This window comes from Poeciliopsis prolifica, unplaced genomic scaffold, assembly GCF_027474105.1.
Source record: "Poeciliopsis prolifica strain line A6 unplaced genomic scaffold, Auburn_PproV2 SCAFFOLD056, whole genome shotgun sequence".
Taxonomy (NCBI): Eukaryota; Metazoa; Chordata; class Actinopteri; order Cyprinodontiformes; family Poeciliidae; genus Poeciliopsis; species Poeciliopsis prolifica.
The window spans coordinates 2426703-2498791 of record NW_026562431.1 but is presented as its reverse complement, the minus strand read 5'-3'; the positions used below and the strand labels follow the sequence as shown (position 1 = coordinate 2498791).

Genomic DNA, 72089 nt, shown 5'->3' with positions numbered 1-72089 from the left:
GTATGTGTGAATGCTAAAGGGACCAGAGATGGCTCCAAAAGCAGGAAGTAGACTACAGCACAGGGCATTCTGAGTAAAAACAACCAAAACAAACACACTAGAGGGAGAAATGGCTTGTGGTCTTTTACCAAAGACAAAAGAGAAATCCTACAACCGCTGAAGTCTGACACTACTCTACATTTGCTTACATTTTATGAAGAAGGAAGATATTATTTCCTCTTCTGTGGATTTTCTTGTCACTTCCTTCAGTGGTTCTTGGTGCAGCGCCACCACAGGTGATGGGGTGAACAGGCTTTTCAAAGGCTTTGGATTGTTTGACGCAGAGCGGTGTGAAAGAGAACCACAGCAGCTGAAAATGGAACAAATGTTGCAGTTTTGGTCTCCGATCGAACCGAGTCTATCAGACTGAAAACACCCTGATAGATCCCAAAGAAATGACAATACACATTACAAGATTGACAAACCGATACTAGTGGCTCAAAAGAAGAAGTGTCGCCATAACTTTAATATCCAGCGTGTGGCCGGGCCAGATTACTCAGGCCTTATTCATCCAGACATCACTCGGGCGACACATAAAAATGGGGAGAAGGATGTTAGATTCATATAATCTGGTGGTAAAACTGCAGCCTGAGCACAGCGGGGGGGCAGAGGGGAGGAGGAAATGCTCAGTTTTTCTGTCTGAACGGGGACAAAAACCCAGCAGGGGTCTGAGGCGATAAGTAACCACTTCAATCGGAGTTTTTATTACACAGTGAATGATTCACCCTGCTTTTCCCCATCCAACTCCAGATGAATCATTCAAAAAGATGGGAGGAAAACAGAGAGTGGATTGCTTTAAAATCAGCAGCTTATCAGATTCTTTGATGTTTTATTGAGCTTAATGCATTTTGGGGGCAAAAATACTTCATCAGCTTTTGGTTTTTCTTTTCTTTTTTTGGTCTTGATCTTTGATTTCTGGGATTCTGTATTTTGGCATGAAGAGCTTCAGATCTCACACCTTTAATTACTTGAACCAAATCTTTTAAAAATGACTTTAACTCTTGCCATATGGAAATCTTATTTTACATAGGAGGTCCCAAAATCATCAAAACATGTTTTCTTTTTTAAAATTATTATTATTATTATTATTATTATTATTATAATTATTATTATTATTATTATTATTATTATTATTATTATTATTATTATTATTATTATTTATTAAAGCTGTTATTATTACAATATGTTCAGTCTGATCTCTGTCCTTGTTGATCATCTTTCCAGTGAATTATTATTTTTTTATGCTTTGGAAATGATTTGATTTCAACTTGTTTATTAGATTTTTATAATGTATATATTTTTGTCTAGGTTTTTTTTCTTAAATGACAGCAGAGCTGCATTAAAACGCTTCAAATCTGTATTTAATCAATTTACATGAAATACAGTGTAAATTCTGGTGCCTTTCATTTTTACATCTCGAAGCTCAAAATGCTTGAGAATCTAAAAAGCTCACCTGGCCGTGTTCAGTGGATGTAAAAAGAAACTGGACTTTGACTAGGCCGTTCCCAAACAGCCCAACAGTTGTTCCAATGCTCTTAGAGCCTCATGGAAACATTTGTACCTGGTTTTCTTTTCTGTCTCTTATTCACAGATATTCAGCTTTCAGGTTTAGTGTTCTGTACTCACGTGTTTGCATGTGGGAGTGTGTTTGTGGGAGATTAGGAGTAGAGAATAATTTTTATTCTGCTTATGATTTTGACTTTTTTTTTTTAGACACACAAGTCTGTCCTCCTCCTCCTCCCTCTCATTATTCTTTATTCTTTGTCCAAGAATAATAAAACTTTGGCTTTGTGAGGAGGACGTTTGCTCTGGGGAGTGATGTTGTGACAAAGAAAACTTCTGATATGCGATATTTAACAATCTCAAAGAAAACGGCTTTCAAACTTAACTCCAGTTGTCTGTGCTCTTCTGCAAGAAATTCAAACACTCACTTGATTAATGAGGCAGGATGGCGATCAGCAGCACAACAGATGGTCTGATATTGATTGGCTGAAAAAAAGGGAAGGATTTGAAGTGGCCTAGTTAAAATCCAGATTTAAATTTGATTGACTTGGCATTTCCTTAACCAGGAAGTTCAAGGTGAAAAATGCTGCAGTGGGACTGAATTCAAAATAAATCTGTAATATAAATCTGTATTTACAGATAAATAATCTGTAAATAATGAATATGCCAGAAATTCCTGGCATATCACCTTAAACTGAATTTTAAATTTGCTCGTTAATCTGAAACATTTAAATGTGACAGGAACAAAAAGAATAAATTTTGATAATTTTTACCGGGTTTATTTGCTCCAGTTCAGCACATTATCCCCCAAAACACTTCTCAATCCTCTGTGATCGCTACATACCAATATATGTGTTTAAAACAAAAAGCTTGGACCAATGCAGACAAACTGCATATCGGTGATATTGCTCTGTGAGTTTAAAGGAAAATGAAACAAGCTGCATGATGATGATCGATAAACCCACAGGGAGAGGCAGAGATAAAACATAATCCAGCTTAGATCTCCGAGGGGGGGCATCAGGAGCCGGTGAACGAGTCAAACTCTTCGAATCCGTTTTGTGATTTCATCTCCTGCCAGCGCAGCCTCCGGCTCATCCTCATATCTGCTTGTCCCATTAGGTTGCTCGCTCAAAATGGCCGCCTGGGGAAACTCGCTGGCTGAGTTCCTCGATGTCAATAACCTAAAGGAGATTCTGATAAATATGGAGCCCTCTGTACGATATGAGTAACCATGGGAAGGGAAACAAAAGCTTCTTAAACGTTTGAGCCATCATTTGCTTCATAAACAGACAAAAAAAAAAAAAAGTTGTTGTTTGAGGAAAAAGTTGAATGAAAAGGCTAAAAGGTCACGGCTTAAAAACGTGGAAAGAACTAAAGATCTGCGAATCATATTTTAATCCAGATTATTGTACACAGTTGAAGTTTTTCACTTTTTTCACATTATAGCCATAAACCTTAAAGCATTTATTGGGATTTTATGTGGCAAATGAACACAAAGTTGTGCATATTTTTGAAAAGGAATTAAAAGGATATAACGTTTAAAAAAATGGACATTTGTATCTTAAAAAGACGTAATTTTTTTGGGCCCATAATTTATTGTAAAATAACTATCTCAGTCTGAATGGACGGAGAGTATCTGTGAACTTTTAGCTGCCTGAGTATTTTGCCCACAAGGAGAAAGTAAGAAACCAAGACCCAAGACTGAGCCTTGTGGCACTCCACACATGGAGTTTGACATAACCATAAAAAAAAAAAAAAAATTACAGTCAATTTTTGACTGTAAAATTGCGTAAATTGAATTCATAAAAATAAACTTGCATAACGGAAACACGGTCACGTGATCAACACACGGATGTCGCCACTGGCAGAAACACCAAAGAAGACAACAGGAAGTAGGAGACAGGTTGTTGTTTATTTGGACAAAGTGCAGCCGTCTCCACCAGAAATCTCACAGCACAGTTCATGAAAAAAATTACATCATTCAATTGGTGAATTGTGAACTTATGTAATCGTTTATGTCCGACACTTCCATGATATTCATTGACTTATCGTCTTCTATTGGCTTATTCACGTGAGACTTTGGCTTCATTTCTTGTTTAATTTTAAACACCTCAATTGAGAAACTGTGGGGGGAGATTGGACAAAGATTTGAACACATTTGTCATGGAAACACAGCTGGTGCGTCTTAAACGTCTACCTTACCTCATCGGATAACCAATAATTTGCACAAACATCAACACAGGCTATCGGTGCACCTGCACAGAGACTCATCACCTGGAGGATCTTCACTAACCCACGTTTCTTTACATGAACGGCTAGGATTATTTAATATTTAGTCGTGGAATTAGGAAAACTTTGCGATTTAAACCTGGCAACTCTGTTTTGATATAGCTTGTGTGATTGTGAAAATTTTTCCACAATTATAAAGCATTTTAGAGGAGAGCAAACATCTAGCATTAGCATTCTCTAATTAAACCGAACCCACAGGAGGAGGGAGGGATGCTAATTTGCAAACAGAAGTGAGTTAAAGTGTTTTAGGATTAGGTTTGAGATCTAAAAGCAAACTTTCCGCAGCTTTGTTTCATCACACTCGTAATACTGACAGCATGTAAAAATGTGATAAAAAATCATAAAATAAATTAAAACCAAATAACAACAAACAACCTCTCTGATTTTAGTCTGCAGGAGTTAACAGATCCTCTAATATTAATTATGCTTTTCCTATTAGAATTAAAAGTTATATTTGTATTTGTGAAATTAAAAATGCAAAGAAAGTTGTTTTTCTTGGCTGTGTTCCTGGTGTGGGCATTAAATGCTTGATGAATCCCACCTGGGTGGGTTCAGAAATATATTCAGCCTATTTAGACTAAAAAGCAGCCGAGACCAGCAAAATTAAATCAAAACCCGGCAACAACATTTATTTTTATGCATCTGTGGATGGATTTACATCGCTATAAATGTTACTTGTGAGACTTGAGGGAACACCAAGCTTGTTTTTCTCTCTGATGTTTGTTCACCTTACTCTGAGAGAACATAGAGAAAGAGAGAGAGAGACAGAGAGAAAGAGAGAGAGAGAGAGATAAAGAGAGAGAGAGAGGGAGGGAACCGTGGGACAACAAACCCTGTCTAAGGTGGGAAGAGGATATTTATGGCAAGTATAGCAAACATTGTTGCATTTCTAATTTCAAATGTACTTTATTTGTGAATTTTTTTTCTGAGTAGTTTTCCTTGTTTCTTTGCTGCTGCTGTTTTCTACGCTAAAAAATGTTTTACAAAATCTTAAGATGTTTTTGGCCTTGTTTATAGTGCAAATATTTTAGTACAATTGAAATAAGACAAAACTAATTTACAAGTTACTTTTCAGCAAGATTCAGGTGCTCGGTTTAAGTAAAGAATCCCTTAGTAGTGATGAAAATGGTTTAATTCCACTGGCAGATTAATTTATTCATCACAATATATTTTTCACATGTTACAAGTGAAATAATCTGCCAGTGGAACTGGAACTTTTTCATCAATATTAAGGGATTATTTACTTAAACCAAGCTCCTACTTTGTGCTAGGAAGTCACTTGTAAGTTTGTTTTCTTATTTCAATATATCTGCACTACGAAATTGACCAAAAATACGTTGTAAGATTTTCTGTTTTTGCTGAGAACTTGTTCTTCTACATCGTTATTTTCCTACTTTTTATTTGTATTCTTGACGGTAGTTTTCGTCACATCTCCTTCATTTTCCTTATTCTCATTTAATGCACTTGAAATCTCTTCTCATCTGACCAATTCTGATATTTCTAACTTTTCTACTAGGTCTCTAGTTCACAATCAATCTGCCCTCTCACATCTATGAAGTAAATTTGTGAGCAATTCTTGAATTAAGCCATGGCTTGCTTCTAAAGCTATTTTAAATTGTACTCATCATTTCACAGTCCTAGTTCACAAAAACTGGTTTCTGCTCCTCAGTGAAACTGTGCGTTTCTCTGTGAATGAATCTCAAATATATTCGCCTGTTGGAAAGGAGAATGTTCAAGTGATTGCTTGTTTGAATAATTTATGGCTCAAACAGGAATAAGCCCTAAAAAAAGAAAGTGGAAGTGTGTGTTCAAAGGGTAACGGAGGGATGATATGCCTGTGTGTGCATGCAGTAACCAATCAGAGCAGCCATGCTGACTGACATTTCCACCACCGTAATTTGCACACACACACACACACAACACACACACACACACACACACACACACACACACACACACACACACACACAGGTGGATAAATTATAACCCAGCTTGAAGATGACAAATTGAGAGGTGTCATGATCTCCTCTACACACATACACAGAATATTTTTCTGTATTCACAAGGACTTATCGTTGACTTTGATTCATTTCTATAACCTAATCCTGACCCCAACGTCAAACTTAACTATTGCCAGAAAATACCAAACCGTTAGAATAACTACACTCAATTCACACGTCACTCCGAAACCGAACCTGAAACCGAGCCACGTGCACCGGAGACCTCCCCAAAAGCAGGAAGCGAACTACAACGCAGGTCATTCTGGGTAAATACAACCCAAACAAACATGCGTGTCTAATACTAATGAGAGAAATGGTTTGTGGTCTTTTACCAAAGACAAAAGAGAAATTCTATAACCACTACATTCTGACGCTACTCCGTTTTTCTTTACATTTTGTGAAGAAGGAAGTCTATGTGTTGCCTATGATGCAGCGCCACCACAGGCGAGGAGGGGAACAGAGTTTCAACTTGTTTGGATAGTTACACACGGTAGTGTGAATGCAAACTACTCCAGCTAAAAGTGTAACAAATGTTGCAATTCTGGTCCCAAATTGAACAGAGTCTGCACACACTGAAAATGCCAAGAAGATTTGACCAGGTAGTTATGAAGATAAATACTTGATGTTGCACAGAAGACATTTTGAATCTCAATGAATATCTGAGTATTTATTAGTACCCAATGATAATGTAAGCGTTCCAGTGTGGCAGTAAAAAAACTAATACTGAAAACAGAACCCTGTGGTACCCCTCGAAACACACTGGAAGGATCAGATATGTTATATGTTTTTATGAAAGGTAATTAAACTGGTTCGACTGCTTGCAGAGAGGTTCAACCAGACTCAAACAGAAGACTCTTCTGTGTCTGAACCAGCAGCTTTTTGGCTACGAGACGAATGAAAACCAGTTAGTCTGTAAATCAGAATTAACATACTAATATATCTTCAGTAAAATAAATAACATTGTGAACAATAGGTATTCAAAACATCTGCTTGTGGATGAAGTTTTCCAGTAGACGTTTCGCCTGCTTGGGAAATGTCAGGCTCTACTAGCCATACAATAAACTCCGGAAGTAAAGGTAGAGTGGAAATGTAACGATTAAGCTTTAAATCAGTCATATCAGAACATTTTAAAGACCCAGGAGAGATGATTTTGAAGAACCTCTGACAGTTTAAACCTGCAACAAAACAACGGCGAGGTCAACGAGCTAAGTCAAGAAAATCTAACTCAAAGCTGGAATAATTAATAATTTAACATCTCTGTCCCGTTCGCTTTTTACCAAGAGGTTTTCGCATATTTTCTTTCTGACATGCTGACCTTTAACATGAGACTTTAAAGGCATAGGACTTTCTTTCTTTTTTTCTCTCTCTCTCTCTGCAGGTTCAAAGCACTTCTCATTTCCTCTAAGTGTGGCTCTGAAGAACGGGTTCTTCAGCAGGCTTTGTGAAGCCAGTGAGACAGTAAGAAGTAAAAGGTTAGCACAGGCGGAAGAGCCCAGCGTCCAAGAGGTGGAACCGATGTGTAGGCAAAAAAAAAAAAAGAGCAGCTGGTCAAACTCTCACCTTTAAAGAGTTGACTGAGGTCTCAACCAACTATGGAGACTAAGTGGATAAAACTTTGAAACCGATCTCAGGTTTAAATTCAAGTGACTTCTCTGGGATATTTTTTTTTTTTTTTTAGCAAATTATTCTACACTTTCCACATTTCACAAATGGATATCCACGAATCCAAAGTTCTCCTCGTTTAGGTGTAAACCTTTGAGAATCCTTGTTTCCCACGCGACTCCTGCTGCTCCTAAGTGTCCCGGTTTCAACGAGCTGCTAAATAAAGATCCGGCAGGAGTTGTCATGATTGACATATTCTGGCACTGAGATGCAACGCTCTCAAACCCAACATCTGAAAGTCTACAATGCTGCCACCCAGGAGGTACAATTCACAATAAACACGTGTGGGCGCATCGTTTCCCTGCACACCGTCAGTCGTACAACTGCGACTCCCGAGCACAAAGATATATAGATATATTCTTTTACATAATGAAGAAGCACAGTAATGATTTTTTTCTTTTAATAATCTGCAGCTCTCTTTTTCCCTCTCGTTTCTCCTTATTGCAAAACGAAGCTTAAGCTCTTTTATTTAGTTTGCAAAGGCTCCGTTCAGAGCCGCCGAGCAAATACAGCTGAGAAAGATTATTCTAGCTCTGCTGTGATGGCGAAATGTTGCTTCTCACTCGTTTTTCTGCGCTCAATATGTTTTGCTTGAGTATTTGAGATCTTGCTCTCGCAAACTGGTAGCCACTTCAAAGAGACGCTGGTGTTTGGAAGAAAGCTGCTGGGTCCCGTTTGATGAGCTGGAGAAGGGGCTCTTCCCAAAGGACAGTTATGTAATGTGCCGACTGTGAGGAGATTGGAGGACAAAACCCACTCAGGTTCTGTTGGGAAGGTCCACATGTTCAGTTCCCACAGGAAAAAACTAAACTCTCCTGGTACACATAATCAACAAATAAGCAACATTTAGAATGTATTTCAGAGAGTTTCTTTCACTTTTTAGGGAACGCCCCGAACTTATTTCTTCTTGTCCCAAATGCGTTCTGCTTCCACGTTTCACAGACATTTATTTTTTGAATTATTACCTCTAAAACCTGTGAGAATAAGACACTGAAAGCTGTTTCTGCATGTGGACAGGAAAATCCTTTGTTAGCATCTGCGCTAACAAAGGCAGATTACAAAGGCTATGCATGGAGTGAATTGCACACACACAAATAGATGTCTTTGTAAAAACAAACTTTAATGGGCTTTTTTTCTGTTGTGGTTTTGTAAGCAAAAAATATTAAAGAGGCCTTGTAGTTAATTATGTTAAATTCAAGGTGGTCTTGTTTTTAATTCCCATTGGTCGTGTAAAACCGGTACGTCGTAATTCTCTGCGAAATGACAGTCGCTGTGTGCGCTTTTGAGCGAACAAACGCTCTCGGCTAGTGCTATTTTAAACAGGAGACAGATGGAGTGGGCTGCCCAGGACTGTTTTATAAAGATAAATTGGCCGGTTGGACAGCTCTCGCTCGGGGCAAAACAGATTAGTTCAATATGACAACCTCTCTTTCCTCTTAAATCACTGGTTCAAGCATAATGCATGGAATGTTCCAAATTTGGTTCTGTCTGAACGGAAATCATCACTAATGAACCAAAGAGTGAAAGGATTGCGCTGCTGGAAAACTCCTCAGCGGGGGCAGTCCTGTTCCTCTAACAGTTTTGAAGAAGACGAACGTCTCAACATCTGTTACTTCTACCTGTGTCGGCACAGCAAAACATGATTGTAGAGGTTTACGTCCGAGTCATCAGGCGCAGCTTTCAGTCTGGCTGAAACGACAACTTGAACGTTTCCATTCGCACTGGTTGCCGTCATGCGAATATTGAATGTTTCTTCAGAAAAGAAACATTCGCACCTTAAAACATTTTAAGGTGCGAAGAACTATTAAACATGTGTAAAATGTAGACTTTCAGAAGGAAATGTCTGCATGAATATTTTGATGAATGTATTGCGGCCCTCATATATTCTTTTTATCCAGAAGTGCATTGATTTTGCTGTCAAATTAAAAAGCAAATGTTCAGTTTTTGAAGCACAGGAATCAGTTTTTGAAGCTGATACTGTGAAGTTTTTAAACTGATTATTAAAGTTTGTAAAACAAGCAGATAAACTGTCTCAAAGGTATGTGTTAAATATGCATCAATAGGGATCTGAGCTGCATTAAACCATTATTTTACTCATGTTAGTCTGTTTAAAGCAAGACAGATTCGGATACTGAGGAATATTGAAGAAAAGTGAATTACTTTTTGAAATACATTGTGATCGATCATTAATATGATGAGGAACTGGCAGCTTTGACATAATAAAATTGAAAATTTTAATTCTAATTCTGATTCTAATATTCCAAGCTAAAATCCCCAAAACTGTTCTTGACATTTCAGAAGATTGGGATTACTTTCTTAAAACCTAACGGGTTACCGGTCACGTAAAGAAATCATGATCTGATCTGGTATTTTCCACTGTAGAAGTCAAACTCGTTAAACAACTTTGGCGTCATTCTAAAAGCTAAAGTTTTGAAAAAAGGTTACAGGACGAAAGGAAAACATTTATTATGCAAATGTATTATGCATTATTAATGCTCTAGATATGAAAGTTTTGCTAAAAAAAAAATATGTGTATATATATAAAAAAGTACAGTTCAGGAATTGGAGAGAAATCGCTGGTAGATGAATGTAAATTCGTTCCACAGAGATCTCTGATTCCTTCTTCCTGCCTGGTTTCTCTCAGTGACCCAGTTTTTTTTTTTTTTTTTTTGTGAATGTTTAAGTAGTGAGCATTTGAGGATACTGTGTAAAGAAAGTTTTACATGAAAACAGACTTGGAAAATTTTAAGGAAACTGAAAAACAGCCCAAAGGATTTAGATTTGGGCTCTTGGTATTCAAGATATTGATTTCTCTTAAGTGACGTAAACGGTGTCAGCTTTGAGGACCGTTTATTATTAACTCTTGTTTAAATCCATTTAAGAAAGAAGAATCTTACGCTTTTCTCCCACTTTTTTCTCTTTACTTTGACTTTAAAACAAAAAGGCAAACATGAATGTCACCATTAAACATCAAGTCCCAAAATAGACACTAGTGAAAAATAAATAAATAAATAAATAAATAAATAAACATCTCCTCCAAGCCAGAGTCACATTGTATATGCAGTGTTACATCAGTAGAGAGTTTTAATGCTCTTCACATCAACACAACGGCAACACAAAGGGGCTGGTCATGACATAACACTGGGTCCAGCTTTATTTGAGCCAAAACTTGTTTTGTCACCAGTGGGAGCTATTTGGAAATGGCCGTCTCCCCCCTTTCTTGCTGCTACAACGCAGCTTCTTCCTGAAGTGAATGCTAAAGCTAGTTAGCATTGGGTGAAGCGCACTGATCAAGAATGTCTCATGTAAGATAAACGGTTTTCCTGTAACTATAAGCTTTTTTCTCCGCCATTAGCACATTTATCAGCGAGAACACAGGGATGATTGGCAGCGCTAAGCCCCGCCTACTGACCTGATTGGTTGTTTTTGCTGCGTTTTCCTCAGACGGCAATAGCAGCTCGGGGAGGAGGTGGAGGAGTTTGATCGTTTTACAGATTGTCTGTCTCATATTAAACTTTTACAACACAGTGACAATTTTAACAAATATGTTTAAAAAAAAAAAAAAGAGTTACATACCAGAGCTTTAAAACCAGATATTTTCTTTTTTCAGAGGAAACGAAATTACCATTTTGACTGATTACGACGGTACTTTGAATGGACCCGACTCAACAGGAACTAGAATCACGGGAATTACTTTGTGACACGTTGTCGCTCAGTCATTTATAACCCTCGCTTCTTTTCAGGGGGAAACTCTCCAGGTCTCGGTGGGGAACATTTCACTTGAGAATGAATCTGAATAAAATCCCCAAACAATGAATAAGTTCTGTATTGCCACAGAACAGAAAGTACACAGAGTCTAGCATTTCTGTTTGGGATCGCAGCAACTGAAACCTCATACTTCACGTCGACTCACACGGCAGCAACCTGTACTTTTTGGAAAAATAATGAATTGTTTGTGTCTGTTCTCCACTGAGCAAAAAGCAAACACCCGCAGAGCTTTATTGTTGTTATTTACAACAGATTTTGCCTATTTTAAAACCAAAATCCTTTGCTGATGTGAAAAAAGCTCCCAGCCTGCTGTGGTAATAACACCTGTGCTGACAATAAATCTTTTGTATACATCATGCTTTTGGCAGTTTTCAAATAACAGTTTGACTGTGACAGCATGAAATTTAGTGTAACAAGAGTTTAATTTTTTTTTTTTTTTTGATTATTGCGATTTGCTGAGCTACCTTTATGTTTCATAACTTATCTGTCACATAATTTAAGCTTCTCTGCGTTTAAAACAGACGCTTGTTGATTTCTATTATCGTGACAAAACATTTTGACACTTACATGTCAATATGCAGAAAGTTAAAGTCGTTATGAAGAGTCATAAGATCAAATGCCAGAAAGGAAAATGTGATGCACGACTCTGGGGCCTGATCTGTGGCGAGGACCCGCCCAAACTCTTGATTCCATAAAAATAAAAGAATATTTTAACAACATGTAATTAGTGTTTAGAGAGCAATGCCTCACAATTTAGGAAATGGCTCAGATTCTGATAGTCTACCAAAAAAATTAGAGGAAAAAATGTGATCCTGTTTATATTTTGTGTATTTTAGTGTATTGAAACTTTTGCAATTATTAGTAAATTTCAGTATGCCATCATAAACATGTTTTTTTTGTTTGTCTTGTCTTGTAATAAGAAAAAATATACCAAAGCAGTAAAGTATATTTTAAAAAAAAACTTCCATCAACGTTCAGTCATGAATTAAAAGGTTCATTTAGAGAAAATATTTTCTAACGATTTAGTTGGTAGCACATATTTAAGGATTTATTTTATTAATACATTTCACTGTAACATATCGACACGGCCTGCTCATCTGGCCTCTTCTGAACAAACAATTTGCGGCTTGTTCCAAAATTTAAAGTTACGTGGTTTTCACATTCTTTAAGACTTGTTTTGATATATCTAAAGATTGTCTTTTCTGCTTTTATTTTCCAGACTATCAGGTTATAAGGCGACCCTTCTTCGAGTCCCGGTTGATTTGAGAGCTGGACGCAGAGTGAAGTGATCAGTTGACAGTAAATGATTTTTAACAAGGGTCTTTTAGTTATCTATGATAAAACGACTTCATGCCCATTCATGTAACTTGTGTGACACATTTTTGTTGAGGGAAAGTGAATAAAAGCTGGCATGTCACCTTCAGCTAATGTGACCACTCAAAGGAAGTTAGATGGTGCTAAAGCTGGTGGCTAGCTACCAGCTAGCTTTTCCACAAACTCACTCTGATATGACATCTTTCCGCTAAGTTCCAAAAAACAGCAGAGCATGAAATCTTAAGAACGTTTTACAAAAATGATAGCTTTTATGTCCCTGAGCCTCCTCCTCTCATCTGCGCCTGTTAAGACCTTCTCTGTCGAGAAGGCTGTCATTCACAAGTGGGCAAATAACCATAGCGATTGTACAAATGGCAGTGTTGTGTTCGCTACTGGTTACAGAGAGGTTCTTCCTGCCACTGGTTGGTCTCACATTGTGGATTCCTGCTCTTTATTTCACAAGCAGAAGAACAAATCAAAGGCCTTGATTTCACTTTCCTGCATTATACTAAATCTTTAGTGCTTCCATGACATTCTGACAATTTTAGTAATATAAAAATTACATATTTCTATTAAAATAACCCAGTTCTGCTTTCTTCAATGGCATGTTGGGGCCATTGTTGATAAAGAAAGAAAGATTTCTGCCAAATAGCTCACACATTTTAGAATCAATTTCATCAGTTTTCAAGGAAAAACTTGGAAGTTTTTAAGTTTGAAAAGTTGAAATTTTCTTTACTTTTGATACTGAAAAAAAATCCATGTTTGTTTTCCTTTTTTGGGGGAAAAACAGATTTTTTTTATTTTTTTTATGAATCTGAAAATTGTAGCTTTTTCTAGCAAATTTAAAAGCATAAACATTTTCTTGGCTTTTCTAAAAAAAAAAAATCTGAAATTAATTTCAACATTTCTGAGATTTTTTTTCCCAGTCAATTTTCAGTTTTGTGAACTTAAATTTCAGAGCTTTCTCTGGACGATTCCTGAGATCAATCTCAAAATTTCCCAGCTTGTTTTGGGTGGAAATTTACTCCTTTTTTCCTTTGTACAATGGCCCTGCTTCGCTGTCGTAGCCTCAGAAGATGATGTACAAAGTCCAACTCTGGACGCCGCATCCTGCAACAATGAGTCGTTTAATTCAGTCCACATTCACAGATTTTCACACAACAGTTTTAACATGTGGTAGCCGCCTATCGGAGCAACTGAACACAACTTGTTATGACTGAAACGACTCGAAATGTGCACCGATAGTGTGGTAAGAACACAATATGAGCTGTGACTTTTACAAGGGATACATCAACATTTAAACCCTCTTCATTTCCTGTTGTTAAATAATCTCATTTTGCAGTCTTCAACGCAACAATCATCTTCACGCTTGAAAATATAAACCTTTTAACGTTATTCACACAGTTTCAACAAAACAGAGGCAGAAAGTTTTGTTTTTCTTCTTCTTTTTTGGCAGCTTCAGCTGACCTTTGTGAGTGTTTTGAGTCAAGGTGTGCCAGCGCTTCCCTCTCTGACACCTTCGTTCCACAAAGTGGGAGCAAATCCAATATAATCCCCTCTGATCCACCCAGAGGTACAGTTTGATGGAAGGTGGGATGCCAGGCAGCTGGCAGAGTGAACGAGCTGCTGGGTTTACTGCAGGTGAGTGCCCAAGGGAAGAGAAATTATACAAAAATACTTTTTTTTTTCTTTTAGTAAAAGTGACATCTTTCGTTGTGGCCAGGTGGCTAAGAGTTAATTTCTTCCTTTAAGCAGAAGTTTGTATTTATAAATCAGCTAGATTTAAAATTTGAATTTTAAATCTGCAACTTTGGGAAATGAACTTTTACTTGAGTTGCTCCAGGTCTTGTGAATTGATCAAATGTTGCATTGATCTGAACTGTGCACTTGCAACTGAAGCTGTTCAGAACGTTTTTATAATGCAATAAGTGCCTTGTGCCATTTTGACTGATACAACAACATCTCAACTCTCTGCACTTTAAATTGGTAGGGACAGTCTCTGTACCTTCGCAAACACACACTTCACTCAAGAAGACCAAACAGATGTAGTACACGCCTTCATCTGATTGATGTGTGGTAAGCTACTTTTAACAAAGGGTTTGCTTTGATATTTCCTTACACAGTGCTCTCATCTTTGTCTCTTTGGCTTTTGCCCTGTTTGCACTTTTCCTTTTCCTTCCCCGGCAGGGAGAATTCCCTTCCTTCCGCCTCACCGTTCGTCGTTCCGTTGCGTAACCTCCCCATGTCGCCCAGGGGCAGCTGGGTGGAGTTGAAGGCCAGCGGCGGGATGGTGTTCACCAGTATGAGCTGGAGAGGCTTCTTCTCTGGCTGATACTGGCAGCGGATGTACCGCATGAAAGCTGTGCGGTACGTCTTGTTGAAAAGTGTGTAGACCAGCGGGTTGACGGCCGAAGACAAGTACCCGACCCAGACGAAGATGTTCAGCAGACCCTCCATGACCTCCGGGTGGCAAATGTTGTGGTGGCACACGACCATCAGCACATTGGTGATGAAGAACGGGCACCACATGACCACAAAGAGGAAAAACACAACTCCCAGCACCTTGGACGCCTTCTGCTCGTTGCTGATAGACTGCATGGTGCGTCGTCCGAACACTGACCCAGAGATGCTGCCCCGAGCGCCGCCGAGACCGCCGCCGCTTCCTCTCCCACTGGCCTCTCGGCTGATGGAGCGCCTGAAGAGTTTCTCGGAGGACAGGGAGCTCTGAGGGAAGAAGCTCAGCGTGAACGTGGTGCTCCATTTGGGTCGCGGGACGAGCTGGTCCAAGCAGAGCGTGGCTTCGTTCTGCAGGGCGTGGATGGTCAGGAAGTAGGTGACGATCATGATGGTTAGCGGAACGAAGAAGGCGATGAAGGAACCCACCAGAACAAAGTTGTCGTCTGTCAGCAGGCAGTTGCCGTTTTTAAAGACTTTGGAGTGGTCTCTGAGTCCCAGCACGGGAATCGGCATTGAGATGCCTGCAGAGAGGGAAGGAAGCAGAAGAAAATCTCAGAAAACTTCAATTGAAGCTGGAATACTCAGGTGGGAAAAGCAATGATTTTTGAACGAAAGTCTTGCGGAGTCGTGGCAGTTTTTGCACATGTCAAATTGGGGTGAAAGCAAGTGTGGAAGAAAGTTGCTCCAGTCAGATGAGACATAACTAGAAGCTGATGACCTAGTTTTCACAAAGTTACATTTGGCAGAAAACTAATTCCATGCATCAGGAAGGATGGATAAAAAGTTCGATGAATGGAGTTAAATGAACTGATGTGGAAGGGTGTGGATCGAATCATATTGATGAGTTCAAGAGGTCCATTCAAAGCACGGACCTAAATCTAACTGCTATGTAGCAAGACGTGAAAACAGATGTTCACTCTATCCAACCTGATTGAAACTGAGCTATTTCACAAAGACAGTGTTCTGAATGTGTAAGGCTGACACAGACAGACCCAAAAATACTTGCAGCTGTAAATGTGATCCTTTGCAAGCCTGCTATGAAAGACTGACAATTTTGCGGTGTTACAGTTTTTGACATCAACAGGATTAGGACTGAAGAATGTAAACTGAGCAATTGCCCCCCTGGTGGGTTCTCATTACCAGCTCCATGACAAAGAAAACGCCCGAGTGGAGAATAAAGGGAATGGAAGGATTTCGGGGTGGAGGCTGGAGATCATCAGTTCTGGCAGGCTAAAAATGGGACTCACTGCTGGGAACGAGTCGGTCAAAGACGGCTCACTTTCGGCATGTTTGGATGTCCAACAGGACACTGAATACTGTGGAGTTTTGTCGTCAGTATGAGCCCAAGAATCAAAGTCTGCAGGAAGCAATAACTGACAGTGAAATAATGCAGCACTTTTATGTGTAATTTGGAATCATAACGCAGAATGTCTCTGTCGTGGGAAATGGTTCAGAGTGAGTGGGAGGACAGCTTGTCATTTTTTCCACTGAAACGGATCGACCTTCGAGCATTTATTGTATGAAAAGGTGCAGTAATATGTTTGGGTTTTCTAAGCCCTGTGGCCTTTTATCAGATTCTGTTCATGTACCTCTCTCCATTTGCACATTTGCTGCCATTTTTGCCCTCATTCAGCTGTTTTATTAAGTTATTTGCCATCACTATGTTGTGTCAATGGACCTCTTATTGCCTTTTTCCATCTTTCTGAAATCACATTCAGCTGTTTTATTCCTACTGACTCCATTGTTTGTCGCTTTTCCAGTGTCTGGTTCGCTGTTTTGTCCCAACAGTAATGTAGATCCTCTCATCACGTTATTGTATTTCTACAGCACATGTAGTTGATCTGCACACTACATAAATTTGTCTATGGCTCTGTCTGAGAGGATGAAGCTCCTCCAAAGCTGCAATTTAAAAACTTCTGCCTCACAGAGCAGTGACTCCCCCACTCAGCTCCTCAAGACTAGCCAGCAGCAATTAGCAAACACCTGGTGGAACTTCAGCTGAGCTCAATAATACTTCTAAAAGCTTTGTTAAAGGTTTAATAGAGGAGCCATGTTGTGACGATTTCCGGAAGGCAGAGTTTCAGAAGGAGCAGAAGCTTCTTAAAGACACAGAAGCCATTTTTTAAAAGTCATATTTGCTGGAATTTATCCTTTTGATTGCAGCTGAAGTCAACATAGTTACTTCATCTTTGAAACTGTGCTATGTACGTGGAAAATACATAATACTGTCCCTTTAAGAAACGTTTCTATGTAAGAAAACCCAGCAGATTGCATCGAGTTGTTGACTCAATGCAGCAACCTATCATCACACCTTTCACTTTCACATGCTGACGGTTATATGATGCTGACATTATAATAGAATCATAATTTTCTGACTAATTTGGTAAACAATTACTTCACAACTTTGCGCCTTTAGACTGTAGAAGCCATTAAACCTTCATCTCCAGATAACTAAATTACTTTGTCTTGACAGCATGATGTCAGTCCCAAAATACATCATATCATCAAATATGATGTGATTATGGTCATATCATACAATACTGCAGATCTTCAGGTTGCACAAAATGTTTTTTATCGTCCCACCAAACGCATTGTGATACGAAAGAGTTCAGCAGCAACATCAAGAGTAAATTTAGCAAAGTTTTGCAAATGTTCTAAACAGCTACTTTTTGAGTTCCAGAGGAGTATTTATGATTTTCAGTCGCAAATGTGCTGCTCACCATCAACACTCTGGTGAACCAGTGTGTGTGTTACCACTGGCATTTTAGCAACAGAGTCCAGCCAAGATAATGGTAAACATCCCCGATTTAGCATTACTTTGTACTGCGGAGAGGCAACATTTGCAGATGTTTTTGATGAACTTATTTGTCTCAAACATGCACACACAGACAGCTTTAGAGAAATAATTATTCTGTTTGCTCTGTTTTTCTTCTTGTTTTAGTCTTAGTGTTTGACACTCGCCTGTAGGAGGGACAGCAGTCTGTCTCTAGTTCATGTCAGAGATGATTTAAGAAATGCCAGAAAAAGGTTTTAATGAGACAAGAAATCCTGCAAAACCTGCATGTTGACCAGCAATGATTGATGTCATTGGTAACAGTGACATCATTTATATACACGTTTTTTGATTCGTCAAAAACCCTTTCAGCGTATCTCACTGGAATCGTGAAAAAAAAACCTAAAGCTACTTTCTGTGTTTTCTGTCTTCCCCAAAGTCCCCTGGATGGTAAACCCTCCACTTAATATTCTCTGAGCACGGCGCACAAGACGGCAGAAAATCTGACAGAAGTGAAGGAGAAGATAAAAAGAGATCAAGTGGTAGGAGGAAGAGGAGGGAGAGTCACGAAGAAGACGAAGGGGAAGAGGATTTAGCAGCCTGAGAACTGATCAGGATGCACTCCATAGGCTAACATGTAATGGGAAAATGTCATTTTAAAAGTAGACCATTTGCAATGTTCTTTAGAACAATATATCTAATATTTTAGAAAAGCAGCAGTCTGCTTCAGCTAGGTGTGCTGTGACTCTGAGATGAGGAGCTGGAACAACATCTCAATTGAACCAGCAGTAAAAAGTATGCTCAATTATTTTAAAAATACTATAATTAGTTAATAAGCTCACCACAGAGCAAAAACCCCCCCCTCAAAACAAAAAAACTTCCATTTAATATAAAATGTGTTTTCTACACAAAAAATGGTTTTTGATACATTTGATAAAAGGCTGAATAAAACCAAGCAACAACCCCCCCAAAAAAATTCAGATTCCTTAATAATACATGTTCAACTGGTGAGTTGAAAAATGGCAGCTTTTGACAGATGAGTAATTTCATCTGGATTGACGGGGCGAAGAAGTGAATGACGAGAGAAAACCTGAGGCCGTTCATGTTTTTCTCACTTTTCCGTTAACGCATATTTTCTTTTGTCGGAAATCTGTAACATGAAGAGCCATTTAAAGAGAATCCTAGCTCCAGAGTAGATGCCAGCCAGCGCATGTGAAGTGGGAAAATGCTGTTTGTCATTGCTGCTTACGATGCCGATGGAATAAAAAGCAGAATCTTTGTCTGAGGTGCTTAATGGCCCGAACTGCGTCGCATTTTCATAAATACATGAACGTTGCATCGTGGTGTGTTTATGGTCACGGTAATAAAGCGCGGTGATATTTTGGCTGGACATTTGTCTTTACTTGGTCTCATGTGACGTTTCTACAAGCCCATGGACGCTGGAAGTTATTAGATGATCTATCAAAGAATGCAGCTGCTTAAAGAAACATAAAGGGGTTTTAAATATTACGCCTCAAGAACAACAGTTTTACAGAAGAAAGCAATATCAAGCCTGCACATATTTTCGAGCTGTAAAGTCCGTACAACACCGATGTGATGCACTTAGTGGTGTAAAAAGGTGACAAAGTGTTCCGGATCGTGGCTATCGCTTTAACTCGTTAGCATCATGACTAGAAATGACTAGAAATTATTTAGATGATGTGTTGCTTTTTGAGGTTTAACAGTCATCAGAGAGATTATGTTTGATTTTTCTTTGACATTATCTACAGGTCATTTCATGATGTAACAACAGGAGTAATTACTTTGAGTAAAAGTAATGACCACTTAGAATTTTTTCAGTGGCCAAAATGTACTTTTACATATCAAATGGTCTGCAAGTGGAATATTTACAGAGTTTCTCTGCTCCACTGTAACATGGACAGCCTTCAGTCCGTCATTATTGATTTCACCAGCGATAGAACGTCATGAGTGAATCATCTTCTTGGTCTTTTTTCCCAGTGTTTTTTCAGGGTGAGTACAGACACCGTAGGCACGAGATGATTCAAGCAGAGGAAATCCAGGGTTCAGCTCTGCCAGCCGCTGACGAAGCGGCGAGGCGATGATTCCTCTGAAGACAGAGAGAGAGCCTGAGGCGACATTCAGTTTAGCCAAAAGCTTCGGTTCCCCTGTGACATCTTGTACCTGCCGCTGTACGCTTCTTGTTGCTATGACAGCAGGCACGTTTTCTGGCCCATGTTGGTTGCTGTTCAACATGTAGTATTCTTTCTTTTCTGTATTCTCTATTCTTTTCATAGAACTTTACGACTGAGTGAAGATTTATATGGATATTTTTGCACTTAAAGGGACAATGTTATGCATTTTTCAGCCTCATGGTGTCATTTTGAGTAACTATGTCACCTTGTTATAAAAATGTAGTACAAATCAAACTTTGCAATTTGACGCCTTAAAATTGGACCTGTGTCTCTTTAAGAAGCTCCTGTTCTTTCTGACACTCTGCCTCCAGGAAGTCATCACAACAACTTTCCTGTGTCGAACGTTCAGCAACGTCTTGATGAACTCAGCACCACTTGTTTTCTGCCCCTGAATGGTTGCCATGGGAGAATAAAGGATTTCTCAAACATGAATAAAATATTTAAAGTGCTTCAGGAATGTTTTTCACAAATCAGCACATGACAGTACGATGTAAAGCTCAGCAATGTTGATTTTATGCAATACTGCCACTTTAAGAAGAAAAAGCATCATTCCACAAGGTGGGTAGGAATCGTTTCTCGCCGTTGCTGGGGAAAATCAATCTAACCTAATTTTAAAAAAAATATAGCTAACAGTTAATTAATGATTTAACAAGGGTGTAATTACTTTTCCATGTAAGGCCAGATTGTTTCCAGCGGCTTTTTTCCCCCCTTAATAATTGAAATCAACATGTAAAAAAGCACTCTGTAGTTTTGTCAGGTTATTCCTGTTTGATTACATAATCAAATGATCTGAAACATTTAATTGGGACATTGAGAAATAAACGTTTGCGTTTCTGACATTACTGTATGGGCGCTAATGCGTTGCGACGGCCCATATTTAAACTCCGGTAATCACCGGAGTCTTGCAATCAGAACCTAAACGTACCAAACTCATCCCATAGAGTTCATGTTAAACAGAAAAATATATCTTTCAAAATTGATTAAACGCTTCGGTTTTTACCTGATGATCTCTGATGAACGGGCCAAACGGTGCCGGAAAAGTGAATTCAAACAAACAAGGCAAAATAAAACCAAAAAAACAAAACATTTTCATCCTATAGCAGAATGTACAATAGAAACAGTGAACTACTTTGTGAAAGCAGTGTCTATTTTCTCATGTTTTTCTGTGAATCTCACCAACGTCATTAAATGTGAATTTAAAACCCATGAGACAATTATAGGATGAATTATCCGGTTCAGGCCTCATCTCAGTGTTATGACAAGAATATTTTAAGTAAACAATAAAAAGAGGGGTTTTTTTTGTTGTTTTTTTACCCACATGTAGCCATTATTTGTTATCAACACCCACACACAAACACACACACGCACGCACGCACGCACACACTGCCCTTTGTTTTCTCTCTCTCTTTATTAATGCCAACCTCCTGCTCTGTAACGTGTCTGTCCAGATGTGTGCGGAACATCACGGTCCGGTCACATCACAACCAGCAGCTGTGGTCAGATTACAGCGCTGAAATCCTGCTGCATTGTCCTGATTCCCAACACAAGGAGACACTTGGATCGCAAGTAGCTCCAAAAATGACAAATGCTCTTCTGATGACAAAGAGCCGCCACTCTGGGGGTTTTCATTCTTTCTTTTCATTTTTGCAAGATGTTGTTCCTACAGGAGCAAAGAGCTGGCAGCTTCTGATTCACTTTTCTAAGAAAAGCTGCTTAAAGAATACCGGCAGCAGAGTTGATTCTCTGTTCTGAGATGCAAAGGAAATGTGACTTTACTGCCTATGTTATTGTGGAAGTTACAGAAAAAATTTTAGAAAATTATGCAAAATGAATCATGGCATGTTGGTTTATGATCAGATAAACAGTTCCTTATTATGTTTGCTAAAAGACAACAATGTGAAGACAAATGAATATACACAAAATGTTTCTTCAGTAAATATAGAAAAATTAATCTTACATTAAATCCTATTTAATGTCTATTATTTCTTATATGTTAACTGTTCTATATTGTTTCATATAACATTCATGTCAGTGTCTTTTGCTCTGAAAAAGTTGTCTCTTTTGAATTTAATACAACAACCAATCAGAGCCAGGAGGAGGGGCTTAGTGCTGTGAATCATATTTATGCACTAGCTGCTATAGGTGGAGAAATTACTTACTGTTCCAGCAAAATTGCTTATCCGGCGTCACTAGTGCCTATGCTAACTAGCCTTAGCATTCATAACAGGCTGATGGGGAGAAAATGTATTGTGGCAGAGAGCAAGAGCGGAGGAAGGGAGCTGGTGAGCGGTGCGTACACGGGCTCGGTTGACAGCGCTAAGACCCGCCTCCTGCTTCTGATTGGTTGGTTCTAGTTCGCACTGGGAGAGGGCAGAGATGGATGTTTTCTGTCTCATGCAGTCACCATATAGTGACAGTCTGAACAAATGTGAACATGTTTTATTTTTTTAAAAGTTACCTGTTGCGGCTTTGAGATAAAGACAAAGTAAAGAGTGGGACCAACGAATAAAGAAGCTAAAAACCTTAAAATGTGTGAATACCTCTTATTTGAATTTATATCATTTTCTCCTTATATTTTGTATTATTGTGAGTCTGATATTGTAATTAACCTTTAGAAGAAGTTCAAAGTCCTGCCGTTCTCATTCAAAGTCCAGGATCGTTAAAATCTTGCACACTGAATGACAGATCGATGTCCAATAATCAGCGATTCCAGCCTTTCCTCTTGTAATAACTCATTATGCAGCTGAAGCCCCAGACTAAAGTGTCAGAGGGTTTTGAATTAAAACCTTAATTAAATAAAGATGGTATCAGATTGAGGCTGCCTTACATTATCGCCATCATTGCTCACCTGTCAGTCTTCATTAAATAGTTTTTATATATGAAAGGGGGAAAAATGGGCGTTAAATGTAAAACAGATGAAGTTATTTGACTCATTCAGATCCAATTTTTGATCTAACTCTGCCAGCTCTGCCGGAGCGAGGCCGGGGGTCTGTCAACGTGTTCAAGCCAGACGCAAACATCGACATTTTCCCATCATTATGGAAAATAATAACCATCTGTGTGTGAGTCGCAGCAGAAGGGGTGGGCTGAGCTTGAACACACACACAAGGACGTAAAGTGTGTTTCCGCTGGAAGGCAGACGGCTCGGTGTTGGGCCCGGTGGGAGTGCTGCGCTGGGCCGACCAGGAACTGGAAGCGGACCAGCTGATGAACCAGTCTGTTTGGGCTTCTGCAGCCTAATCCCCCTCCATACAGTAACACACACCCTGCTCTGCGTGTGCATATGTCGACCGCAGAGATCCCTGAGCTGGAGCAATATTTATTCATCAGACGACATACAAAACATTCTCATGAAACGACGAGCTATTTAGAAGTTTAAAGGGGCAGTACTGACTGTTTCCCAGGCACATTTAGTTCATGGTTTCATTTTGACATCCTGTAGTTTTCCTTCTACATCATGTTTTAAAGAACTTTGCTACAGTGGGAACTTTTATATGGATATTCTTGCACTTAAAGGGGCAGGGTTATGTATTTTTCCAATCTTGTTTTTTTCTTTTTTTTTTCTAGCAAAATCAAGTAACTATGTTAATGTCAGTTCTATAAAAATCATATATATTTATATATAATTTGTCAAACATGACTTAAAATAAATTTGACTTTATAATTTAACATCTTGAAATTGTGCCTCTGTCTCTTTAAGAAGCTCTTGCGATTTCTGAAACTCCGCCTTCAGGAAGTCGTCACGACGTGCCTCCTCTGTTAATCCTTTAACGTTTTTACTCTGAGAAGTAGCTCCCAGCTGATGCTCAGTACCACCAGGCTAATCGCTGAGGGCTAGTCTGAAGGAGCTGAGTGAGGGACTCCAGACTCTCAGTGCTGGAATCTCGGAAGCTTGAAAACTGCAGCTACCAGAAGGAGCTTCATCCTGGAAGGCGGAGCTATGTCCACCCAGGTATATTTGCACAGGCCAGTGGTTGCCGTGGAGATTGAAGACAAACTCAAGGCAACACTCCAGGTGTGTTTTTGATGAGGGGACATAATTATTATGCAATTAAGCTTAAAAAAGTTGATTTCACATAATACTGCCCCTTCAGAAATAAAATCTGGATTTTTTTTTACATACTTGATACGATTTTCAGAATATTAGCAGAATAAATATACAATTTGACCAAATAATTGCGATGAAACAATCGTTTGAATAAAAGACTTTGTCGAGTGATGAAGACACAATGTGACTCGGTGTTGTGTGCTTTTCTTTTACACATTTGTTTTGCTGCTGGTAGTTAGCGTTGTGCCCTCACAACAAAAAATACTGAACACATTTTTTCAGCATTTTTTAGCGTTTCCAAAACAAGCAAAAATCATTGTGGCTGATTTCAAAAATGACTTTTCTCTTTTACGTCAAGCAAGAAGCCAAAGGCTCTGCGGGACTTTTCGGTGAACATTAACATTTCTAATTCATGTAATTTATGCATTTTTAAAGAGGTTCTCTCTCTCTCTCTCACACACACACACACACACACACACACACACACACGCACACACACACACACACACACACACACACACACACACACACAAACACACACACACAACTGCGGGTGTTTTCATGCGAGAACATGTGATCGCGTGGTCACGATGTGTCCCATTGTTTATAGAGGCGTGCGTCAGTGCCAATGTTTGGGCCAAGCGGGTCAGAGCGAGACTCTGCTCCCCCCCGGGGAGACATTGGCAAGGCAGGGTTTGACATCCACAACACTCCCACGGAGGCTCTCTCCGTACAGCCTCCTCCTGACGAACCCAAGGAGACAGCGCAAGAGAGAGTCTGAAAGAAGAGCTCACCTCGGCTCGGCTCGGACCATGAGATGATCCCGCCGGGCCTGTGGGCGGCACTCAGGCCTGTTCAGGCTGGTGCAGACCTGCAGAGCGACCCTCAGCCTGGCATGGTGAAATTACATTATTCAGCAGGACCTCCTGTCGACTCGGCACAACTTTACAGCCGTTGCGTCGCACAGATCACAGGCTTTTTTTTATTAAAGTTTAACACCCTGAAGTAATCTTCCGATGCTCAGAAATAAAATGAAATAATTGCGATTAACTTGTATTTTTGTACACCGGTGTACATTGAGTCAGATTCACATATATGGTGTGATAAAACTGTAAAAGGAATTTCGCTTTGCATGTTTATGAAAGTTTATTTTTGAAAGAATTGACAATTATTTACAGGGTCAATAACAACAGAATTAATGAAAGAAGACAGTGGGAAGTGTCATGTAAAATGAATTATTTTTTATTTTTTTGTTTTATATCATGTTGCCATGTTATTCCCTAATCAAAAACATACCTGGAGTGTTGATTTGATTCTTTCATGCATGTTTGAAAAATCTTTTAATCGCCATGGCGGCCATTCAGTTGCGCAAAGCCTAATCGGACCTAGCTCCGCCTTCGAGAACAAAGCTCCTCCCTCAAGCTGCAGTGTCAATGCTTCCGATGTGCAGAGCAGCCCTCTGCTGTGACTCCCTCACTCAAGCTCCTTCAGACTAGCCAGCAGCAATTAGCAAACACCTGGAGGAACTGCACATTTGCATTATTACTACGATTTTTCAAAGTTTCTTTCACATTGGAATGACATTTACGTAAGATAAAATCATGTGGGGTTCCCCAGGGCTCTATATTCAGTCCACTGTTAGTCCATATTTATTTCTTTACCTCAGATTGCAGAGTGTTTACTATACTGATGTTAATGATGATACATAACTTTGTGTCACCACATGATCACAGCTGCTTACGCTCACGGTGTTATTGTGGTCTGCAGTGTTGGTGAATGGATGACTCAGCATTTCATCCATTCTAATGCAGAAGATAAAGAAGAAATGAGTAATCCTACGCCTGAATTTAATCTTCTTTGTTGGTATGAAACTATGAAGCTGAATATATCATTGTTTTCAGTTTCAGAACTTTCTTTGCTTTTCACTGTTGCAGTGACGTGATATTAATGTTCTATATTGGACAGGGCACGTTTTTTTAGGAATCCACAGAAACAATCACCTATAAAAGGAAGTTAATGGACTTGTTTCGCACCGTGGCATGAAAACAGTATTTTTGTCTCATCAAAGACAAAATAAAACACAAAAGAAGAAAATGAGCTAACCCCCCCCAAACTACAGTATAAAGACAGGAGAATAAAAGGAAGATACATAAATGAACATGTCAAGGCAACCTGACTTAGTCTGCTAAATAAAGCCAGAAATATCAAAGCTCAGCAAATTAAAGAAGGCGTTGGACTGAGAGCTATTTAAGGAACAGAGTTTTCAACCGTTATGTGGAGCAGAGCGAGCCTGAGCTGATCAGCTGGTAAATGAGAAAGCTTTCAGATCACCGTTCTATTTTTGAGGCAGAAATATTCATTTAAACCCGAATAACCTGAGCAGCAAATGACAGGACACGTCTATTTATACAGCTCTTGATCTTGGGAAAGATTTTCCTTTAAAAGGTAAAACAACAGACATGATTTGACATCGTTTATGTTGTCCTGGTAACAACAAAAGTCAGGCGGGTAATTAAACTAAAGCAGACAAAATAAAAAACAAAAAAAGAACATCTTGAGTTCTCTGTTAGGTTTTTCTGTGTTTTATCTGTTTCACTTTAAATTATTTGACTTTGTTCACATGAGTCAGTTCAACTCCGAGTTGCGTCACGCCTCCCCTTCATTTCCCAGAATTCATGCTGTACTGCCTCTGCTCTCTTCTGGATCATTGACACTTCCTGTCCCACCTTTACTCTCCATTTCTCCCGTCTTATGTGTTTGTTGACTCTACGTCTCCAGCGGTGCCGGTGTTTTCTCTTCCTCCAGGATATTATTAAAGTCTGAATTTACTCTGCACCTGCTACAGCTGGCTGATTGGCTCCCCGTCTGGGTCCCTTTTTTCCCCAAAACTGCCCCATAAGACAAACCCGTTTCATTGGTATTCTGGAGGAGAAAGTTGTACATATTCTCACTATTGTGTTATATTCATGCACTGAGTTTTATCAGATGGCCTTCCAGGAAAGCAGCAAAACACAATATATGTATATATACTACAGCTCTGGAGAAATAGAAAAGACCACTGCCTGCACTGAACCTTCTGGTTCTTCAACCAAATATTGATTACTGAACTGTTCCTGAGTTCAGTTCAGTTATAAACATTATTGTTTATAAAAGAATATGAACTTTTCTTTGCATTATTTGAGATCTCAGAGCACTGCATCTCTTTCGATGTTTTTGACAGTTTCTCGTTTTCTGAAAATAAATGCTATATTTATTTTCTTGCAATTTTATGGACATGTTGTCAGTAGTTCATAGAATAAAATAACAATTTTCATTTCACTCAAACATGTACCTGTCAAGTGTGAAATCAGAGAAACTGATTATTTTGCTGTGGTCCCTTTTTTTTCCAGAGCTATTTATGTAGATTTTGCATGGTTATTTGATTATTTGGTTATAGTATATTTGAAAAATAAAGTGAGCGTTGAAACCACTACAGTCCAGGTGTTTGTTGAAACAGAGTACGACACGAAGCTAAAGAAGCTAGCCGCCTATAGCTAGCTCTCAATCCAAACAGAGCTACAAATTGGTCATCAGATCATGACCTTCCCTCCATCCAGGACTTGTACTCATAGCTCTGCGGACCCCACACATCCTGGACACAAACTATTCAGACTTTTCACCTCAGGTTAGAGGGTTATTTAAGAAAAGAAAAAAAAAGAGACGATTTCCATTTGCATGGACTGAACATTTTCTTCCTCTATAGGAAAAACACTGTACATAAACACCTTAGCAATAGTTTATTCTAAATAACTAAGAGCAAAGTGGAACCAGTTTCTTTAAAACTTGGACTGAAATGGTCAGATGCTCTTCAGGTTCCATAAACAGACTGAGAAGTCAGCACTTTTAATCCCAAAGTTCGCAGATTTACAGGTTTTTCTACAGAACTGAACTAAAATTTGCCACAGGTTTAAGTCCGCCAATTCATAGATTTTATTATTATTATTATTATTATTATTATTATTATTATTATTATTATTATTATTTGGCCCATTAAACATTTCTGAAACATGGTGCAGATTGGGAAGCAGAAACAGGAAGTTCTGAATATTTTCCTAGCGCGTCTCACGTAAACTATCCACTGTATGACCCTTCACATTTCAAATTAAAAAATGTTCCCCTTGACTTCTGGAGCTCATAATAATTGGTTAAAACTTTTTTTAGCAGGAGAGGTGAATTCCTGACAACCAGCTTCATTTTTGATCACAAACAATGTGTTGCCAGGCTTCCTGAAAGGAGCGAGCTGGAATCTGGCACGTACCGTCGCCATTTAATTATTGAGAATTTCCTTGCGTTATTAATCAGCTAGAGTTAGACAAAGTAACCACTCCGGTGTGCAGATTTTCGGCGAAAATGTTCCAACGAGACGCGGCTGTGAATATTCGCCGCGTTAACATGCACACAGTGCTCCAACCAGAACACACTGCTTTCTCTGGAGTCTCTTTAGTCTGTTAGCGAGGCACTAAGGCGTGAAGCCGAGGCACACATAAAATATTTGTGTGTGAGGCAGGAGGAGTGAAGTTCTTACAGTCTTGTTGTTGCGTCATCTACACCGCGCTGAATCGGAGTCACTTTGTCAGGGCTGGAGATCGCAAAGTAGAGGAGATGAGAGCCAAAACAGAGCAGAACTTGTTTTTTTTTCTTTAAATATATATGTGGTAAATCTGAGCTGTTTCCTCATTAAAACCAGTTCATGTCTCACCAGCTGAAGTGAAGTTAGATAAATTAGGCTCATAACATCAATTTATTATTCTAAGTACCTTCTGTCAATCGCAATGTGTTTTGACATCTAGAAGAAACAATTATTTCTTATACATTTTATGATAACTTTGTTCTAGCTTCCTTGTAATTTATTTACTGTTTGTGTTTTTTTTTTTGTGTGTGTGAATTTATTGTCACAATAAATGGTTAAGTCACATTAGCCTCGTTTGCATAGACATGTTGCAACATGAAGCCACGAGCCGACGATGACAACCATCGGTTTAGTTGATACATTGTCAACGTTAGGAGCTAAATCTTAAAGCACTGCATCCTGCTGTGTGATATATGTACAGCAGGATGCAGTGCTTTCATCACCACGACAACCCAGAGAACAAGATCTATAAGTTATCACATTTCACATTTTGATTTTCAAAAAATATCGAGTAGGTCAGTTAGGCTAGCTTGACTTTGACAACTTTAACATGTCGATGTGCTGTGGAATTTGTTGCGCTTCAGTTCAGTAAAAGTGAAAAAAAAAAAGAAAAGAAAAGGTGACCAACACAGCAACGCTGGCAGATCATCAGTAGAGCAGGTGTTTAAATTAGCTAATGAATCACCGCTGCTTATTAGCAATCACAAGATTAGCATCGGCATAAAACTGTAACAGACTCAATGTTCTGTTCGTTTGGGAAATTTCTGTGTTTTTTGACGTTCAGTCCTGAAATATCAGCGGGGCTGTTGTCAGTCAGTTTCTATGGCAACGTGTCCGAGTGTAGTGCAGCCGATACAGAGAGAGAGTAAAGAGAAGGACTATAGTAGCTTTGTGCAAAGGTGCAAAATTTCTATGTCTAAACAATAACATGCAGCGTGTCTAAAAGACCTTTTGTTCACTTTTAGGACGTGGCATTTAATTTAAGAGTAATTCGATTAAATGCTAGTCGACAGAGTCAAGCATTATCCCCAAAGTGGACAAAAAGTTTGAAATTCTTTCATAAGGAGAGAGTGTAAATAATGAACAGGTCCCAGCTGTCACTCTCTTATCTGGATCAGAACCAGGAAGGAAGGCCTGATTCAAACCCGTTTGGCTCGGCCAGGAGTCGGTCATTAGCAGTCCCGGCAGCTCCGAGCGACGGGGGTAATGAAGCGAAGGCGACGCAAAGCAGACCCCGGAGCCTGGGGGAGAGCGCGGGAATTAAACCGAGGCTGACAACCGACTCCGAAGAATTAGTCCCTGTGCTTCTGGTCGATAAAGTTTAGAGGAAACACGACGAACGAAATGGAGATTGTCAGGTCTAATGAGCACACGGGTTGAGAGGGAAGCCGTCGCTGGCTGCCGTTTTGCTCAAAGGTCGCTGGCCGTTTCTCTCTCTTCGGCTTTGGACCCGTCTTCCTTCCCACCTGGACCCCTTAGTGGTGATCAGTGTGACGAGCCAGTTTAACTTATTCATGCACAATTATTTCTTTGAACTTATTTAATTGGACTTATAATAGAGCTGCCAAATTGACATACTTAGGGGAATTAATTTCCCCCCCCACCGCTCCTGGAATCTGCATCAGAATTACCTGTTGAAATATTCATCTGATGAATCCCTCTGGAAGAGAAATGTTCTGCATCGCAGAAAAACAAAATCTTATCAAGTACTTTTGGTCAAGTTTCTGGAGCAAATGTCTCAGTTCACTTGACCTGAACTGAGATAACTTAGGATATAGGAGCTTGTTTTAAGTCAACAATTCATTAATGTTGATGAAAAGGTTCTGGTTCCACTGGCAGATTATTTCACAAGACATTTTTTTTTATGTTTTTAGTGAAATAATCTGCCAATGGAAATCAGTACTTTATCAATATTAAGGAATTATTGTCCTAAAACTGGTTCCTATATGTTGCTGAAAAGTTAGTTTTGTCTAATTTCAAATGGACTCAGATGTTTGCACTAGAAACCATATATACTTCATAAGATTTTGAAGTAGCTTCAAAATCTCAGCCGCCTCCTTCAGCCTGTCGGGCTGCTGGGGCCGAGTGATGTGGCTGAAAAACTTATTTCATGTCAGTCAATATAAATAATTATACTTTTTTTGTTGTTGTTTCAAATATCCTAAACACTGGCAAACTAGCGACGTCACCTTTCGTCGTTTATGCACAATGTCTTCCTGAATCCTTTCCTCCTTCCCCTCTGACCCCGTTCTGTTTTTTTAATTTTTAAGTAATTATGAAGCGCTGCGGCTTTGATACTGCCTGGGAAACTGCTCCCACGGACCACCGGGTCGAAAGCGAGAACCTCATCTCCTTGTGGACAGTCGAGGTTTTATTGTCAAATTTTCCACATTTCTTTGGACAAATCCCTTCATCTCCACAAGGTTATGGAGATTCTGGTTTTATTCTCCAGCAAGACTTACTGATGGACTAGTATGACTAGAACTGATTGGCTGGAAACTGAACTCTTGCAAAAGGAGCCCAAAGCAAGTATTCAATATATTTTTAATTTTTAGCTAACGACAAACTTGAAGTGCATCAGTTGCGTTATTGGACGTTAATTGCCGAAACAAATTCTCTTTTCAATACAAATCTACTGAGATTCAGTGTGACACGTTTCACACTGCAGTAAAACAAACTACACTCTTCAGAGGTCACTTTTGCATTTCATGGACAGTACTGTTTTTGATACGGTTAGGTCACAGAGACCTATTTAAAAAGCCATTTTTGTAGCGTGTTAGGTGGACAAGAAATGCCATCCATCTTCATCATTTACTCTATTGCAGGAAGCTGCGACAGGAATAGAGGCACTGAGTCAAATTACCTTTTTGTCCTTCAAAAGTAGGACAAACCGTGGCAAGCATTCGTAAAGCAGCCGTTTCTTTATTGGACAGTGTGAGAGGAGGGCAGCAATTAAACTCATTCATTTATTGCCGGTGCAGGAAGTTCCTCTCATCATCACTCTTCTATTTTAAAAAGGCTCCATCAATAGAAATGCCTTTTTTTTTCATCCACTAACGTTTTCTAACTTCTTCTATTTCCTGATAAATTGAGTCTTTTAATAAAATGTCTAGATCAGCGGTAACTACAGTTTTGGTCTTGTGGGACAATTGTGACAAAGTACTTTTGGGCTACAATTAAAGAAAATAAAAATACCAAAATGTTTTGTGATTTAAAATTTTTTTTTTTCATTTACCTGCTCATCAGTTTATCAAACCCTTAGTACTTCAATGGAGATACATTTTGTAGGGAAAGGGATCAGTATGTCGCTTTAGGAAGACGATGTCACAGGTCTGCTTCATGTCTAGATGTCTGAAATTTTCTCTGTTCTCAGGCTTCAAATGTCTTGTAGTTGATGAGACATAAAAAGTTTCAATGGAAAAAATAAATAGATGTATTTCCACACTTTTCCATTATTCTTTTTCTTCCGTTTTCTTCAACTCAGGTGTGTTTGGCGCCACCCTCCACGTGGGAGGTTTACAGCTGCAGTGCGCTCATAAACATTTGACTGCAAATGGCCAAATTTACTCCTCTGGGACTCAGTAGTCAATAAAAGCAGAGCAGCAGAGTAAAAGTTGTAAAGCTGTAAAACACAGGCAAAACCTAATTATCAGGACCTGATTGTCCTCTGTAAAGAAATTAATTAAAGTCTTGGGGAAATTTGTCTTACATCATCACCGTGTTTCTCAGTTTCTCCCTTTGGGAACTGGAGAGGAAGTTTGTGTGGTTGCTATCTGAGTCTATGACACGATAAAAGTAACATGAAATATATTTCAAAGTGGAATCTACTCTGAGCAAACCGGCAGAGTGTCTGCACGATTCTGTCAAATTATTTTTGATCAATGCTTGGTTTCTATTTGCCGTTTTTATGAAAACATCGCTGCTTCTTCAGATTGCACTGAAGACGTTTTATTTTGCGTCATATGCTTCACATGGAGCGATTTGGACAACGGACCAGGAAGCAACATCATCTTTAATGTGAAACAAAATAAACAAATGGAAAAAAAAGCAACCTCTAAACTGTAAATTTGTAAACCTGTGTAAATGCTGTGTAAGTCTGTTGAATAATAGCTGCAACTAAGATGTTGTATTTATTCCTCAGCCATGTCTCGGAGGTTTTTGGTGTCTAAATAACTCTCCTGCTCCCTCCGCCTCATCTTGCCTCCTCCCCGCTCACTTTCCAGCTCTTCCTGCCTGAACTTATCTGCCGTCCGCAGTGCTTTGCTTGTTGCTCCGCGTCCTGACAGTTCCTGACTCTGCTGCCGGCGTTGACACGTTCTCTCTTTTTCTACCGTTTTCTATCTCTTGCTTGCGGCCGTCCATCAGCAGTGACGGTCAGGTTGAATTATCTTTTTTCGGCCTGTTTGAAGCGAGTTTGTTCAGGAAGGTTTTCTGCAAGTCTTGCCCAGATTATGTCTGCAGCTTTGGGACGACTTTGAGTGATTCGCTGAATTCAAATGAGGCAGTGATGGTGGACTCCAAGGAACCCGACCTGCTTGGTTTTTTCTTATTCGTACACTAGGACAAAAAAATTGTGCTGCAGTTTTGATTCTGGACAAACAAAAGACTTGTGATTCACTCCCACCAGCCCTGCTTTAACTGAACTCGGGTTCGACTGTCTAGAAAGTCCGGTCTATTTGAGAGGTGTGAACCACGACATGGACCAAAAGGACGAACTCTGGTCCGTCTGAAAACCCAGGTCTCAGGTCGGAGCACGTGAACTCTGGCGTGGTTGGAATGCATGTGGAACGCCAAGCAAACCACACAGACCGAAGAACCCTACAAAATCATGCAATGGACAACGGCGCAAGGCATTCTGGGTAAACACAACCAAAAACAAACGTGACAGTCTAACGCTAGTAGGAGAAAAATCGTTTGTAGTTTTTTTTCCCAAAGACAAAAGAGAAATCCTACAACCGCTAAAATGCAACGCTGCTCCATTTCTGTCTCGGTTTTGTGAAGAAGGAGGTTGCGCTCGATGTCTTCTTCAGAAGTTTTTGTGTCATTTCTTCCTTCAGTAGTTCCTGGTGCGGCGCCACCACAGGCGAGGAGGACAACAGGTTTTTCAAAGGGTTTGTTTCGTTTGACAGAGAATGAAAGAGAATCACAGCAGCTGAATATGTAACAAATGTTGCAGTTTTGGTTCTCAGTTAGATTTAGCTGAATTAAATCTACCCGACTATCAGGCGTGAAAACACCCAGTGGCTCCTTCGAGTTTTGATTTTACAATTTATCCGTTCCTCAGCATGTCTCTTCTTGAGAAGGTTTTTTTTTTTCTCCCCGACAAAATTTTTTTGCTCCAACTGCACCAAATCAGCTAAAACTTCCTCCCCATCACGTTTATTTTCTGATACGGGAGGTTCTCCGGAAAAGTGGGAAATTTGATCTTTTCGTAAGTCTGATTAGGTTTGATCTGATTAGATTTTTTTTTCTCCCCGGTGTGCTCACCCACTGAAATGGTCCAGACTGCCATGATCTTGACGCGAGCCTTGGTGTGGGAGTTGAAGCGGCTGTGGTGGATGGGGTTCCTTATGGCGATGTAGCGGTCCAGCGAAATGGCGCAGAGATGCATGATGGACGCCGTGGAGAACAGGACGTCCAGGTAGATCCAGATTGGACAGAGGTCGGCGGGAAGGGGCCACTTGTAATCTGCAGAGGAGGGATGGGAAAAAGAAAAACAAAAGCTGCTGAACATCTGTGGTACTAGAAGACAATCTAGCGCTTTGGTAATGAGTCAGTCAAATGAAACGTAATCCAATTCTTCCAAATCTTTGACAAACTGTGAACAAGCCACTGCAGGTGAGGCCTCGCCTACACTTCTGCTCCTACACACACACTCACACACACTGTCACAGTAGATATTGTTGCTGAAACCACTCAGCTGCTGAAACGATACAATACCGAATCCTGAATGTGATGCGTTTTCACAGTAGATACATCATGGGGGAGTCTATTTTCAGAGACCACTTCTATGACAATCAATCAAGCTGCAGAGCACTGGGACTGAATACGAAAAGGCAGAATAAAGAAAAGACAACAGAAAATGAAAGAGGAAAACACTTTAAGTTTAGATCAAATTAATGGTGAAGAGAGAGCTGAGTCAAAAAGCGAAGCTCTCGATTTACCGGTCGATCTACGTTCCTACCCTCATCTATGGTCATGAGCTTTGGGTCATGACCGAAAGAACGAGATCTCGGATACAAGCGGCCGAAATGAGTTTTCTCCGTAGGGCGGCTGGGCTCTCCCTTAGAGATAGGGTGAGAAGCTCAGTCATCCGGGAGGGACTCAGAGTAGAGCCGCTGCTCCTCCACATCGAGAGGAGCCAGTTGAGGTGGCTCAGGCATCTGGTCAGGATGCCCCCTGGACGCCTCCCTGGTGAGGTGTTTCGGGCACTTCCCACCGGAAGGAGGCCCCGGGGAAGACCCAGGACACGCTGGAGGGACTACGTCTCTCGGCTGGCTTGGGAACGCCTCGGGATTCCCCCGGAGGAGCTGGAGGAAGTGGCTGGGGAGAGGGAAGTCTGGGTCTCCCTTCTTAGGCTGCCACCCCCGCAACCCGACCTCGGATAAGCGGCAGAAGATGGATGGATGGATGGATCAAATTATTTGTCGTTCTTCCACATCAATGTCCAAGTTTGAAAGCTGAACAATAAATCAATGACAATATTTATGGCCATAGATAGTAACAATAGATATTGCATCTGATGTAATGATCCATAATTTCCCCGAGTTCTGATGCAAAACTGCTCGGCATTCTGGGGGATGTAGGCGGAAAGGCTTTAGCTGCTCAACCTGTAACAGCTAAACAAGGTTGCTAGCATCCACTAACTCACTCATTCTGGTAACCTAGCAACAACCTGTTGAGTAACTGGCGCAGCAGCAGTTTCATGTTTCACCACTGTGCCTTGCAACGCCTAAAAATGAAAAAAAAAAAAAAAAAAAACCAGCAGCATGGAGTGAAAACTTTCTGACACAGAATATAAAATGTTACGCTTCATTATTTATTTATTTATTTATTTAAATTTCTGGAAAGTATTTTCAGGACACTATATTGTAACACCTGATATTAAAAATTAATCTTGTTTTTGGGTTTTTTTTGCATTCCAACAAAAATAGAACAAAAATGTTATAATAACATTATTTCTCATCTTCACACATTATAGAAATCCTTTTGAACTGAACTTCAATGCACATTTTCTAATTGAGATGTTAACATTGTTTTAAGAAATTAGGCCATGTTGGCCAACAGAAAGCAATTTTTAGTATCACAATTGAAAATATAATCTTTGTTTTCGTCGGAGGTGTTTTATTTGTGTGTGCTTTCTGTGTGTGTGTTCTGACAGAAGAAATTCAGACCCAGATCGCCATGAACGTCTCTGCCTTCCAGGTCATGGAGGAGTGTTTGGTTCCCCCAAACCGCCAGGTGAGAGACGACCCGACGCTGGAACTCATTATTGGGGAGGAGATGACTCATCCACGCAGCGCCACGTCGCCATGGTCACCGCCAGTCTCTCTCTACAATCACCTCCTCATCATCGTCATTGATGCTGTTCTCCTCTATCTGTTTTTTTCATCACCATTTCTCTAAGCTGTTTTTGTAAGACGGTTATTTTTTTATTATTATTATTTTCTCTACTTGTCAAACAAGTCCATTACACTGTTATTCTGCATCTCCATTTTCTTCATTCCTTTCTCAGAATAAGAGTCATTGTGTAACCAGACTACTTCCCTAATTTCACTCATTTTGCTATTGCTCTGCTTTGCAGGCTGCCACATTTTAGTCATTTCCATAATAACTGAAAAAAAAATTACATTATAAAACCCCTTCTTAAAAAGCAGGACCAAGTCAGTGATATATTCCTTTCAATGAGATAAAATTTTAGTTCTTGTCATTTATGATGTGGCATAATAGAGTCAAATGTTATTATCTTATATTTAAAGACTCAGCAGAATGTGACATCTTGTCATAAGTCGTGGCGTTGTGGGTCCCAATGCCCAGACTACTACGACGCTCACCACATCGAAATATTTTGGAAATATTCTGAGTCAAAAATGTTTTATTTTCGACAACGTCCGATTTTTTTTTTTTCTGAAAAAATTCTGTGTTTAATCTAAAAACGTCTGTGTCGATCAACATCAATCAAATTATTAATTTTCTTAAAAAACCCGATTTCACCTTTTACATCAATAAGTTTGACCGCTTTTCTATGAAAAAAAGGGGAACAATTTTATTTTTATACCAAACAAAAAATCTTTCAAGTTTAATAATATTTTGTGTCAGCTGTGTTAAATACTTTAAAAAAACAAAACAAAAAGAAAAAAAAACTTCTTCAATTATAAAGCTAGTCAAGTATTAATATTCCAAAACCGAACTGCAAAAACTGCTGTTTGTCTTTCCCCATCTGGCACGGCTTCCCCATCTTTGTTTCTGTTTCAACTTAATCAGCTTAAACATCACCAGCAGTGCCCTCTTCTGGGTGGAGGCCAAACTATAACACTGAAAGACAGTCTAAGAAGATATTAGTTAATTGATAGGAACTCATTTTAATCTAATAAACAATTAATCGACAATTAATTAGAAGTTGATTAATTGCTTGCAACAATAAATTGAATCAGAAGAAAAATTCACTCAGAGAAGGAATCCAAAACCATAAGAGGTGGACAGAAACTGGCACATTTAAACGTGAATTTGCAAGAGTTGATAAGATTAAGAGAAAACAAACTGTAGCCATTTGGAAACATCCGTTTGTGGTGGAAACTGCATGACTATGGAAACCGGCCCGAGATCTGCAGATTTATTTGAATTTGCTGCCTCGTGTTTGCTCCCTTTCCATCTGAGTAAGAGGAGATTCGCTCCTCTGTGGCCGACCTGCCATTCTCACTTCCCAACAAAGACTGGGTAGAAAACACAATTCCCCCCTCAGGGACTGATAGTATCACATTATTACAGGCTCCACAGTCTCTGACGGCCGTGACCCAGATCTGTAGTGATTTATCCCCCACAAGGAGATTTCCTTTGCTTTCAATCCAGAAAGTCCCGGTAAGGTCCCTTCAGAAGTGACCCTTCGCTCGCGATGGCCGTCGGCCGTCCTCAAGGTTCTGCGGCTCCAGCACAACGTGTCCTGGCGTCGTCACCTCTGCTTCGCACGCCTGCAGAGAGCCACCGGGAGTTTCCTCGGTGTGCGCCCTCAAAGCGGTCAGAGCGCGGGGAGGGAGGCCACAGCGGCGGTGGCGTTGTTACTGCCAGCCTCATGCATCATACACACAGTGAGAGCTGCACAAGAGGTCCATGAGAAGAAAGTGGGATTTTCTCTGCTTTAGGTGACACAGCTCTGCTTCTGACAGAATGTGTTTGTGTGTCACAGATAGTATAATTTAACAAGATTCTTTGCTATAATCATAACACTGAAATGATGATTTAGGTGGTGCAGTTACATCATGCAATAGTGGATTTGATTGCAACTCATTGCCAGATCAACATAGGCTGTTTTTTTTTTATCAACTTGGCAACTTTATTGCTATTTTTAGCGAGTGTTCAGGCTTGTCTAGCCACTCTTTCCTATTGTGAGACACTAGTTGTGTTTCCACTGACCAAGTAATTGCACAGATTGGAATTATGAAAATAATAATAGGAATGCACCAATTTCGGAAAAAGAAAAATATGTTTTTTGTTCAAATGTTTATGCACTGGATGGAAGGATTAGTGGGTTTTTTTTTTGCAAAACTGCAAAGGAAGCACCTTTTATTTTAAAATCACACGAGTCGTGATCAACAGCCAGATGTTACTGCTGGAAGAAATGATGAAGAAGACGACAGGAAGTGATAAGAGGATGATAGTGCGACATGATTTCATTTCAAACTGTGAGCAAATAATTGTGTTTTTTGACATTAGTAGAATATTGAAAAGTTTTGGGACATTTGTAATGGAAACTCAGTCAGACTTGGCACTGAGATGGTGACTTAAGGGGAAGGAGTTACATTATTTTGATCTTATTCCATTTCAGGAAACAAGAGTTGATTTAACTTCACTTGTTGCCACGAGGTCATAAGCTGTTTTTTTCCAACTTAGCAACTTATTGCTAAGCCCCTCCTCCTGGCTCTGATTGGTTGTTTTTTGGTGCATTTCTTCAGACGGCAATTAGGAGGTGCAGGAGATCCATCTTTTCACTAATTATGTGTCTCATAACAAACTTATATGATGTGGTGACAGTTTTAACAAATACGTAAAAAAAACAAAAAACATTTACGTATGATTAAAAAAGAGAACAAATCTGTATACATATCAACTGTCTCAGTTGCAGATGCAGCCAGTGTGATAAAAGCTTGTTGACTGACACTTTGTTCTGTTATTTCTCTTTTTACCTTTTATTGGGTGAAGCAGTCAAGCCAGACGTCCACAGTGGAAGTGCAGGATGATTGTGTTTTCATTGTGCAGCCCTCAGGGCAAACAGTGAATCAGACATCCTGGGTATTTGATGCGGCTGGAGAAAGGAACGGCGGCTGGCAGAGCGCAGGGCATCGATTTGCAAATGGACAAGAGGCATAAAGAGATTCGATCACTTGAAAAGTCTCTCAGGGAGGTTAAATCTGGGTGACTGCACCTTCTGAAAGCTGCAGGCTGTTAATCAAAAGCTTTTATGTGACAAAACAGTGACATAACAGCTGTCATGTTAGGAGCTTGAAGACGGTTTGGCAGAGAAAAGCAGCACTACAGATTTAGGTTTTCCACACACTCAGCTCTGTATTTAACACATTATTACACCTGAATGTATTTATTTTTGATGAACCTCATCAATAACACACCTGAACAGTTGCTTTGGTTCTTTTATGCATGTTTGAGAAATCCTTTAATCTCCATGGCAACCATTCATCTGTACAAAACACCTGGATGAACCTAGCTCCGCCTTCAGAGACAAAGCCCCTCCCCCAAGCTGCAGTTCCACCTCACCCCCACTCAGCTCCTTCAGACACTAGAAAGTGTTTTTTTGTAAACAGAACAAGAACTGCTGCATAAATTTAGACTTATATAAGTAAACGTTACATGTAGAGGGAAAAGCCTTTGAGGGACAATAGGAACACAAGAGTGCTACTCAGGCTGCATGTCATATTAATATTTGCCTGGACAAAATTATGGAGGGAAGTGCGTGGAACTTGTCAAAGAAGAGACGAGGACATTGAAGGGTCAAACGAGTTAAAGAGACAGATTTTTTAAAGGTAGATAAATGTTTCTGAAACACACTTTTCTAAAACTCTTTTAGGCTAAAACAAGAGCCTTTAGGGCAAAACCTCTTTTCGATAGAACCGCCAATACAGTATGAATAAATGGATGGTGACATTATCTAGGTAACAGGTCACGAAGGACACTGAGGGATTTATTTCTGATTCTAAAGTTTTCACAGATTTTGCAAATGAATTAAATGAATCACTGCTCTCTGCAAACTGGATTAGCCTCCACAGAGATTCACATCTTCCTCAGTGCGTGAGCTAAATGGATAATAGCACATTGGTGGCAAGAGAGATAAATTTATGTGTAGAAAACAAAGACTTTCTGCTGCCTCCATTCACTGTTAAACAGTCACTGTATGACTTGCTAATAAGTGTGTTGGTAACACATTTGACTGTGTTGTTGTAGGACTTGCTTCACCATTCCATGGTGTACCTATCTTAATGATCAACATTGGACAGGTTCAGTTAGTGTGTATTTATTTTTGAAAAACATTCACATCGTGCCACAGTTCTCCCTTAATGGAGACCATTCTGCAGCTGCTTGCTGTGTGTGTGTGTGTGTGTGTGTGTGTGTGTGTGTGTGTGTGTGTGTGTGTGTGTGTGTGCGTGTGTGTGCGTGTGTGTGTGTGTGTGTGAGACGTCTCGGTTTCGGCTCCGTTCTGTAATTTCTCATTTCAGATTAGGTCCAATATTTCTCATATCTGTCCATATTGGCTCCTGCTGCGCTCCAGGCTTTCACGTTTTAACATTTATGAATGCTCTCTGGGAGTGAGGCGGAGGACGTCTCATATGAAAGTCACCGGCCCGGCTGACACACATGGTTGGGACTGCCTCCAGGTGACCAAAGGCCGCACATCGTGCTCCATTAGAGAGACAAGGAATGTGAGCCAAACCTGGAAGATCCTCCGTTTTCCCCTGAGGTGAGTCTGAAGGAACTAGAACACAATAGACTCTGACACTGGAACCTGGAGATTTAAGCTGCAACTGTGAAATCTGTCAAGGCACAAAAATGGACAAAAAAACCTAAAAGTCTTTGAAGCACAATGGGTTTTCCAGCCACACAGTGCCTTATTGTAGCATTTCAGTTATAAAAATGCTGTATATATCAAAATATGACTTAGAAGACATTTTACTTCGTAATTTAACGCTTTGAAACTGAACCTCTGTCTCTTTAAGAAGCTCCCGCTGCCCTCATGAAGTCATCCCAACACGCCTCCTCTGTTAACCCTTTATCAACGCTTTTACCAGTGTTTCACTCTTAAGTAGCTCCTATAATGAGCTGCAATAGGCGTATTTGCTAATTGCTGCTGGCTAGTCTGAAGGAGCAGAGTGGGGGAGAGCTGCTCTGTGACGAAGAAGCTTGGAAGCCGACTGCGTCCTGGAAGGCGGAGCTAGGTCCACCGAGGCGGAGCTAGGTCCACCGAGGCGGAGCTAGGTCCACCGTGGCGGAGCTAGGTCCACCGAGGCGGAGCTAGGTCCACCGTGGCGGAGCTAGGTCCACCGTGGCAGAGCTAGGTCCACCGAGGCGGAGCTAGGTCCACCGTGGCGGAGCTAGGTCCACCGAGGCGGAGCTAGGTCCACCGTGGCGGAGCTAGGTCCACCGAGGCGTTAAACTGAATGGTTGCTGTCAAAAAATCAAAAAATTTCTCAACGATATTGAAGCAACACTCCAGGTTTGTTTTTGATGAGGGAATAACGTTTTAACATGACAAAACAATTACTTTTACATAATACAGCCCCTTTAAGTCAATTCAGCTCTGATTTAAAGAGAATTATCAGTCGTGATCAAACTAAGATTATACTTCGTGCCACTTTTCATAAACAAAACAATGAAAAAGAAGGTAGAACAAAGAGTGAAGGTTTTGGATGACCTTGTTTGCAGCAAAGTGTTTGAAAAGCAAAGAAATATGGAAATAACTGATGGAGGAGGAGTGAGAACTGGAAGCAGGGAAATGAGCTCCCCAGGGGCCAGGAAGGTTGATTTGATCAGAAATAGGCTCCGAAAGCACTGAGATACGGAGAGCAGAGGAACAAGGAGAGCAAGGAGGATGAAACAAACAGAAATACACCGACGACGAAGACGACGCACATCGCAGCGGCTCACCCACAGGAAGCGCACACACACACAGACGCACGCACACACCTGAATACTCCAGATTCCCACACTCCAAAACCAGGCTTGGCTCGGCGTAACACACTTGTTTACCCCCAAATTGGATTTGTCTGCTAGATCTTCCACGTCTCAAAGGATGAGGCCGAGAACATGCATGCTCACACGCGTGCACACACACACGCACACACACACATGCAGGCCCACGCATCTGCTGCTTGTTGGGTTTGTGGGGACTCTGTCGACTTCTTTCATCTCGGGGATTTTTGCCACTCCTGAAAATACATTCCAAACCTTAAGGGGGCTTTGAATGTCAGGTCTTGATAATTAAAAAACCAAGGCTATTCCTGCTGCTCATGCTTGAACTTCATATGATTTCACTGCAAGATTATTTTTTATGAACTCAATTACGTAAAACAAGACAATTTTCCTGCCAATGGAAAATATTGATAATATTTTTTCAGTGATGTCAAGGGATCATAGCTTGCTGGTGAGTTACTTCTATGTTAGTTTTGTCTTAATTGAAGTGTGCTAAGATATTAGAAGTATAAACGAGACCACAAACACTTAAAATTGTTTGTTTTTTTCAGTGCATGCTGTGATCAACAGCTGCAGTGCGCTGACTACATGCTAGCCAACGCTAAAACCAGAGACATAAACGCATAGACGCCTCATTCATGCCTATGTATTCAAAAAGGCAGGTTACTGTGGGAACCGGTGATGGTTTAAATTCACGCCGACTCTTTCTGCAGTCAGATTGCCCACTCAGCTGTGTTCATGAACTACACGTCACGTGACGTGATGCATACGCTCAGCCTGCGCCGTCGAAGAGTCGCTCCGTGTCTCCTCTCAGGCAGCTGAGGTGGCCTACATGGCAGGGGACTTGAGTCTGGGTTTTGAATAATTCAGCCAAAAGTCGTGTAGCAAATCCCAGAAAACACAGGCGTTTAGTGGAAGTCACCTACGAGCTTTACGCTGTTAGCAGGTTGGACTTCCGCCCACAAGAAAATCGTATTCTGTGTTCTTTGCCACATCCTCACCAGTTGGCCAGGTATCCCACTGACATCCTGACCTCATTTAAAACCAAAAACAGAAACAGAATTTCTTTGGTGGCATCAAAAAATAAACACAGAATCCACCGAAACTGCAGCCAGTGAAGAAGAAGTTGGGGTTCACCCTGTCCTCTTTAATGCTTTTGATGCAAAACTGAAAGGACAGCTTGTCAGCATAGACTTATTTTTATTTACTCCCGTCATTCTCAGCACACATAAGCCAGAGAGCAAGAAGCTCCACCGCAAATAAAATCCTCCTGTTGTTTGTTCCCAGAGAGTGACATCAGCCAGCTGGGGTGGAGAACCATCATTTCATTATGCGGGTGAAAGGTGGCAGCAATGGTGCCGCAGTTCAATCCAAATATGTTTATAGTGACAAGTACATTCACTGAGCTCTCTCAGGCAGAGCAGGAGAGGAGAGGAGAAATGAGAGCAGAGTAAGAGAAGTAATGAAGGAACCCAGAAATCATGGCGAGTTTGACGCAGGCAGCAGGAAGGTAATGGCCAATAAAGACGACTGAAAAGGTCAAACGAGAGCCGTTACCTGCATTTCCCTTTCCAATGTGGGTAAATCTTTGTCTGTATTCCTCTAGTGTCGAAAAAACACGGGTTTGCAATCGCAGCGTTTCCATTAAATAAGAAACAAAATGAAAATTATGTTAATACATTTGTTCAGGTGTTTAAAATCACGGCAGCGATGGACATAAACAGTTAGACGAAATATATTCATAAGTTAACTCGAATGGTGTTGACGCTCGTCGTCCATCAGCCAATCAGAGGAGAAATAAGCTACTTATAGTGAGGAGTGGCTGCGTATGCGCCGATGTGGGGAAGTTGTAGTCATGGATTGAACACCTTCAACTAACACAACTTTTCATAAACTCTGTGACGCTGTGACAGCTCTGGTGGAGCGAGCTGCACGCTGTCTGAAAAAACAAACACAAACCATCATCCTCCTACCACTTCCTGTCGTCTTCTTCCAGGTTTCCAACATCTGGCCGCTGATCACAGACTGCTAGCCTACGGCTTCTTCCTGACAGCAGAGCCTGGTGTGAATGCTAAGGTTTACAGCAAGGTGTTTCTCCACCATTACCACACGGAACAGCATGCGCATGAGCTTGATTGGCAGCGCTAAGACTCTCCTCCTGGCTCTGATTGGTTGTCTTTGACCAGAGAGTGGTAGCTTTTTATAGATGACAATGGTAGATTTGGGAGGAGCTGGATGTTTTTCACAGATCATCTGCCTTGTTCCATACTGTCACAGGATTGTTACAGATTAAAAAAAAAAATCTGAAAAATATTCATGAAAGTTACATACTGCAGCTTTAAGCTGTAAATTAAACCAAGGAATCCACAAAAAACAACTTCACACCAAATTAGATCACCGGCTGTTTGAACATCTTCACTTAAATTCAACTATCAAACATAAAGTAGTTCATATTTTTAGAATGTTGCCATTAGTGAACATACTAGTTTGCTTTGCCAAACCAGTATACTTTAAATAAATAAAACTAAGTGATTTCAGTATGTATTTTCTCCCAAATGCCTTTTGATAGTGTACTTTGAGTTATGAATGAAAATGTGTGTTTGTCCTGATCTTGTCTGTTGCTCTGGTTGATGAAGATGATTGCTCCTGGGACATCGAATGTCACTGAGGAAGCCGTCAGTCTGACAACTGCAGTTAGTTTTATTTATAAGTGATGTCAGAGACACAACTAACAGATACCATCACTTATGAAGCAATAAAACAATAAAGTGACCAGAAGGCTTTAAATACACAAAAGTAACTAAACTGATGCAAGCCAGGACTCTGATATCTGTGCTGTGCAGTTCGTCAAGCGCTCTGAGAGCAGAACGAATGAGTGATTTGGGAGAGAGATTAGCTCTGATCATGTGGACGTTACACTGTCTGCTCGAAGGCATTATGGAGCGTTCCACCGCCAGGTTAGGATCTCGTCTGATCGTTTCATATTACTTTCTCAGCCACCTGCTTCTAACAAAGACACACCAAGGCCCACTGAACTCCTGTTGTCTTGGGGGAGGAAACACAGACAGTCCAATCAGCCTGCAGGTAGCAGAAAAGGTTTGAACTTGAAATGAGCAAATGCGCGGCTCGGGAAGTGGCCCCGCGCGATCATAGCCGACCCCTGGCTCCACGGTCAACAACAGGAAAACATGCGGACACTCTTGACCACAAGAGAAAGACACATGGACAACATGGCTGTACTACAGTAAATGTCACGGATATTTGACCGAGTAATACTTGTAATGTGCTTATGTTGCTTATAAGTTAGATAGGAACGAGGCGAGAAGTCGTGCTTCGCTTTTGGTTTGTTTGTTCTGGTCAAAGCAACTCCATGGCAACCGTTTGTCAATAATGCTGCCAGCTACACCAAAGTATGAAACGTGAGAAATTGCTTTTAAAACATTTGAGATTGTTAATTATCTGTTTCGTTCAACTTTTTAGCTACATCCTTCAACTAAACTGATAAAATGTGATGGTAAAATGGTAAATTAAGCAAACTGTTTAGCGCGTGAAAAGTTATGCTTTTTTTCTACATAAAACCTTTTCTTAGCATAGCTGGACTGTAAATGGCTCCATTTTAGCGCCGCACTGCTAACTCTGTCCAACTTACTCATCAGCTTAAAGTGAAAATCATTGAACCATAAACAACTGTTTCGTCGAGCCGTTTTCTAGAATGCTTTGTTATTATTCTGAAATATCGTCTATGTCGACCTCAACAGGACGATGAAAGAAAATTAATCTCATATATTTACATGGAAATGTAATTTAATATTTAATGTTCTATTTTTTTAAAAATAAGTAAACTTGCAACAATTAACAACAGGTATCTGACTGTTGTAAATCAACAAAAGGTGCATTTCTGTTGAACAAACGGATTGCCGGCTCTGATTGGGCGGCCTGGAGGTTCGCCTGGTAGAAGTCAAATCAGCAAAGGAAATAATCTGAAGAAGCTCTGAACACACAATGAAACATCTGACAGGAGAACAACTGAAAATCGGAGATTGTGTCCATGCCGGGGAAGAGAAGCGGGCGAAAAAACTGAAAATTTAAGCTGCTTGAACAAAAAAGAAAAATCTACTCAATTTAAAAAAACAACAGAGGACAGTAAAATAAAAATATTTGTTTAAAGGAAACTCGACAAGAAGAATCTTGAATGTGACAGGGAACAAACCTAAAACTGCAAAATCCCAAGAACTAATCAAATTTGAATGCAGCTGCTGTGTCTCTGTGGTTTTGGGCCAACTTTGCACTTTCTAGCTGTGTGGGGAAAAAAATGAAACAAGCAGCAGAAATTTGGGGCGAAATTATTTTAAACAAACTGCTAGTTTGGTTGACGGTTTCAATGAATGGAAAGAAAAAAAAAAATACACTGGCTGCGTGGGGCAGGCGTTGTGTTAAACGTGTCAGAGAGGGTCATCTGAGCCAACGATCAATCTGACCTAATCAGCTGCACATTGAAACCTCTGAGAGGATCATTAAACGTGAGAGCAGCGGGAGCCGCGGAGCCAGGGCGGGAACATCGGGCTAACTGCGCGTAACGTTCTGACGACGAGGAACAATGGAGCCGAGCAGAACAGAAAGGGAAGCAGTTAGACAGCCGCCCGTGACAACAATGAGAAAGCACATTATGTCAAATTATGTGCCAAAGTTATTGATTTTTTTTTTCAATCAGATGGTGATTTTCACCTCTTAAACTTCCAAAACAAAGAAATAAAAAGAAATCACACTAAACTTGTATGTGTCTCATTGTGCTACCTAAATATTAGAGATGATGTGGGCTTTTATTGACGCTCTAGAGGGAAATAAAAGCTGAAAGTAGTTAAAATAACATTTGAGTCAGTTTTTTTTAACATTGTCTGAAATTTATTGTTACAATCATGAATCATTTTTTATTTCTACCATGATAAGAAATGGTTCAAAATAAATGGTTCAAAATAAATGATAATTAATACGATAAATCCCAACCCGTAGTAATCTGACTCACCAGTTTATTTAATCTGGACATTAGTTGTTCTTTCTGTTCCTATTTTCCTTTCGAAGCCCACTGTACCGATCAGACAAGTTGCCAATTGAAGCAGTGGAACGCTTGATTTGACTGAACTGGCTTATTACTTTGTTTTTCTCTTATATGTGGCACGCTGAGTAACATCAGAATGTCTTTGCACACCATAATGAAGGAATCCAGTTGTAAAATGAAGAAAATATAAAATGTATTTACGTAGCACCTATTGTAGACATTAAAATAACACGAAAGAAAAGTCAGCATGATAGCTGGCTTCAGTCTCATTCTGTAAGGGGCAGTGTTATTTATTTGTAGTGTCATTTTCTAGCACAATCAAGTAATTATTACCTTTGGTTGCTCCATTTACCAAATATGACTTTGTATTTTAACGCCTTCAAATTGGGCCTCTGTCTCTTTAAGAAGTTCCTCCTGTTTCTGAAACCCCGCCTTCAGGAAGTCAGCACAACGTGGCTCCTCTTAACCTTTTAACATTTTTACCAGCGTTATACTAAGAAGCATCTCCTACAATGAGCTCAGCAGAGGCTCAGCTCCACCAGGTGTTTGCTAATTGTTGCTGGCTAGTCTTAAGGAGCTGAGACGGGGAGTCGCCGGGAAGTCAGGTCCACCCAGGAGTTTTCTGCAGCTGAATGGTTGCCACGGGAGATAAAAGTGTTTCTTAAACACACCAGGAAGGTTTTTGATGAGGAATGTAAAAAAATTATTTTACCTGATACTGCTCCTTTAAAAAGTTTTCATTGCAAGAGAAAAGAGAAGCCAGCCATGTAAAAAATTACTCCTATAATAACCACACCGTCCATTCATAAATATTCCACAGTTTCACTGCTTTTGGCGAAAGATTCATCAGGTTTTGAAGACGGTATTAAAAACAGTACTTTATGTCTCTGAATACCTCACAAATATCGGTTTGTTGCCCAACTCTCTGTGAAATATATTTAGCTTGAGATTTGTTACAGAAGCTAAACTTTAAGGTGAAAACCTGCTTGGGTCGAAGTGAGGCAACCCAGATATGTATGCAACATTAAAATTACATACAGGGTTTTTATTCGCTCTCGTTTATTACACTCCAAGTCTTGTAAGGAAAGATAAAGGTGCCACGAATTTAACAACACTGCATTCCAAAGCGCATTAAAAAGTGATTCTGTCAGCACAGACCAAGGCTCATATCCTGTCTTTTGAATCTGCGTCTGCGATTAATGCCCTTCACCTTCAGTCCTTTCAAAACGTCATCAAGTCGCAATTCTGGACACAAACATCAAGGAGAACAAAAGACTTACAATTAAAAAAAACAACAACCCTGATTTGGGATTTATTGAAGGGTAACAGTGAATCTTTCACATGACATTTTATTGCGGAGGGCTCATTGTTCTGATAGGCAGTGAGTTAAAGTCTGACTGATGCTCTGGGCAAACAGATGCGGGTTTCACTGAACTTCATGCTTCAATCCGACAAGAAGACTCGGCTCCCCCTCCCTCGCTGTTCGGATTAAGGTCGCTTTCTGGAAACTTTCTCAGCGGAGAACTTGTCAGAGTTTACAGCTTAGCACAAAAACAGATGTCAGGAAATTGGGAATCATCTCCTGATCCGGACTTGTCGTCCGCCGGGGTCAGCCGGGCAGCAGCCGGGCAGCAGCCGGCTGCCGGGGGCGACACCGAGGAGGCAGATAACAAAAACTAAAAACTTATTGCCGTTACTGACTCACTGCGAAAAGGTGACTTTTTGTCATGAAAAGCCATCATCAGTCCCATTGTGTTGTCCCTCAGCTGTCCTGAGAGGCGCCTGTTGTTGTCCTGATTCCTCGGTTTGCTTTTATCTTCGGTTTTCGGCATGAAGCTTGATTTTTATGTCACTGTTCAGACCCTGAGCAGGCGCAACGCTGAAGTTAGTGTAGGTTTTCACGAAGGTGCTGAGTACTTTGACCACAAAAACACAAAAGAGATTTTGGTTTAGTTTCTACGCCGAATATCTTAGTACACCGGAAATGAGACAAAAATAACTTAAAGGGAACTTTTCAGCAAGAAACAGGAGCTTCGAGTTCAATTGGCAGGTTGTAACAAACTACCAGGAAACTGCAAACCAGCTGAAACGCTGAGTTCTGTCCTAAAAACTGACCTGTTTAAAGGTGATTCTGATAATGAATGGAATATTGACCGATATATTGGATATGTATTGATGATTTGGATGATGCTCCCGTCAAAATGTTATGTTTGTTTCTCAATTGTCGACCATGTGCTGTTTTTGACTTTTTATTGTTGTTTTAATCAAGCACTTTGAACTTCCAGCTCAACTTGATTGATTGATTGATTGATTGATTGGATTTTTCCCCCATGTTATAAGTGAAATACTGTAATAGAACGTTTTCAGCAATGTTAAGGATTATTGACTCAAACAAGCTCCTGTATATTGCTGAAAAAATTCTCTGGTCTTATTTTAAAGGAAACAGAAACGAGACCAAAAATACTCGGTGGGTTTTGTGCGTCTGCGGGGCACCAGGCTCCACTCTGAGTTACGTCACACAGGACAAGAGTTGCATGCGTGTGCAAAATGACCAGAGTCCGAGTCGGATCATGTCAAACGTAATTACGATCCAACTTCTCGTCTTGTGTTTGTCAAACTGTTCAGGTTCTGTCCTTTCTTCTCAAAAGGCTTTTGAGATCACGCCGGTCGCTCAGCGCCTCAGTCAAAAGTGACGCAAAACATCGACTCCGATCCAATCTGACTAACTGGTTGGCTGCGGCTCCTCAGAGCTGAGGAGGTTTTTAATTGTCTTCAGAAATTCGAGGTTGGGGAGGAACTGAGTGGGTGGCTGGAAGTTTCAAAGAGGATTTTTGAGATCAATGAGAAAAAGAATAAGAGAGACTGGAAACATTTTGTTGTTCCACCAGGTGACAGTTGTTTTTACTCTCAACAGCAGGTCACCCGGAGATTTTTTTTTGACTCCCAAGCTTCTTTAATTGAGCACTGAACTACAGTAACGATTGCTCCATCTCCAGGTTTCTGTTTCAGCTTTAATGGGCACAAAAAGAATCATCTTATCATATTAAACTCCTTTCTCTATTGATCTTAGGTCTTGAGAAATGACATTATTGGGTTTTATTGTGTCACAATGTGTTCTGACGTAGTTAATTTAAATGGACATGAATACTAAAGATTGAACACATATTTTATAGTGACAAATCCTCCAGTGGGACCTGGAAGTAAACAGACGGTTCATTATTCCAGAACATGTTTCGCTGCCAACCGTCAGATCAGAGGACGATCTGACGCCACTGGTCGAAAAAAGGAAACGCTCGTTTACATTTAAAATAAACTACTAACATCTGATCCTGATTTTCTTGTTTTTTAAAAAGGAAAAAAAATGAAGCAATGTTGGATAACAAAACAACCAACTGCGCTTCGGTCTCCCTCTGAGCTGATTTACATCCAGCGGGTCTCGGTGTTTGATGTTTGTAGATGTCATCTAGCGACAGGTCAGAGTGCAGCTGGTACGCCGTCCATTTTCTGGCATTAAACACGGTGCAGATCTCACTCTCTGTCTCTGTCTGTCGGGTTTGCGGTCACATCAGGATGCGCGGCCTTCCTCTTCCTCCTCTTCCTCCTCTTCCTCCTCCTGGGACTCAGAGGCCAGATGGGAGCCATAATCCGTGCAGCATGTTCTGGTCCCGCTCCGGGCCGCTTCGGATCTGAGCAGGGATCCACTCAGCAGCCTGGACGGATTTCAGACTCATTTGGTTTTAACAACAGAAACATCGTATTATTATTGCTGTTTCTATTTGTTCATCACAGCCTTAATTGGAGCAGAGCACAAAGTTGTGAGGCACAGAAACAGAACCTGGAGGTACGACGGCTTTCAGAATTCTGTTTCATCTTTAGCTTTTAAGTCAAGTAAACGGTTAGAAATTGAACAGTTGAACCAGTGGAGGAGGAAAGCTTCAGAGAAACGAAATGCATCCAATCTTGTAGCATGATGTTCTGAAATAAAATCCGTTTTGAACAGATTGATTTTCTTTTGAAAAAAAAAAACAAAAAGTAAGAAATGATGACAGAAAACTGCACTGAAGACCAACCTTTGTGGTGATCCAGTGATGTGGTTCAGGTGAGTTAAACCAGCAAGTGACATAAAAGCTGCAGCCCTGACTTGTAATGACTTCACATTCACAGAGGCTCAGTTTCCATTACAAATATGCGCAAAACTTTGTCGATATTCTTCTAAAGAAGAAAAAAACAACAACACAATTTTGGGATTGCTGTGTTTCACTGACTAAGAAATGAAATTAAAGTCACTCATGGCTAAGCTTGAACATCAACAAACCATCATCCTCTTACCACTTATTTGGTGTTTCCACCAGTAGCAGGAGTGTTTCCATTTCAGTTTTGCAAGAATGCATTTATTTTAGTGTGGCAGAAAATCACCTAACTGTAGCTGGAAAACATGTTTTTTTTTCTAAACTGGTGTTTCTGTTACGCAAAGTTATTGTCGGAATTTCCATTTGCCCATTTCTGTTAGTGGAAATGTTTATTCATTTAGTCTAATTACATTGTATTAGGCAGCATTAATAAAATACAGTGTTAAGTAAAAACTGTATTATTGCACAACTTATGAAATAACACATTTTTAATTGATTCATGGCTATTTTTGTTACGTTTTTTAGTTGTGCCACTGAAGGCTTCTGATAGATTCCAATGAGATGATGCATAAAACTGGTTTCTTTAAAGTGCCAGTGATCCTTCACCGTCACCAAACCCTAATCCAACACCTGAGGGAAGCCGTGGAATAGCAGATGAGCATCATGGCTATACAGCCACTGAATCTGCAGGAATATTGAGATGCTATTTTGCTGCCAACATGGAGCGAAGGTTTCTGGGACCTTGTAGAATCTGTGCTGAGAAGAATTAGTCTGAAGCTGGAGGAAAAGGGGGAGCCACTCTGGTTTTAACCAGGTGGCTGGTGAGTTTATGTTCATGCAGGAAATGTGCGGAGGAATGATAACACTCTAAACGTTAGCTCGGTTTAGCTGCAAGCCTGCTGCGACGACATGGTGAGGAGTTCTGGCTCTGAACCGGAGGAGAGCAGCGGTTTCTCCGATTTTAATTAGAGCGTATCAATATGTAAGAATCTTTTTTGTCATTAGAGCTGAGCAATGTATTTTTATAAAAAAGTATTGTTTTAAATTTTTGTTGAAACCATTCCTGTGTTGTGATGGTTATAATAATATGTGAAACAAAAATCAGAACCAGAAACAACCAATCAGAGCCAGGAGGAGGGACCTAGCGCTGTCAGTTACCATCTTGTGTGGCGCTGCTCATCCCCTCTTGCTCTTTGCGGATGCAAGATGGCAAGAAGGTGAAATGATCCCGTGGCCATATTTTTCTATTTTTGTTTTTCGTTTTGCTGTCCACAAGATGAAAATGATTGTTTTCTGCAGAGAATAAAACTGAATCTCAGTGCAGACATGAATTATATGTTGAATATTAATAATAGCGACAGAAATCAGAAAAATGTTGTGTAATGCATCCAAGACATGATAAAAAGATAAACAATGTAAAGATATAATTTGGATCTTCCGACCGTTTTTCCGACACTCGCTGAGTGTGAGCGATGAGTCGGGTCCTCAGACAGCGACTTCCCTCCTCTGGGACTGAAGCGGCTGAACTCGGCGCCACGGCAACGCTTCATCTGAAGCTCTAATTATTCAACACTAATTATACGCCTCTGTCTGCACTAATTAGAAAACTTTCAGATGAGTCAACTTGTGTCTTAGAAGGGATTTTTATGTACCAGGTCATACTGTACGTTAAGATGAATAAGTACGGTAAATTTGCTAAGCGTAAAAAAGTACAGTGTTGGAAACACTAAAAGTGACAATTAAATCTTTCTTTTTTTTTCCAATTTTTTAGTTTTCCTTGATCCATATTTGGTTTGAAATATGAAGTAATTCTCAAAATCTTTGGTGAATCGTGAAACATTTGACCACCGATAAAGTTTTGTTTTCAAGTTTTGATGATGTAGAAAGAAAAAGCTGTATGGTTCTTATTTGTTTCAAGGTGGAGCCATTTTAGAGCACAATTAAGTATCACATAATCACATAACTTTCAGTTATAGAAATGTTATATGTATCAAATTTGATTTAAAAAAAATTGGACTTTGCGACATTACGTCTCAGAATTGGTCCTCTGTCTCTTGAAGAAACTCCTGCTCTTTCTAAAGCTCCGCCTTCACGAAGTCACCGCAAAATGTATTAACCCTTTACCAGCATCCACTGAGAAGCAGCTCCTATAAAGAGCTCAGCCGATGCTCAGTTCCACCAGGTGTTTGCTAATTGATGATGGCTAGTCTGAAGGAGCTGAGTGGGGGAGGGCTGCTCTGTGAGGTGGAGGCTTGGTAGCTTGGAAACGGCAGCTGCGAGGAGGTGGTGCTACGTCCACCCAGGCGTTTTGCACATCTGAACGGTTGCCATGGCAGATTCTCAAACACTCCATGTATGTTTTTAACAGGGGAGTAACATGACTTAACGTATAAATTCAAAATCGTGAAATTTACATAATAAAATGTAGAATTGAGGTAAATTCAGCAGACTCTTTCTGTACTGGACTGGTATTGGCTGACACTAAACCCCACATATAGGAATTGATGTCTCTACCTTAGATAAAACTGTAAATATTTATGGCTGTGTTTCTCTATTGGACCAATGATGACCTGATGATTTATTCATAACAAGATGTTCCAACTCAAGCATCTCACGACCAGTAAGGTACAGAAACGATTGGAAAGATCAGTTGCTTCTGAGATGCTGCAAAAACTGTATCTCAACGTGTAGGAAGGCTCCTTCAGTACCAAATCTCCATCATCCAGTCCATCTACGCTTGTGTTTTGCCTTTTCTTTTTCCTCTCCTTCCCCTTCACATGTCTCATCGTCTCACATCTGGCCAGCAGAGCCCGATGATGGCTGTTGCCCTTTTTGTTTGCCTCGGCTTCGTTTTGTTCCGCCTGACTGTGCGAGGAGCGGAGAGGAGAGGGGTGAGCCTAACGCCTGCTTTTGTCGCCGCTTTGTATTTTATTTTTTGTCCCCGAGCCTCTCGGGGAATCATAAAAATCAGAATCTCCTCCATCTCACCCAGTTTCTCACAAACGGATGAGCACAACACGGGGATTTCTCTCCCCCCCCCGACTCGAGGGACTTAACTATCTCACCTCCTATGTGTCACTTTCTTGCTTATATTCTCCTCCTCCTCCCAACACCGCCAATATCAAAAGGAGGAATTAGTTTATTTTTTCTTGCTGCAGGCGATCCACTGCTACATCAAGGCGATCCCTAACCGAGCGTCCAAGAAGTGTTTCTGCTGTTGTGTAACCCTCGTTACAGTCGCCCTACTTGTCGGGGTAAAACGCGGGCTAGAATAATCAAAGCCCGAGTCTTTATCTTTACTGGAGAAAAGACTCCGGAGCAACAGAAAACTGTCTCCTCAGCCATGTTTTAATCTGTTTAACCTTTCCAGCCTCTGTCGTTTTGTTCGGTTCCCACTTTTGAGTCGCGCCGTTCTTTTTCAGTGCCTCTGGCACTTCCGTGGAGACGGCTTGTGCTTCCGACGCTCCTTAAGTCATCAGGTGTTGCAGGGAGATAGAATAGAAACTACATGAGCGCGCAGGGATTTCAGGTCCCCCGGGAGAAGATCAGAAGTAGGGCGTATTTAGGCGCTCGGCTGGAAAACAGACACTTTAAATATTCTTTGGTGTCATTATGAATCGAGATCCTGGAGGTAAGAGAGAACTCCCTGGAGTGTCTCCATCTTGGCAATGAACCTGGGATGAAGCCTTGGTTAACCCCTGTTGACTTGCTGAACACATTCATCCAGGAGCCAGTATGAGCACATTATGTTCAGTTTTTATGACTGGATGTTTATGTAGCCAAGGAAACAATATTAAAGTGTTGCTTTTGTTGTTTTTATTCATTTGAAAATTATCTTTAAAGCGACAGCATTGTGTACTTCACAGTAGCAATCTGAAGTAACTATGTTACCTTTAGTTGTTATCAAAATGCTATTTACATTAAATAAAAGATATTCAACTTCATAGGTTAGCACCTTAAAATTGGTTCTCTGTCTCTTTCAGAAGCTCCTGCTCTTTCTGAAACTCTGCCTTCAGAAAGTCATCACAACATGGCTCCTCTTTTAATCCTTCAGCTACATTTTTAACCAACGTTTCACTGAGACGTAACTCCCACAATGAGCTCAGCTGATGCTCAGTTCCACCAGGTGTTTGCTAATTGCTGCTGGCTAGTCTGAAGGAGCTGGGTTGGGCAGAAGTGCAGAAGATTGGAAACTGCAGCGCAGAGGAGGAGCTTCGTCCTTGAAGGCGGGGCTAGGCCTACCCAGGTGTGTTGCACAGATCAATGGTTGCCATGGAGATTAAAGGATTTCGCAAGCATGCATGAAAGAATCAAAGCAACACTGCAGTGTCTCTAGAGGTCCAACACTCAACTATGTTTTAGTTGAGTGAATAATATTATACTCCCTCAACTAAAGCATAGTGTTAGACTCTTTAATTTAACATCCAAATCGACACATGGCCTGTTTTCATACATTGTGAGATGCTGAGATGTTTTCTGTTTTGACCTATAAGATGTCGGTCATCTTATAGGTCATCAAATTTGTGTGACCTCATGGGGGCTGTCTAAGCCCCTTCTCATTTCAGTCACAATCTTAGGAGCTAAAGGAGAAACGACTCCCTGACTGCTGTCTGTTGTGCCTTGTTTTACTTTTTTTGTTTTTTTAGGGGGGAGGGAAGTCTTTTGCTTGATGATGCAATGTAAACAGTAAATATTCACTTAAATGAGGTAAAAGAAAAATGAAAAATGAGAAACCCACTAAGAGAGCGGCAACAGCACGATATCATATGAAACAGGCTGAGAGAATGGAGACGAGGAAAGCTGCAGTCATTACTGCTCTCTGAATGACATCGACAGAGATTGTGCGAAATGACAATAAAATCATTACTCTGCTGCCGGAGCAGCCTCTCTGTCTTCTGCTTTCAATCTTTCTTTGGAAATAAGAAATCTGCTGCAGGAATTTGAGCGCATTCAGCTGCCGTCTAACATCAGCGAAGGGAGTCGGTGACACTCTGGTTAGCTGATAAGGTCTGGGCTCCTGTTCAGTCAGAGTGAGGTTTCTGAACGGGTCGAGTGTCTCTAGAGGTCCAAGTTTCACCTTATTAGTAGTTTTTTTTTTTCATGCAACAAAGCTTTAGCGAAGTGAAAAAAAAAAAATTAGGGGCACTTCGTGTCTTTCTTACATACAGATGTTTAAATGTGTGACGTAATAAGTAGAAAATCAAAAAGATGCTTTGCAAATTCATAATTGACATAATCATATCATAATGTTGCAAAATGTTTTTTGACAAATTCAAGTCACATAACGGCAGCAGCCTCCACAACTAAACTGATTTAAAAAAACAAAGAAAAACAACAACACCAAAAAACAAGCGTTTAGATAACATAGAGGTAAAAACTCAGAGAACCTTTTCAACACAAATAAAGCCACAAACATTCAAAAATGGAGGATTCCGAGTCATATTTCAGCTTGTTGACTGAAGTCGGCTCAAAATCTGTCAAGTGATGCTGGAAAGATGCAGCAGAGCAGCAGATTAAAGTCTTTCCTGGGGTCTTAAGGTCACAGATGGTGTGAGTGGAAGCAGGAAATCATGGAGGATTTTGAGCTTTCTTCACATTCTTTTTATACATATGTATATATGGAGAGAGGACGAGGGTGAGACCGCACTCCATTATTGCTTTTCGTTTCATTCTCAAGGACTGACACTTGCGCGGCAGCTTGAGGTTGTTGAGGAGTTTCCCCGTTCGAGGTCAGAATTACGTCTCGTGGAGCTCAGTTGGGTTTGCGAACAAACGTAAAATGCCGACACTGGAAAAAAATGATCTGACGTCTGCTGCTTTTTTAAAAATTCTTTGGTTTAACCTTTAAAGCCTCGATCGTCATTCATTAGATAATGGGACCTAGAAAAAGATAAAACCGGTGCATGAAGAATAATGTCAGCTGATAATCATAGGTTTGCTATGAATTCCGCACATTTCATTACAATTAATAGTTAAAAAATAAAAAAATGAGTTACTATAGTAGTTCTACACGTTTTTATTAGGGCTACACGTTTTTATTAGGGTTTTTATTATTAATTGATTCCAACCAGTAAACCATGAAATTGTTTCTCATGTCTGATTCTTTCTGATTCATCAGTATTTGCGTTTTTTATTTTTTTGTTGCAGCAGTCGTGAATCGCTGCACGTAAAACGAGGTTTTGCTGCGTTGTTTTGTCTGCAACAGTAAAAAATCATTTCGGGGTTCTTCTTATGCCCTCAGAGTTGCTGCGCCGTGGCAACGTCGCAGAGCCGAGTGGGAGGAGAGAGAGTGGAGGTGTTTATAGAGATTACAGTTTGGATGAAATGGCAAATTAGCTCCACGGAGAAACAGCCTAGACAGAGATTAGAGTTACGGTCAAACTGCAGCCAAGATAAAGTCCAAAAAGTACGGATGTTGTGTCAAACCCACGTTTTAGATAGAAATAACGGCGTTATATCTCTAAGTCTGTCTTAGAGAGACTCATTTTCCGGGAGTTCATCATGAATGTCTGAACACAAACCATGAGTCAATACAAATGATAAAAATACACAACCCACCAGCCTAATGATAATATCTTGATTCTAGACTTCCAAGAAATGTTTGTGTGTTTTGCATGAAATGGCTTCTTCAAATTAGCTGTAATACAGACAGGAGATCCGTGCTGCCCACAGCCGTCTCCATCCACAAAAAAGGCTTTAATGAAAAGACTTAAATTAGCTTCTAATTTCATTAAGGTGCTTTGAATTGAGTCTATAAAAGCAATCTTTTCCACATTTAAAGACTAACTTCTCAGGTCTTCATTTTCATGGCTCACCAAGGTCATTAGCGATCCGAACTCGGAGCATTTTCCACATACAGAACCTCATGTGGAGGCGTGACTCGGGTTTCCTCTCCCTGATTTTCTAGCTGTACATCTTGTTCTCCCTATACTTCTAACTACGTCATTAATGGAAACCTTGTGACAATTTGTTCACAGATGAACTTCAGAGAAAACTACAAATATCAGTAAAGACATTAAACAAAAATATATGTATAACAGAATTAAGTTGAAGCAAGAAAATTTCAAATATATATATATATATTATTCTATGGTTCTGTCTACTTTCTAATGCTTAACATAATCAGGAAAAATATAAAGAAAAAAAACAACAGAAAGCAATGTGAAAACTGATTTTGACCATTTAAGCCTTGACAAACATCAAGTTATTTATTTTCCTCTTTATTTGGGAGGTAAAACTTGCTTGAACAACGTTCCGGCTCTAAAGCGAGCACTCCCGTTGAAATATATTTGGTTCAAGAGTGAAACATTGCAGGATCAACAAAAGACAGTGAATAATCCTTCAGCTGTCTGTCTAAAGAATGAGGGCAAATCTTTGAAGCTTTCACAACAGATGGTAGTTTCCTTCCCGTCTAATACCTCTGGGAACAAAACAACCGTTTTTGTGTAGCTGTCGGAAATCAAACCATCAACCCATACAACCCGCTTCCTGTTTTAGGCCACTTTGGATCGGCAAAATGCTTACTATTTGCAAAATACCAGAATATTGTGAGGGGAAGATAAATTCATTTCCAAATTGTTTTGGTGAAACTGCCTTTCACAACAGTTTGATTAGCCGAAATAATCTTTACATAAGTCAGCGTGCAGTTAGTGGAAACCACACCACCCATTCAGCATGCGCAAGTGTGTAAACTTTCATGATCTCAGACAGAGCATCTGCATTACGTAACATGAGATAAAGTGACGTAGTTATGTGGTTGTTGAGAAATCTCAAATCTAGAGCCAAGATTTGAGCCGGCCGCTTGGAGGACTTGATAGACCTCTACTTTGTCCAAAATGAACAATTCTTTGACAGCATGAATTAGTGCCAGCTGCTGGTGTTTAGTTCAAGTTAGCTCAATCTAAACAGGGTGTTAGTTCATGAAGGGAGCATTACATGTCTAATTTTCTGTCAAGAAAATTGAGTTTCAAAATTGGGTATTTACTAGACCACAAATCTGTTTTCTTGTCATGAAAGATCTTGTCATGAAAGATAGCAGCAACAACAAAAGGACCAGAAAAAGACCCAGAGTCTGAAGAACTGACTTGAAGAATTTCCCTGAAGAGAGGTTTCTATGCCTCTATCATCAGTTTCAGCTGCGGTGAGGGGGAAGAAACCCCATCTGTAGTTTTAAGATATCTTATCAGTTGCACTGCAAACCAAAAAGTGTGTATTTGTCAGTAATTATTCCAGCTGAAGCTGGTTTTAAAGTGTCTATGAGCATCTTCTCTCACTTCTTCTTGTTTTCAAACCTCCTCCTTTCATCCTTATGGATAACATTTCTGTGGCTTCTTCTTTCACAGTGAGCAAAACATTTTTTTTTCTACTAATGTGAAAAAAAACCTCCCTTCATTTTGTAATTGCGGCGTTTCCTCTTGAATGTTTGTTTTATGCGACAAGTCATTCAAATCATAGATGAGATATATTCATATCCTAAATTTGCTCAACTTTACTATTTGCACTGGTTTCATTCGAAGAGTTTTGCCATAAGCAGAAAAGCTTTATACTGCTTAGACCCCAGATATTGATTCATATTTAGCTGAGGAATCTGTCAGCCTGTGTTCGGCGGCGCTGATGGCCGCCGGATTTGCAGAGCAGGAGTCTGACTCTGAAATCCATCCGGCTGTCGAGAGAGTTCGGCTTATATCAACGTAGCGAAGCAACTTGCAGATTGACTAAATTCTCCCGCCTTGGGCCTTTATTGAAATGTGCATGTGCTTCAAACTGTTCCAGACGGTTCACACTTAAAGGCCCGAGCCACACAATAACAGCAAATTATCAAATCGTTGAATATTATAGTGATGGCGTATAATGAGATGAAACATCTTTGTTCCACCTGTATCATCATAATAATGATCAACATTTTTGGGCAACTTACACCAGGTGTGGCCGTTAACGTTAGTAAAAGTCCACCTGATTGGCCAGCAGAGAAAGACATCTCGTTTTTATCATTCTTTTACAGACTGTAACAATTTAATCCTGATCACAAACAAAAATGAACACCATCAACCAGATGTGCTGGACAAAGCAAATTTGTATCATTCCTAAATGGCAGCTGAGGGCCTCAAAAAACAGCAAAAGGCCCACAAATGGCCCCCGGGCTGCACTTTTGACATGCCAGCTCTGGGGCAACTGATAGCTTCATTGAACCTCATTCAAAATAAATCCAACAATCCATTTATCTTATCATAAAAACACGTTAGTGATGCACAGATATGAAAACTTGGGCCGATATCAATATCTGATATTTATATTGCTGTTGTGGCTGATAACCAATATTAGATGTATTTCTATACTGTTTTAACATCTTTGAAAAAAAAAAACAACAAAAAGAAGCATGTAAAGAAATTATATCAGTTAATATCAGTTTAATATCAGTTTTATCGGGCCGATACCAACATATTAAAAAATGACTGACAGTGGTTTATACTGATTTTAGTGCCGATATATGGTGCATCCCTAGTCACCTTTAAATACCAAAATGTTAACTGTGTCTGATTGGGAGTTGTTGACCTTTCCAAACCAGGAAAATAATAATAATGATAATAATTACCCCAATTTTCATTTCTGACTTCACTGTTTACTCCCTGAGTTTGCCAATTATCTGGAGGGACTCAGAAAGTTTTCGTAAATGGTTTGCAGTGACATTATTATTGCTTCCCATGCAGCCCTGGTATTTACAAATCACGACAATAGATGAGCTGCAAAAATCAAAATGTGACACGTGAATGCACCGACTGCTGAACTCTGTCACAGCCTGAACAATTAACTGTTTACCGCCACCGTTTAATTAGCGGCTCGATTTCAGAACGCAGTCGACCTCGTGGGGGAAAATCTCTCCAGTTCCTTCATTTCTCCACCAAAACATGTAGAACCCGTCAGCTTAGAGGAGACAGCACTGCATACTTAACCATTATGGGTACAAATTGTAGTCAAGTCGAGTTACTGAAGCTGTTTTCAGCATTGCAGCAGGTATCGGGAGGATTATGCAAGGCGAGAAGGCGCATCAGTCTGTCAGCTGTGTTATGACGGCTCATCCTGGGGGGGCCGCAACGACAGAAACACGGAGAAACAAACAGCAAACGACACGTTAAGAAACTGATCTGTGTTTTCTGATTTTGAGCCCGTTCCGGACGAGTCTGCACGGACCTGCGGTCCGCCCAATGGACGTCCAATGCTTGTTTCAGACAAACAGCTTTGAACAAGTGTGCTAAATCTCCCTGCTGGGCCGTCTGTCAATAGACAAGGCCTGAGCCCAAGCTAAAACAGATCAGCCGTTAGCCGGTTGAACTGCGTCGTATCCCCCCAAGCTGTGCACACTGATTCATATCTGATCAAAAATATTCAATATTTACAGCTGACACTGGAGAGAGCATATGTTAAAGCTTCAGCCAGAGCTCGATGAAACACAGTGCAATGAAAAAGTGTTCCACAGTGAAAGAAGACGTAGGACAATTTAAATGTCATAAAGATACCTCATCCTAGTACCAAAACCTTTGATCAAAAATCAAGTTTTTCAAACTTTGCACATTTCTATTTACCAAATTTATTGTGAACTGCACAAATATATGGTCAATGGAAATGCAACTGTAACTGGATGTCACTTATTTCTTGGTGTGGGGAAATGAAAGGGTCATTGCTGATCGTCCCGACCGGTGTGTGTTACTTGTAATGTATTCCTCCTCTGACGGCTGGGATCAAGTCACGGCGTTCTGCTGCATCAGGACCGACTACGTTACTGTTACTATGACATCAGAGGATGGAGGAAATTTGAATTAAAGCTTCATTTTGCAACATTTTCTTAGCATCTCCTCTTATAAAAAAAAGTGATTTTTTTTAAGCCATCTTTCCACAAACACAAATGTCTGCTTATCATTTTTTCCTAATTTTCTGTTTTTTTACAACATTTATTTTATCTCCTTACTGATTGTGTGCCTATCCTAGCTCTCTTAATCTCACTTTTTGATCGAACCAAACTTCCCCAGCTGAGAGCCCGATGCAGGCTCGTCGCTCTCACAATAAAAAAGTAAGGTTAGGCTGCACAGCTCAAATCACATGGCCCCATTTAGTCAGAAGCCAAAGATTATGCTTCAATGAAAACTAATTTCAAAAATCCACCACTTACAGAAAATCACTTCAGTGACTTTGCAGGAGCTTTGACTGATGGATTCCGTTTCTCCATGGCAACGGTGGCCGAGCGCCACACGGAGCCACCTGTTCGACCCACGACGTTAAATTAAAGAGAAGAACAAAAAGAAAACGAAAAAAACAACAACGCTGGAATTATAAATACTGAAATTTAAATTAATAAGAACTACTGCTTACTGAATGGGACAACTTTAATTAAAAATACACATAATGCAGAACCACAGTGAACAGGGACAGATTATAAAATTGTATTATTACAAATTCAGCTTAAAGTTATTTCTCTTTTTAGGAATACCTGTCGAGCATGTTTATAGTTTATTTTAGAGTAGAGAAACCAGAAATTACTGGAGGTATCTAATATATATATATATTATTTGTTATATATTTTTTGTTAATATATATATATATACATATATAACAAAAAAACAGCCATTGTTTTGTTTCTTTATAGTTGAAGAGTTCACTTACAAAACACATTATCTATGAGACCAGATGAGCATTTCATTATATCATATGGATGTCGGATGATTATACACACCTGTCTTGGTAATAATAAATTAGGTGGTTTCGTGGTTAAAAAAAAAAGAAGATAAATCCCTTTCAAATGTAGAAAAGCCGAATGCAGGTGTCGTCTCCAATGAATGACAAAAGCTGCGTTTCCATTACAAATGTGCACAAAACAATGTCAAAATTCCATATGTCAAAGAAACACAATTTCGCATTTGCTGAGTTTCCATTTGTTCCTCACCATCATTCTCCTACTTAAAAAACAATAAAGTAACATAAAAACATCCTGCTTTCTTTCATCCTCTTTGTTTTTTAGGCCAGTGGAAACGTACGGTCAGTGATCATGTGACTCGTACGAAGCCAAAGACGTTTTTCCATTGCAGTTTGACAAAATAAACCAATTTCGAAACGACACGTTGTCCTAGAGCCAAATATCAGAAAATGAGAAATTGACGCATTTCCATTGAGCAAATTTAAAATGTAAAATTGTCCAATTTTATGGTCAATTGAAACAAATCTCCTTAAAGAGGATAACAAAGCACTTCTAGTACAAAGACAATCTTCACAGGGAATCATGGATCAGCTCAGTAGAAATAAGGAAAACTCTCTTAAAAACACTTCACACTTACAAAATGTGACACATTTTGTCCCAGAATTATGAATAATTTAAAAAGTTGGCTTTAAGCAGTCGGATTTTGGTTGATCAGATTGCTCCTGATAATCAGATGCTGATCCACTTTGTGTGATCAGCATGGATCACACAATGATGACCCCGGTAATGATCTAATCTGTGGCCTCATTAATAACCTCTTCCCAATCATCTTTTTGACATCAGGCCCACAATCTGAATGTGTAAGAGCGTCTCTCTGCCTCAATAATCAGCGTGGCCTGACACTTAAAAACAATGTTGCGTTCACTCCCAGAATCAGTAAACAAATCTGAGGCTGTGTGGGAACATTAGAAAAATAATTACGGCGCTGCTTGTCTTGAGTTAGCATGGCTAATTAGTGCTTTTGTCATCTCATTAAGAGCCGGGGGAAAAGTGACTTCTGAGGCGTTGGATGTCGTCCTGTTGAAAGCGCTCTTCCTTTTTTTTTTTTTTTTTCCTCATTTATCGCTCTCCTTCTCATGCAAATGAATTTGCTGTTTGGGTTTTCAAAGGTTTCCTGTGTGAGCAGTTGAATCTTGAGAGATGAGGGAGAAAAGGCCCCGCTAGTAAAAGGGCAACAATGAAGAATGCATTTTAGTAGGTGTGTGTGTGCGTGTGTGTGTGTGTGGGGGTGTGTGTGTGGGTGTGTGTGTGTGTGTGTGTGTGTGCGTGTGCGTGTGGTGGGAGAGTGACAGATCAAGAGACGAGACGATAAACGGAAGAGGAAAACGGCGGCGGCTAATCCTTAGCCACCTGGATCAGAGGGGGGATGACAGCAAGGTTCCCAGGGGAGGAAGGGGCGGAGCAAAGGTTCTGGACGTTCTGTTTGTCTGAATGTCACAGACGGGTGATGAGACCAGATGCAGAGAAACTGTTTCCCCCAGCAGAAAATGTCCTCCTTGAGTCAAATTCTGCTAGATTTCTGCCTCGTTTTTTAATAAAAAAGCAAAATTATCATGTAAAGAAAATTAGTTTCATGAGTTTTAACCAGACTGCTTCCTTCAACTCACAGATGGATTATTATGTTACGGCTTCTGTTTATTAATTGAAATCAGAAACGGTTCCATCAGAATTTTTTAGTTGATAGTAATTAAACTGAATCGAAGCTCGTCCTGCCACGATAACGTGATCATTTGTTCCAGAAGATATCGCGATAAACGATAATATTGTCAACTTTCTATGCCAACACAGTGGACGTGTTTAACCCTGCAAAACGTACCTCACCCTTCTAGAAGACATATTCTTTTAGTAACCATCACAAAAAGGGATAGAGCAACACATACATCAAATTGTGTCTTTAATAATTGATTACATTGTGACATAAAGCCTTCTTTATTCTTTCTCGTCTGAACCAGGCTTCCACTGACAGATTTTAAAGACGTATCTGACGACACGTCTCTGGTGAAACAAAACCAGCTCTGATCCTTGACACCATCCCGCTCAGAGTGACAGCTGTCAGCCACGACCACAAGGCTGAGCCAGAATAAAGCCCAGAGGAACTCTCTCTAATTTAAATACGTTACAATACTGCATTTTAAGAAAGGAAGTCTACATTTTCTGGGATTCAAACCGCGACAATTCCCGACCTGATTTTGCATGTGGATACCCCTCGGGTAAACACTTAGGCAAGCTGCAGTCTGTTCCCACAGCCGTGGGTTATTTCAGCCTTTTCGCCTAACCTCACAGGCAGTCAGTTCAAAAATCACGACATCTGAGATGCGTAAAAGAAAAAGCTCACATAAATGATGAGGATAGTTTAGCCAGCATTTTAAGGACATCCCCCATCTTCTTCCTGACATTTTCAGGTCACCTTTTTTCCAAGCAGCCACCACGTCGCTCTCATCGCCACTTCCTAGAAACGTCTCTCTGTCTATCTCACACTAATCACTGGTGTTGGTGTCAGAGCACGCCGTGTTATATTTGTATTTCTGTGAGAAGATAAGAAAGTGAGCAGGTTGTGAAACGGCAGACTGCGAAGTCACGTTTCCAACAGGGAATTATTTGTTCTTCACAGGCAAAAAAAAAAAGAAAAAAGAACAAGATCACACCTGAAGTCTGATCTGATGGTAAAACCTGACAGGCTGGGACAGGATGGTTTAGATATGGGGTGTCTTGTATGTTTTGCAGTGAAGTCCACATGTACAGGGAATCTGGTGATATAGGCATGTGGAAAAAGGACGGAGCCAGTTTGACATCATTACCCCTGGCATCGCTGTTTTAATTATGACCCACCATGCAAACGTTTTCACACACCTTCACTTTCTCACATTTTTTTATTTAATAGGATAACCAAAGTATTTAACAATTGTAAAGTTAATAACACTGAAATCTCCATAAATAAAGTCCAGAGCTATCAGCAACTCACAGAAATTAAGATAAATGTCCAAATGAATCCAGCTGCCTCTGTAAAGGATACAAACTGTTGGTAGAAAACATTATTCATTATGACCAAAAATAAATAAATAAATAAAGTTTTGTTGTGTAAATCATTTAAACATGTTTCACAAATCTGGCCTTGCTGAAGAACTGGAAGAAGAAATCCAGATGTTTTCACAGTCCATGTGAAGGACACATTGTTCCTCAACATGTGGCTTATAAGACAAAAATGTACCCAGCATACAAAAATCTGTATGAGGCAGAAATAGTTTCAGTCAACTTTAAGCACATGGCCTCTGCTTCAAGACATGGCGTCGGCTGCACTATGCTATGGGATTGCTTCGTTTTTGGAGATGTTGATGGGAAAATGGGCGGAGCCTGTCAGATGACCTGAGTCATTACCAAAGTGCTGAGTCCAAGTGGGCTGCTTTTAATCTGAAAACATGCCTTTTATTTGAAAGAGACATATAGTTTTCCCTTTCATCATCTGTTGTGAGTGTGTCATTGTAAGAATGCTGTACATCAATAAGAAGATGTAAGCTACTAAGAAATATCAGTTTTGCACGGAAGGAGTCATACAAAAAGTCTGGCTTTGCAACAAGACGTGGATATGAGCATTTCCAAAAGTTAGACCAGGGACTGATTTCTGGAACTGCAGCTTTAACTTTAGTTATCAGACTAAACAGAGGAAAGTAGACATGCTCACTTTTGGCAACATCAAATGCTGTGTCATTACAAAGTTTTCCAAAAAATTAATTTCAATTGTGTTTATTAGAGTAAGCAGGAAACGCAAGTAAAATCAGTTTGTTCATGCGATAACGCGTTAAAAATTATGCCGTGCCATCTTCCTCCTACCACTTCCTGTAGTCTTCTTCAGCGTTTCTGCCAGTAGCGACATCTGGTTGATTATAATATGACAATATGCAAAACACACCGAATTTGATACAGCCAAAAAAAACACCTCATCCACAAATCCTGATAGAATACATTCAAATTTGACAAAGAAAGAATATCAGACCTTCCAGGGGTGTGAATACTTTTACCAGGCACTGCAGTTCTGACTGCTTATATAATGCATGCAGTATAAACAGAGTCTACCTGTAGGAGTTAGTGACTGTGTGGCAGAAACATGGCCCTGTGAGCCTTTTCATTCATCTCTCTGCGGAGGCAAGTTGTGCCACTTTCTTTTTCCATTGAAGCGGCGCTCCAAATAAACACATCACTGTCAACAACAGGGCTGACCACCTCCATCACTGCTGCTCTCCATCTGTCCTCCACCACCACCATAGAAAGGCTTTCTAAAGCCTTTCTATCCTTTCTTTTCATTTCTCACACATCCAAACACAGGGTTAGAGGTAATCCTAAAAACAGGTGATTCGAACCAGAAAAGAGTGACTGAAGCGTTCAGCATGCAGACAGGTGCAGTCTGTTTAGTCCTAAAGACACTCCATCCAAAGGCTGTGGGAAGCACATTGGAGTGGAGTCAGCAACACACCAAATGTCAACTTAATAAAAGCCCAATGTGAGTGGCATGCGCGGCTTACCGTAGAGAATGGTCACCATGGAGACCGGCATCACCAAGATGCCGAGGAGCATGTCAGCCACTGCCAGTGACATCAAGAAGTAGTTGGTGGCGTTCTGCAGCTTTTTCTCCAGGGAAACCGCCAGGATCACCAGGATGTTGCCCATGACCGTGACGGCGATGGCGACCAAAATCAGAAGCGCCGGCCAGTTCTTCTCCGCCCGCGACTCGGCGTGAAGGCAGCGAGATCTGAAGTCCGCCGTGCCACCGTGCTGGGACCAGTTTGCCACTTGCATCTCGATGCCGTTGCGGGCGAGGCTGCTCCCCTGACACCTGAAGTGTGTGATGTTATCGGGCAAAGGCGAAGGCCACGGGTTGGACTCCAGAGCACTGAAGGTCCTGATGGTGTTAGAGATCAGCTCAGACATGTTGCCGCCACGCAGGTTCATAGTCTCACCCCAGATGAACAGCCCAGACTGGAGTAAGGGAATTCAAATTTGAAGAAGCATTTTCTTTTGAAATACCGTGAAGCATTGCAAAGCGTCTCTTGATTTATGAAGGACCCTTCAATGCAACACTGTGTTGCATTGAAGGGTACCTCTGAGGGAACTGAAGCCTTGAAATGTCTGTCAGGGTCAACAAATGATCCTCCACAGAGGCCAACAAAAATAGCAGACTACTGAATTGAGAGCGACAGAAAAGAGCAGCTGTTTGATCTTAAAGGACGATAGGGCGTTCGTAAAAAATTAAATTGCTTGGGTGATACCGTCACAGTGTGTCTCAAGGGTCAGGAAAAATGAGCTAAAAGGAAAGGAGAGAGAAGTGCTTCAGGTACTGAAAAAATCAAACAAATCTAAACCTGGGTCTAGTGTCTTCATGAAAAAGAGAGAAGAAAAAGAAAAACCTTACGAAAGGTGTTTGAATGGAAGTCGCAGGTTTCACATCCTTGAAGTCTGAGCTTGTCACAGCAGTGCTCATGTTAAAAGTATGACCTCTGTTTTTCTCCAAAAACAATAATTTTCTCTCCTGACAGAATTTTCCTGCAAATATGTTGCTTCCTGAGGGAAAAATTTGCACTTCAGAGAAAAGAACTTAAAAAGCTGGGTGGAATTTCCTAAAAAGCTTCCTCACCCCAACTTTTCCTCACACCTGTGAGATGGCATGAGCAGCTGACCGGGACGGACGGTGGTCATGATTACATTCAACATGGCTTTGTCTGTGTGTCACTAACTTTCCCCTCTCTCTTAAGGAGAACAAAACATTTCACTGCCTCTTTTCAACCAGAATCCATGTCAGCCCTCCAAGGAATCTGAGGTATTCCATGTTTTTCCTACTCGTCTCCAGATCCGTACCTCGGTGGAAAACGCCAGTCACTCTCACTCTCCATCCATGTCCGCCAACAACCTGAACGTTCCTGCGCGAACCTTCGTGTTTCCCACGTGGCACATTCCCATGTCTCGTCACTTTCCTAAAACAATTTCAAAGAAGAGGAGGAAGAAGGTGAAGAACCACCAGGCTGACTGAAGAGCTCTCGATTCTCCAGAAGAGTGTTGTTAGTTGTCTTCCGCGGTGGCCAAGAGCTGAATGCTTCTCCGCTTTCGCTCTGCTCTCAGCTTTCCACATGCAGCCTCTCTTCCTCTCAGCGGGAAGCTCCTTTCTCTCCCTCTCTGAGTCTTTCACTCGCTCCTTGTCTCTCTCTCTCTCTCTCTCTCTTACCCAGTGTGTTGCTCCCTTGCATTGTATTGGCTGGCCCTCATTCTCTCTCGTGTCTTTTTCTCTCTTCTATTGTGCCTTTCTCTCCCCTCTCTTTCCCTCATGATGTCCAATATGTAAATGAATTTGATTTGTTCCCTCTTAGGTCAACGGGCTTTACTGACATGGTCAGACTTGCATACTAAAATTGTGCCTTGCAAGTATTGGCACCCCTTGAATACTTCATGTTTTGTAATGGTACATCCTCTAACGTCTAAGCATTTTTTGAGGGGGATTTTATGTGACAGGCTAAATAAAAACAAAAGTGATGTCTGAATTTACCAGCAGTAAAGGAAGTTGTTCGTATGACTGATGAGGAACCGAAGGGTCCAGCAAGGTCAGACAGAAAGCGCTTATACCAGATTTGTCTCGGGTGTAAACATTATCTCAAGGTCTGTTCACAGAGAGAATGGCTTCTGGTCAGGGAAACTCAGGCTCTTATCTTCAGCTTTTGCAGATGATGTCTGACTTCATGGTTAACTGAATTTAGTTAACCAATGTTGATTGCGCCCTCCATGCCTTACGGGAAAACATTCATGAGTGATGGCAGAATGGAGCGGAAGATTGACCAATGGACTGGTGTTCATCTGCAACAGGTTTCTTTCCTCATAATGAGCTGGTTAGTGTCACTGTGCAGGTACTATATGCCTAGATATCCTTCCGTTACCTATTTTACCCCAAGTTTCAGATAAGCAGAAGATAATGGATGCTTTTTATTAAAGCATGACAGAAAGAAATGCCACTTCCAGGTGTAAAAACAGATAAGGAATTATGAGCCAGTACACTACAGTATTGCATATCATTCAGGAGAGAGATTGCACACATTTGCTCTCAATATGTGGTGTCTGCTGGCTGTAATGTTTCCAGTAAGTTCTGACCAGTCTTGCACAGACTTCTCGGAAGAATTTATTCCACTTGCTCTCCAGAACAGCCCCAATTCTGGCAAGATGGATGGCTTTCTCTCATAAACTGTCTGCCTCGGATCTATTTATAATGTTTCCGTTGGATTTAGATTTGTCCAGGAAGAAAAATAAATGTATTGGTGCAACTCCCACCAGCAGTCAGATAACGCCCAGCTCTGGAATTACAGACACAGCTTCTGTTGTACACCTGATGTTAGAACAACGAAGCCTGACACCATAACAAATTTTGCTGCACGATAAATTGTTCCAGAAGTTATTGCGATAAACGATAATATTGTTGCTTGGAGACCATTTTCAAGTAATATAATAGTTATGACAAATCTATAATGCAAGAAAACATCCTAAGTGTCAGACATTTTAAATATATAAAACAAACACAACAAGAAATAAAAACAATTTTGAAGTTTCTGTCCTTTAAAAATGGGACGGTTGAGATCAAAGCGCCAAACTGAAGACTTTTATCATCCAGTTTTTGGTAAGTAAATACAGAGAAATAAGAGACAAACAATAAATCATGTCAACGGAAATAATTGATTTTGTTTTAAATTATCATGATTTATTGACTATTGTGACTGATGTAGTGACAACTGGAGCAAAGTCAGTGTGATGAAAAAGGATCTCCACCCTGATCTAAAGAGAAGGCTTGTTCTGGTAGAAACGGAGCAACAAATGAGCGACTCACATCTCCTTAACTGGAAAAACAAACAGCTTCTGAAATTTTGACAAAGTATATTGTGGGAAAAAAAAGGGTTACCTAAAATTAGGGATGCCATGTCCAATTTAAATTTGTATTCTTCACCTTTTGTGTCCCTTTTATCATCTTTATGTAATTAATATTTATTCACCACCCACTTATGCCCATCTTGTTTTATCAGTGTCAAAACTAAACAAAATAAATTATGCTAATGACCCTCCTGGCTGTTTGCTCAGTTCCAGAAAAAAAAAAAACTGTGTTGATTTGTCAGACATGTCAGCACTGCGGCGTGTTTTGATCTCCAGCGTGTCGCCAGAGTCAAATTGATCATAAAACAATTGTGTTGCCTCACACGTTTCTATGCATATTGTAGCCAGATCGGCCCCCGCTGTTTGCATTGCAGATTTTAAATCACAATGCATAAAACGTGTTGCGGGCGGATGGTGAAAGTCAGCTCATCCTCGCCTTGTGTGTCTGTCAGTTTCTGAGGCAACTGTTTGTACCCTTTATTTGACTAAATCCTCTTAGGAAAAAACAGGTTCAGTTTCCTTAAAGTCGTCTTCTAAGACTTACAATCACAATAATCCCCGTAAATTTCAGAGAAGCTGCGCCATGCAGACTGTAAATCAGGAAAGCTGTGATGCAGGTTAGATTTTAATAACGCTTTCACACACAACTGAACATCTTATTTAGTCATCATGAAGCACTTCTCCACTTTACATGAGGAGTTCATATTCATTTTTAAATGTATGGGTGGGGTTTGTTTAAAGACCACAAGAGAGCTGCTCTTTCCTTTATAGGGACATCTGTATATTTACAGTAGTGATATTTCTTTTTAGTTCAGTTTGTAGTGCAGAGTGTAACTCTTTCGGTATCTTCATTCAGCATGAATCCAGGTTAGTTGGTCCCAGAGGCAGAGGCTGATAACTAGACAGAGATGGTACCGGTCCAAAGCAGATTTCAATCCAAAAACAACTTCAGTCTCTAAAACATTCCAGCTGACTTTGTAAACGGTTTTATGAGACTTCAAACCGTTTTCACTTTGGAATGAACGGTCGTTTACTTGCCGTGTTTTCACACCTGATAATCTGGTTCATTTGAGAATCAAAACTGCAACATTTGGTTGTGTTTTCAGCTGGTGCGGTTCACTTTCACACTGCTGTAAG

At 40.3% G+C, this 72089-nt stretch overlaps 1 protein-coding gene across 1 annotated transcript; it reads right to left on the bottom strand.

Annotated features, from left to right (window-relative positions):
- Positions 1-13530: 13530 nt before the first annotated feature.
- htr2aa (5-hydroxytryptamine (serotonin) receptor 2A, genome duplicate a) lies at positions 13531-68195 on the bottom strand. Its single transcript, XM_055059722.1, has 3 exons — positions 67577-68195; positions 34202-34402; positions 13531-15553 (listed from the first exon to the last, which is right to left on the bottom strand). Exons 1-3 carry the CDS (start codon positions 68001-68003, stop codon positions 14691-14693), a joined length of 1491 nt encoding a protein of 496 aa, XP_054915697.1. The 5' UTR covers positions 68004-68195; the 3' UTR covers positions 13531-14690.
- Between the last annotated feature and the right edge of the window lie 3894 nt (positions 68196-72089).

Coding starts and splice junctions, on each gene's coding strand:
- htr2aa (XM_055059722.1), bottom strand. CDS start 68,003: ATGAACCTGCGTGGCGGCAACATGTCTGAGCTGATCTCTAACACCATC. Junction 34,403..67,576: donor CATGGTGACCATTCTCTACG/GTAAGCCGCGCA, acceptor CCTCCTCTGCAG/ATTACAAGTGGCCCCTTCCC. Junction 15,554..34,201: donor AGTCTGGACCATTTCAGTGG/GTGAGCACACCG, acceptor CCCTCTCTGCAG/GCATCTCAATGCCGATTCCC.